The sequence below is a fragment of the Prinia subflava genome, chromosome 10 (assembly GCF_021018805.1).
Source record: "Prinia subflava isolate CZ2003 ecotype Zambia chromosome 10, Cam_Psub_1.2, whole genome shotgun sequence".
Taxonomy (NCBI): Eukaryota; Metazoa; Chordata; class Aves; order Passeriformes; family Cisticolidae; genus Prinia; species Prinia subflava.
In genome coordinates, this window is record NC_086256.1 from 18,375,479 (window position 1) to 18,447,567 (window position 72,089).

At 39.4% G+C, this 72,089-nt stretch overlaps 1 protein-coding gene across 1 annotated transcript; it reads right to left on the reverse strand.

Annotated features, from left to right (window-relative positions):
* Positions 1-10,926: 10,926 nt before the first annotated feature.
* On the reverse strand, positions 10,927-55,542 carry PLPPR5 (phospholipid phosphatase related 5). The gene is made up of 6 exons (XM_063407577.1): positions 54,904-55,542; positions 33,967-34,099; positions 31,506-31,756; positions 22,715-22,891; positions 21,021-21,140; positions 10,927-13,129 (listed from the first exon to the last, which is right to left on the reverse strand). Exons 1-6 carry the CDS (start codon positions 55,132-55,134, stop codon positions 13,097-13,099), a joined length of 945 nt encoding a protein of 314 aa, XP_063263647.1. The 5' UTR covers positions 55,135-55,542; the 3' UTR covers positions 10,927-13,096.
* Positions 55,543-72,089: the final 16,547 nt, after the last annotated feature.

Here is a 72,089-nt window from a genome sequence, read left to right on the forward strand (position 1 = left end):
GGTTCTCAGTGACTTGCCCAGGTTTCCACAGAGGTTAAAAACTCCAAACTTCCAACCCTCAGCCTACATGCCAAAAAACAACTCAGCTCTCCAAACTTTTTCTTCTTTCTTCACCTTCCAAAAGATAATTCATCTAAACTGGAAGTTTCAAGTCAACATTAGAAATATTGGAAAATTGTGCTGGTTTTTTTTTCTGGTTTATTCAAAGACAAGTAGGGGCAGAAATACTACTAAATTGCTTGTGCTAAGTGCAGCAGAAATAAGTTTCCCAAAGAGAACATTGCAAAGCTCTTTCCTGTGAACAGGGGAGATCTCCTAATGCACACTAGAGTCAAAATAAAGATTTCTTTCCTTCAGAAGTGATATTCCAATTTGGAACATAAGAGCTTTTAAAAATCCACAGACTATGATTTCAAGAAAGGGTTCTTCAGAACCCGTGAATCTGCTACTTAAAATTCTCAAATGAATAGCACAGACTGTGCTTTTCATAGGCACACAAAATCTGCTGAGCTCCCATCAGAAACTAAAGCATTTGACATTTGATTTCTACAGACTCTTTAGCAAATCCCTCAGCTATGGTATATAAGCATTTTTCCTGGCCTAAAGCAACAAGCTCCTGCAGAGACTGTTTTATGGCCTAGCAGGAGCTGGCTGGGCAGTCTTGACACCGTGGCCAGCACAAACACCTCAGAAGGGAGAAGCAAGGCCACTCCATGCAGGAGAGCACTTCTTGCCATGTGTGTCCTCTAGCACATGCAAGAAGGGGGGATTCAAGGCCTGTCTTCTCCACCACCCTGCTGGAGGGAGGTATAATCTCTGCTTTCACGCTTTTCACTCCTGGGAATCTTTCCAGGCTAAGCTGTTCTGCACGGACTGTTTGGGTCGCCTCTGCCCCCGCTAACTAAGTGATGAGGCACTCACTGCTTGCAGTTCCTGCTGGCTGTGTCCAATGAGCTCATCAAGAGCTTGAGAGAAATCCAAAACCTCAAGCTGAGCTCCTCAGCATGGCTGGAAGCCCTTCACAGTGTCTGTCCCACTAATGTATTTCCACAGCTCAGCATCCTATCCAATCACACTTCACTGGATAAAGCCAAAAAATGAAGCTTTTCAAGCTGACCCTTATGGGATCATTCCAGCAGCAGCTCACAACTGCTAGCACATTAAGCCCAAATCCAATTTTTTAGCCTAATATTAGACTGCTTCATCCGGACATAAGCACATTCAAGTAGATACAGGCAGCTAATACCTTTGAAAAAATACTAAATTTTGAAAGTTAAAATGCATTTGAAAACTTTGGTCCAAAGACATAAAAAATTAAAATTTCTACCAACAGTCAGCTGTAACTCACCTAAGCTAGCTCTACTACCATATGTTCAGACCTAAATTCAAGCTTACAGTAACCAAAAAGAGATCTATCAGTGTAAAAATATCTATATAAATAAAACTAAGCACTTTTAGAAGTAATGTAATTTCTTATAAGAACTTAGAGAACTTTTTTGAGTTTACAAAATAATAAAGAACAAATCAATACAAAATCAAAATGTGATTTCTCTGTGAAGAATGACTTACAAAGCACAGGCATCTCATTCTTATATTCACTGCTTTCCATGAATGTCCTACTTAAACACACTTTCTGTACTTCCAACTCTGTATTCTCCATCTAACCCCTTGTTCTTTTACACTTTATAATAACATTTCATGTATTTACCTCACTGATCTTCACTTAATTCTATTTTCTACAGTAAGACAGATACCAAGGTGTGAGAAATCTCAGCCATCAGTCTCATCCATAGACTTCAGCCAAACCCTGAGAGGCATCACTGAGAGGGCTAGAGAATATGCAGATAAGGAACCTAGTAAACTATTGATGCCTTTCAAAATTACATCTCTTCCTGCCCATACCTTTCCTTGCAATAGTTCTCTTATGGTTCTTCTTCCTGCTTTATGAAACTCTTTCCAAACAAGATAGACATGAGGCAAATTTCATGCTCAAACCCCAGTCTGGACAGTTTATGCACCTGTCATCCTTGTGAAAGCTTTGCAGGGACCTTGGCACCAATATCCCCTAAGCCAGCGAGGCCAGACCACCAGGCAGCAGTGTTGCTGTGTGGCTGGCCAAGGGCCTGCCTTTTCAGTCACTACCATTTTGTCCAGTGATAACCTAGAATTGCTGGGTTTACTGGTGGACAGCAACACTACAGCAAAGTACAGGAAGCAAAAACTCTATCATTCTGTTGGTGGCACTGAGTAAATTAAGCCAGGCAGAATATACCTGGAGCTTAGCCAGAATACAAAATGTACTACAGATTTTCTCATCCAAATGACTAAGATCTTGGATGACAAATCAGGCTAAACTCCTTTTAGCAAAGGAAATAAGACAGCTACAAACATATCTGCAACTAAGGTGACCTTTAAAACACAATTTTTGAAAAATAGGGGAAGAGAAAGACGGGCTCAGATCTTTTTGCTGTTGTCTACAACATCCTACTTCTTTGTTATTAGCTGGAGGGACATGGAGACCAGGAGAGGAGAGAAACAGAAAACAGGAGCAGTGCTCATTTCTAACAGCTGCTTCTTTGCTGCTGGAACCAGCAGGTTTACAGAGGAGTAGAGTTCCCAAGGCAATAAGCAGATTTTAATTAGAGTCAGGGGAGACCAGCCAAAGGACCCGGCATCAGAACTAATGCATAAGGATCAAACTGGCTGGTTTTGCTGAAAAACAAGTTAAACTGTAATGTGTTCTGCTTACCTGTGTGACATTGGTGGATACCTGGCAAACCAAAAACCCCTGCTCATTTCAAACATCTGTTTAAGCACTATAAGCAAGCCTATATTTCAGAATTTTTCAATTGTTTTAGGATTGTGTTAGGTGAAAGAAATCAGAACTCAGGAAAATAAAACAACTCTTAAATGGTATTTTTATTTTGAGGAAATACAGCTTTATGTGTTTCTTCTATGTTTAGTCTTTGTCATAAGAATATCCAGTAAATCAACAGAAAGGAGAAATGCATTATTTATTAGATTTTCAAGAAAATTCAATGTATATCCTGTAATTTTACTGTCTGCCTCCAATTCTTAATGGTTTACTTATCTGCCAACTCAAGCCAAGATTTTCCATTGGCAGGATTTTGCATTTCCACTTCTCAGTCTTTGGTTCATTAGGCTAACTCTGAGGCCAGGTACTAGAAGATGCAGAAGACATCTATTACAGAGAGCAAAATTCCTCAGTTCCTTCAAACTGAACTTTCACTTCTCTGGAGTCTCCTAAGTGCTTCAGAAATATCTGTGAGCTGGGCAGGTGTGGCAGGGAGCAGAGGACTATACTGGGATGAAAGAAAGATCTCTTACCACAGTGACCAGATGCTTTAACAGATGATGAGTGTGAATCCTATGGCAGCTTCTCAGAACTACAGAGTCCTATAAAGCTGAGTACCTTATCTAATAAATGGAGCCCTGGTATTACTCAAAATGCACTCACATGGCTGTAGAACTTTTTCCTGATGTTCCCTCACTCTCTGCCTGACAGATCTTTCTTCTAGATCTCTCCAGAAATAAATGAGCAGCAAGAAACATTACAACTCTGAGAGCTGAAATCAAACTGAACCCAAATTGTCAGTTTGATTGTCTAGAAGCCTCTAATCACTGCTGTAATTAGAAACTGTAATGCTATTATCAACAGTCAAAATTTCTACTGGTCAGGTCATAAATTGAGTGATTTGGTTATATTTTTTGTAGAAGCATGGGTATGTGAAAAGGGAATGATGGATTCAGTAGTCATCACCCCCAGCTGCTAAGCTGTTTTTTATCTAGCTGATATCAGGAAGTCCTGCCTGCAAAATTGTATTCAGCAAAACTCCACTTGATTGCTCATAGTGATCATGATGAGCTCCATTCAGGGAACAGCGGGTCAGAAAACAAACCCCTGTTACATAACTATAATCTATAAATACAGTCAATTTATACTTTTGTACACTGATAATATACTGCAATTTCCTGCATAGGATGGCACAGCAAAAGGCTCAGTTTCACAGAAAAGACAGAAATCTATTTGCATTTTTCTGAGTTTGCATTGTTTCTTCAGTAAAATATTTGGAAAGCTCCCTTTTTGGCTGAGATTTTTTTGGTAATTTTTCATCTGCTGTGCTTATCATGTTTAATTCAGCCATCAACTGAGTATCACAGACCCACTCACCCACTCTGTCTCATCCAGTGAGGTGGGGAGGAAAATCAGAAAAAGGTAAAAACTGTGGGCTGAGATAAGAACTACTTAATAATCAAGTTAAAAAGCCCAAAACAAAACAAAAACACCTCCCAACCCCCCAAACATACATAATAACAACAACAAGAAGAATGGAGATGAAAAAAGAGATGTCTAAACCAAAAGAAACAAAAGTGACACACAATAGAATTGTTCAGCACTGTCTGACCCATGCCCAGCCCATCCCCAAGTAGTGATCAGCAGCTCTCGGCCAACTCCTCCCAGTTTATTTACTGAGCACGACATTCCATGGTGTGGAATATCCCTCTGGCCAGCTCGGGTCAGCTGGACCAGCTGTGCTCCCTCCCAGCCTCTTGTGCACCTGTTTGCTGGCAGAGCATGGGAAGCTGAAAAAGCCTGCATTTAGAGTAAGCACTACTTAACAACACCTGAACCATCATGTGTCACCAGCAGTATTCTCATACTAAACCCAAAACACAGTTACTAGCAAGAAAATTAACACTCTCCCAGCTGGAACCAGGATTCAGTAAGCAATTTTCCCCTTCAGGATATTAATATCTAAATATCTCTTTAAATATTTAGATAAATTTCTGGCTCCTTTTAAATTTAATAATTAATTAATTTTATTTTCATGAAAAATCCCTTTTCACAGAACTCTCAGTTTTAGGCCTTCAGCAGAATAAAAGATGCACATATATCCTGGCTGTTCCTTTGTGTTTATGGACTGGCTGGAGCATCCCTGTGCTATAGGCACTGCTCCAGGTTTGCAAATACTCTGCTCAGCAATGGAACCCAAGAGCCACAGGGACACTGCTGCCCAGGCCAGAAGATCTGTCCCTGCTGTTGGAAAGTGTCACATTTGTCCTTGCCTGTACCTCTGCTCTGAAACCAGCACTGGCCAACAAACCAACAATACAGCACTGACAGAATTTCAGTTCCATCACTGCTGCAGGGAGCCAGAAGCCCCGGTGTTGAAAAGTGCAAAAAGAAGATATGCATTATCTATGATATATTCTAAGAAATTATAAACTGCAAACCAACATCAAACAATGGGGAAGATGAAATGCTTAAATACTGTTGAAGTGTAAAGCTCAGCACAGAGAAATGACATTGAAGAGAAATGGAAAATGTTTGATGTCAGGTTAATGTATGCTGCCATCTGGAAATAAGAGCAATAAAAAAACAACATGGGAGAGTAAGTTTAAAAAACTAATCAAGAACAATAAACTGGCATATAAAAAACAAGATGTCATCTGTTACAGAGAATCGATAGAAGTCACATCTATCTCATACTCAGGGAATAAGGAAAACTGAAAGCCTGTTCTGGAAAAGGGCTATGCCAGGACATCTGGAAGTTTCTGGGTGCCACAGCTGATAAATTCTCATCATAATTCTCGTCTCCATCTGACTGGTGAAACAGCCTTCCCATATTCCAGGGCTAATCACTGACTATGTGAGCTTGCAGCCTCTTGCAACAACCAAGTCTATAAGGAAGAAGGAAACCAGCATAACAATACAAATGTGCAAACACTCAGCAGCACTCAGACCACAGCATGGCTTCCCACAGCACGCTGCCCTGCTGAGGACATGTGCTGTCCTTTCACCCAGGAGGAGGAAGCACAGCTGTGTATCTCAGCTCTGGCTACACATCAGCAGTGACAGGGGAAGGGGCAGGTCTCCTGTGTCCTCCTCAAAGCTACAGCAAAAGCTCTGTGAGCACAGGCTGGAATAGCGGCGAGAGCAGAGGAAGGACGTGCAGGAGAGGAGGTACAACTGGATGTGCAGCAGGTGGCCTGAGCTCTAATTCAATCCAGATCGGGGTGGGGTATGGGCTGACCATCAGAGCAAGAGGATACAATGTGGCTGTCCAGTTTACAAATGATAAAAAGATACAAAACCAGCATCCCTCCTCTCCAATTCCCCCCTGGAGTTAAACCGGAATCAAAAGGAGCACTATCTAGGCCTTTCCTGGTATATTGCAGAAGGTATGATACACACAGTCCTGAACATCTGGCTTTCCCATTAGTTTTTGACTTGACTAGTTTCAGGCCATCTTTGTGCCTATAAACATAACTGTCAGGCCACTCCCCGTGTGTCATGAATTAATGTAGTATGATCTATTTGCTTTAGTAGCTGTGTAGGACATTCTTATTCACTGTCCATAAAGTCATTGCAAGTTGTATCCTTTGAAATCTCACTTGCATTCAGAGTTCTCTTTAGCTGAAATTATCTCACTCACATTTGTTATCAAATTTTCATAATCACCCTTCATTTTCTTCTGAAACCATCTCATGTTCTGCTGTTGCTCTCCTCCCGTTAAAATAATTGGTACCACACCAAATTTTTCTATTTTTATATTCACACCTGCATCTGAAAAAGCATTTTTATGTTGGCAAAGGCCTAAGTCCAATCCACTTGCTGGTTATTACACAATGTGACACAGCAGTATGTGGTATCTACTGAGAAACACAAATGCCAGAAGCAGAGTCAGAAAAGGAAGACAGGGCACAGAGCCATGTAGCAAAAGGCAGTAATACAGGTATACTAAAGGCTAATGAGGATGAAGAAGAAAGCCATAGTACTGTTCTCTTTTGTAGTATCATGATGCTTCTCAGCAATCTTCCTTCCAACTGAAACCACAACCACAGTGCAGTGAGTGGAACATTTGAAAATCAAAACATACGTGATCAAGCAACTCATAAAGAGACTCCTAGGTGTGCAAACTCCTGTGATATCTTCCACCACAGTGCTTCAGATCTTCCATTGAGCGCACAGAGGTGACTCTTCCTCTCAACTATAAGAAGCTTTTAGTTTCAGGTTTATAGCAGTATGCAGGTAGAAGTGAGTTTACAATCCCAAACTTCAAAAGAAATTACCTCCATGAGAGAGACTTTCTTAAGCTCTATATGCATGTCACCAGATTCCTGAAGAAAAAGTCAATTTTAATAATTTTATTAAAATGCAGTGTACAGCCTTTTACCTTCAATATGCAGGGAAGCCAGGTCATCAGGCAGAAAAATAAGAAGTAGCAGCATAGTGTCCAATGCCATGGGAATATCAACTTCTCTTAATCTGACAAAGAACTAAGGATTAAACATCTCACAATTATCTGTTTCTCCAAGCAAAATGTTAATGGAATGAAACATATACACTATAAGCAGGCAGCATTCCCATAGCAGACCAGGATAACAGAATTCTGTCACATATCAAGTCTGATATCAAGTCTCCCTACTCATTTGGTGTCTTTCCTGAAAAGACACAGTGTGGGAAATCTCTCACCCTCCAACTGACAAGAAATAGTTTGTTTAGTCCTTCTATTCCTCCTCTACTGGGCTGGTGTTCACTTGCTTTGAGAGTGGCTCCACAAAATACACATAATACCTTGTCTTGATAACATTGTAAACTGTTGCCAAAAGGCAAGGGTCTTATCTTCTTCCTGGTGTTTCCTACTAGGATTAGCTTCCAGTCTCCTCTTCAAAGAGACGGAAATGGCATTTTCTTTTATTTTGCTAAATAAGCACTTTATTCTCATCACATCAGACTTATTTTTAGAATATTTGAATAGAATATCTTTGTCAGTTGCTACTTTATAAATAGAGGTTGCTAAGGAAGGAACAGTAGCTGCTTTTCCTTAAGCAACAGTAGCAAAAAAAATATGAACAGCAGATGATTTCTTAGCAGAAACAGCAGACTAAAGTAACATTTTTCTTCTACTGTGGTATTTCAAAAACATAGAAATGCCATCCCTCTAGTTTGTCTTTTACAGCTGTAGACATGTTCACTCCCTTTTTTCAGGATTATTTGTCTATTTCAGAGCAATCCTAGGAATTCACAGCTTAAGGATCTTGCATTCAGAACTATATTAAAGACTGCCACCAAGACGACAAGTTCCCTGTACCTGCTGAACATATGTATTTAGGTTTAACTTTGGTATGTAGGAAGAAATTTGTCAGAAAAAGGATTTGGTTTCTTGTTTATTTTGCTATGAACATTGTCAGATGAGAAAACTGGCACCAAGAATTTGGTTTTGAGGACTCAAGTTCTTTACTGAGGCTTCTACACCCCCACTTTAAAGGATGGATTCAGTAATTCATCAGGACTGCTGCACACTGTTCTGGCTGTAGTCACTAGGGGAAGATATTAAAACAGCAGACCTACTCTAGGGGGAAAAAAAAGAAAGGCTTGGGACTTGTCCACACAGGGGACAATTCAGGACGGTTTATCTGAATTAGCTAGAGATTTGCTGTGGATTAGTTAGAATCAAATAAAACCTCTGGGTGTAAACTTTTGTTCAGAATTAAATTATCCTAATTAAATTAGATTAACCTACTTTCAAAAATTTTACACAGCTAGTGACAACAGACCAGAGCAGAAGGCATGAAAGGGTATCTAAAATGATCTGCTGATGAACACAGCCATGCTCCCCTTATGTCTCGTGAATATCCCATCTCACAGCAGAATGTGGTATCCAGAGCTGACAACTGGAACGGAAGAAATTGAGTTCAAGGACACGACAGGCAGAGAACTGGATGTCAGTTCTCAGAAAACAGGCAGCTGGAGCCCGGGCACAGGCTGGTTACAGTGCTTCCAGCTACAGCAGTCACCAAACGCCTGCATCGTGGGATGGCTACAGGCAAGTGGAAGCTAAGCACCTCGGAAGGCTTAATGACACCTTGCTTACCTCCAGCTTGAGCAGGAGAGCATCAGCAGACACAGGGGCAATATGCAGGAATATGCTGCACTTCCTAGGACTCTCTACAGAGAAAGAACAAGCTCCAGTACTGACCACGGAACCCAGTACCTGATCCTCTGTGTTGGAAGGGGAATGAGGCTTCATCATGAGGCAAATACAGGCAGCTTGGTCTGAGCAACAAACCTGTTAAGAGTCATACCTTGGTCTGGCAACTCAGCAAGTGCTGAGCAAAATCCAGGCTTACCACAGTCACACGAGGACTTCAATTCCCCACCCTGGCAGGGTCTTCCTGGGGTGTTCACAGTATCTTCTTCCCCATACATCAGGTCAAACCTGGAAATTCTAAGAAGTTTTATCAGCCATTTTCACACAGGAGAGGATGACAAAAAGACAACACTGTGTTATACTGGAAAGTCCCTAGTGGCCAATAGCAAGTGTAAAGCTTTCACAACCCTAGGCATGTGGCAGAAGTTCAAGTGGCAGAGAGACTGAAAGTATTTGCTTTGCTTTCCTTTGTGGAAATCCCTGAAAACCAAAAGGACTAGAAAGCGGAGAAGAAGGCCAAAAGCTGCAGCTATACTAGGTCTTCCTTCAGCTTTCCCCTTGTCCAAGTGAGAACCAGGCAGCAGCTGGCTCCAGCTGCAGTTGTGCTTGTAGTGCACTTCATGATCTGTCCAGTCTCTCAGAGGTGCTTGAGGGGAGAAAAAACTTTCATGCTGGTGTACAGCAGGAAAATCTGGTATGCTGGGGTTGAGGCAGCTGTCAGAGGCAGAGCCGGGCAAAAATGCTCTTGATGGGCCTGGAGGGAGGTGCGGAGAGGTCTGGAGGTCTGCTCGCCCTTCTGCCTGCAAAAACTCCTGAGTGTCCCCAAGGCCGAGGCTATGCAGATGGCCAGGGATGTATTTGACCCAAACAGACTCAGTCTATCTGCTCCTAAAATGTAATGCACTCTGCTTTCTGATGGCAAGCCTTAGAATACCAAAATTAGACTTCAGAAGAGTATAAAAAGCTCCCCGCTAACATAATGTGCAAATGGACTGCTGTACTTACTGTGATCTTGGGCAGCAACAAAATTAGAAGGCAACAGCAAACAGCAAAGAAAATTGCAGCTAAAAAATACCAACATCATCCTCTTTTAATATATATTGTTAAAATTAACATTTTTAAAAGCTGAAGAAATGTGAGCCCGGATGCTATCACCGTATGTCTTGTGCAGTTCCTGATTATAAACGAACAGCAGAATCCATATAAGAGAATCTAAAATGGTATGGATAGGAGCCCAGCTGGTGTCCCCATATGCCTTAGAAATTCCATTTTTAGGAACACAGCAGCATATAACATTAGAGATGCTTCTCAAACATCTCATTTATAAATAGAGCAGAGCTGTTTCACTGAAGTAGACATGGAAAAGGTCCATAGGAATAATAAAATCAGTTGCATTCAAAACTACTGAAATGGTTCAACCACACTGTTTTCAGTAGGAACCACTCTGTACCAGAATATTCCCTGAATGAGAAATGATACTTGCTCATCAGTGGGGTTTTTTTAAAAGCAATCACCAAAAAGCCATTTTAGTAAAAAAGTGCCAACTTACTTTTGTTTTGGCAAACTGTTCCTACTCAAAGCTTTTTTGGGTCCAGAATGGAAGAGATAAAGCCCAAACTTCAGGGCAGTGGAGAGTTACAGATGTGGGAGGGCAAATTCTTGCCACTTCTGAGAATCAGTCAAAGCAGTGTCTGGAGCTTGGCTGGTCCACATTCTGGGGAGAGTCCTTCCCCGACAGGCTGTGGACTCTGCAATACAGCTCTTCCTCTCATGCTTTTCAAGATCACCAGAACCACCTCTAAGGTCATTAACTGTGACTTCTAAGGGAAGGTCATTAACTGTGGGGATTCCTGGTTAATTGAGAAAATATGTTACCAAATGCAATTCACCTAAAATCACAATTTCATTATATGCACACTATCAATCAAAATATATGCAAAGCAGACATCTAAAAAAATTACACTACATATGAATGAAAAATTATTTTATTTAAAAATACATTATACAGCAGAGTGTCTCTCTTTTTGTTTTCTCACTGCTGGTTCACAGAGATAGTATGATAAATTTAACCCAAATATTTGACTGGGAAAGATCCTGAGAAAGAGACCAGTTACAAGCTGATGATATACAGTACACTGAAAAAGAGTCATCTCTTTTAACATAAAAGAATCTCTTGGTAATCTTATAAATCAGATATAAAAAATGCAGATTTGCTACCATGCAAAAATGAGTGAAGATTTCATTTAAATCTGCACACAGAGAAATCATTAGTACCTTGGAACCTAACTAGCTAGACTAAGAGCAGGGTAAGTGATCTTAACACGGTGATACAAACTTTGGATCTACTACAATTTTGTAAACACAGTTGATAGTCTAATAAAGGTGGATTTTCAATCATCTAAGTAACCTAGTTGTAGCTAAGGACTCTATTCTAGGTTTTTTTCTCCCCACAGGTATATTTCTTCAATCTCTTAATTCTCAGCTTAGCACAATGACTTCGTGGCATATGCTCTATTGCACTTAGAGATGACTTGGCCTTGCCCTGTTTGCCAAGCACTCTTTAGGTAGTTTAATTTTAGTGAAAGCAGAGGTTAAAACAAAAATTAAAAGCAGGCATTACCTGATGACCATGTGAGAATGCATTAAAATTCATCATAGAAAAAATATACCTGATTCTACATCCTTGTGTTTCAAACATACTCTTAACAATGATTAATGCACAGGAAATACACTGAACTCTGGAAAATTTAAGGCCTAAAATGCTCAACAGCCTGCACTGACCAATAGTATTCTCAATGTTTCTGTAGTGCTAGCATTTTGTCAGCTCTTGCCAGAGGGAAACTTTCTGGCAGATGTTAAGAATGTCTTCAGTATTTACAATGTTCAGATCCATTTGGTGCTCGATTTTTATAGGACAACTTCACTATGAATAGTCAGCAAGACTCTTCCGAAGGGGAGGCTTAATCTGAATATTTACAGCAATAACAGAGGTATGGTAACATTGGCTGACGTTGAAGAAAAATCAATTCGTCAACACCACGCAGATTGGCAGAGGATTTTTTTTTCTTTTTTTAAGAACACGAGCCTCAAACACAAACAGAGATAAAAAGCTTTGTAGAGAGAAAGTCTGCCTGGCCTGGTCACTTAGGCTGAAAAAAAAATAATTGAGCCATTTTTGTTTTTCCATGAGTCTTCCATGAAAATGGAGAGTAGAAACTCAGATGAACTTTTCTCACTAAGCTGGTGACCCTCTTCTTATCTTAGCACCCATTCTCCCAGCATAGTGACAGGGAGTACAACAATCACGAGAAGATGCAGGCTGCCTTGAATAATTTGTTTCAATGATTTAGGAATAGCACGGCTTCCCATCAGATATGCTAAGCTAAGAATGGAGCCCTTAACCTTTCATGTGGTATCATTAGTAATAAAGAATATATCAAAGATCAAACCTTCTATATTATTCTCATTTCTTTTAACCTAGATACATATATGTCATCCAAGACATTCAAGAACTACAAAACAACAATTCAACTACAATTATGTCAGGAAAATATCCAAATAAATAAACTTTTAATTATGATACAATACTTATTACAGTAAAAATTGGCATTTTTTTCTCTTCAAAAGCAGAAGCACCAGTCTTACATATAACATACTGTTTGAATGATATCTTACATGGAATACAGCGTAATACAATGTGCAAACAGCATTTTCATACAGAACATAATATTTTCTAGTTTTTATACACTGAAATTGCCTCAAATGGAAACAAGTTCATGCTGAATTAAAAACGTAGATTTTAAAAATCAAAGTTAAATCAAAATACAAAGTACTGTTGGAATAGGTACATGAACCATTGAAAACAAGGAGAAGCCAAAATAGAGGGTCATGTCAGATAATTAGTGCTCAGTTTGTCCCATTCCATCATAAAAGTAAACAGTTAATATTTTTGCTAGAAAGTAAAGTGACGTTCTAATATTTAAGAATTCTTCAAAATGTTGGTATCATTTTAGTGATGTAAAAATCAAGTCAGAAACAGGACTTCTAAAAATTTCTTATTTTTGATACACTGCAAATATCATGTGTGGGCTGTGAAAAGAGATGAAGTCCAATGGAGTGAATATACATCAGCGTCAACATCATGTGACTTCTGCAAAGGCCGTGATGTGGTTCTACGAGTTAAAGGAAAAACAAACAGATAAAAACCACAAAACCACATAGATAGACAGCAGTCACCATTGTGAAAACTTCTGCCTCCTGTGCTTGAAGGGCAGCCTGGTACTTGGAGACTATAGTAGGATGATGTAATAAAACTGATGTGCACTGCAGTGCTCTCACTCACTCCCATAGCAATTCTTAAATGCTGAAAGACTGGCTAGGGAAGTATGTTGAACAAAGTAATTATGTGTGAGGGTTCTATTATATTTTAGTTTTAGATGGTTTTGGTTTGCTTTAAATTAAGTTTAATTTTAAATTACATGTGAATAATTGAGTTAGCTGTATTTTGATTGCTATGTTCTTCATATTTGAAAATAAAATTCCTAGAAATTTAAATGACAATTTCTGATGGATTATAATACTCTATTTCAGTGTAAATACATTTTCATACATTTTTAACATCCATCTTTTAAAGATTCTTTTCTCCCCATGAGCTCAGTGGCACTTAACCAAATATCAAAATGCTTGAAATCAAGTGACCTTTGGCAGTTAAGAACTCCTGTTCAATTTTTTTTTTTCAGAATCACCAGTGTCCAGTTGCAATCTAAGAACATTTTCCTCTTTCCTTAAATAGGACGATTCCTAGGAACACTGAGATGTTGCTTGGAACGTGAACATTCTATGTGCAGCTCTAAAACCCTGCAGCATCCCAAAGAACTTGGTTTCTTTTACACACTTGAACCTAAGCAAGTGGCTCTGCAGTCATCTGAAGGGGAAGGCAGCCACACAGTGATGTGCAGGATCCAGAGGAAGCACATTTCCCTTTGGCACACAGTACCCTTGAGTGCCACCATGTTTTACAAAACATGCAAGGGTGAAATTAGTAAAGGGAACCTTGATGTTAAGCCATGTGTTTGTTCCCAAGCACAAAAAATGCACAGAGGGCAAAACATCAAGCAAAGCAATGAATATTTTTCTCATCACTTTGCCTCCTCAGGCAGATTAGACTCAGAAGAGAGAAAATGTGAGCTGAAGAGGAGGAGGATGTGGATAACCTGGGGAGAGTTGGACCTCCCATTTTTTGCTTAAGGGAAGTCCTTCAGAAAATCTCTTATCACACAGCATAAAAAGTGCTGGAGTGAAACAATGCCCACCATGGAAGTTTCTATTTCTCAGTTCTTTAAACTGCCTGCATATTTGTCTATCAGTGTGAGCAGGGGAGATAGGCAAGCATCTCTTCACATTAGAGAGAGGAAACTAGAAATACTTTGATCGGAGAGCTGCCCCTTATGCCCCCATCTCCAATTCTTCCCCAAAACAGAATTTATGTATTTTAAATAAACAACAATTATTAAACCATAGCCCGATTTTTAAAAAAATTGTTAGGAAAAAAGAGTGCAACTTTCCGTGAAAAAGTTTTCAGTAAAAAATAGTAACAAATGTTATTGTTTGCAGATTTTTATTCGGCAGAAGAAATGCAAAATTATACTTCCTAATTAGAAAAAAAAATCAACTCCAAGCATCTTGTTTGGCTTGCCATCTTCTGTTTTGAGTATACAAAAGATGATACAGAGGGCAAACTCAATGACTCTGGAGTTGATGTGAGGCTATAATGATATTTTCTTCATAGTACTCACTTTATTTTCTTTATTTAGACCTCAAAAGTCATCCTGTCAACTTAAACTACCCTCAGTCTAAAATTATTCACTTTTTTTCATAAGTAAGATGGTCTAAAAATGAGGAATTGGATGAAAAAAAAGAATTCCTCTTTATTTCAATCAATTCTTTTAAGTCCTGCTACATGCCATCCCTGTCTCTAAGTGACACACATTTGCCTGTGATGCAGAGGACCAAATGCTCTTTCATGTGGCATTAATTCAAGAATGGATAACGATTATTTAGGGAAAAGAGAATCTGGTTCACACTCCTGCCAGCTATACTTCCAAACTGAGCAGGCCACCATCCTGAGAAGACATGCAGAGCATGGGATATAATAACACAGAAGTAAATCCTCCTTCCTCAATAAGCCCTCAAAGAGAACTGCTGAGCTGCTGATCATGGACCTATTGATTTGGCCCTACTGAAGGCCTGTCAATTCATTTCCAATGGACTCAGCAGGGTGATGCATAACTAGGTCAAAATTAATCACTTGCTGACGGCAAGAACCACTGATAGATTCATGCAGCTGCCTGGTTACTCGTGCTTTTTCATGCTATCATCTCAGGCAAAACTACAAATAAGCCTTGCTGAGATTCTGCAGAAAAACCCCAAACAAACAGCATCCCTCTGGAATAACTACCTTTCAACTCTTTTACTTCTGCTTAGATCTGCTGTGACAAGGGTCAGAGTGAGATACTAACTACTGTCAGCAAACAGATTCACCCAGATGCAGGAAGACAAGCAAAAAACCATGCACAAGACCTCAGCTTCTCCAGCTCCATGGGAAATTCTTTTCCCTGAAGTTCCCAAAAGAATCAGAAACGCTGAGGGTCTGCTCAATGGCAGCAGTCTCACAGACAGGCAGCCCAGCATTGTAGCATCCATTCTAAGAGGACAGTAAGAAGCATGCATCGTAACTCTGCTCTCAGACCACTAACAAAAAAGGGAAAGCCAACGGCTAAGCCTTGAGTGCAGGTTTCTGAGGGAAATGATCCACACCTGTGTATCTTCTGTTAAGTTTAAATAATTTCTGTTGATAAGCAATGCTATAACATCAAAGCATTGAAAAAATAGATTAAACTTTTGGTGATTTGCAGTTTTCACTATATATATTAAATATTTGTAGCCTAATTTTTTTGCTTTCTTCTTACCAATACAGTTAGAAACATTCAAAAATAGCCATCATCCTAAAAAGGTGATTTTTTCCGTTTTTGAAAACAGGAATTTGTAAATTGTAATTTTTCCCACAGAAGGGTTTGTCAAATAGAAAAATACTACTGTAGTACTTTAGGCAAATGATAATTGATCAAAGCATAATAATAAGGTTATTGTACAACTCTGTGAGCCAGCCGAGCTGCTTTCTGGGGTGGAGCTGCCCGCGGGCGGCGGCGCTCGCTGGGCGCTCCCTGGTGCAACGTTACTGCCTGAGCCAGAGGGGCTCGCACTGCTCACACTGCCCCGGCAGCCAGGAGAGACACCTGAGTGCCCTCAGGGAGCCCCCTCACAAAGCACCCTCTGGGCTCTAAGGCCTCGATTCTGTAACACCTACCATATGTACATTTGAGGAGGTCATGCTGAATATATTGCTCCACTTCCCATGTTTAAGTATTGCTTCATCTGAGCATTAGATGTAGTGATCATAATTTGTATTCAGTCAGAAATAATTCTTGTACAATCTCCCAGAAGCAGATTTAAGCAGAAGAGTAGGACAGGAATACAAATTCAAATGTTTGACATTGAAACAAAACTGCTTGTGATTTTCTATGAGCTGACCCACCTAGGTATGTGTTTGTGGTGTGTGTGTGAAGCAATGTCGAATTCAATCTCACTTAGACTGTATCATCAAGAGAGAACAATTGTGCCACAAACTGCCTATAAGCTGATGTAAGCACATGGGCTCTCATCAGACCATCCTGGAGAAACAAATATGGACACCTACAGATGCTTTTGGACATCAAGCACTACCAAATACAAGTATTTGGAGATCTCCCAACTAAAATATTTTGTCCGACAGAAATGGACACAACCCTCTCCCCCATCTGCCCACAGTATGATGAGCTAAAGCATCTTTGTGTTTTGCTTTTAGCTGTGAGCTCAGTGAGAGGTGATCTCCCTGGGGAGCTGCAGGGAGCAGGCCAGGCTCCCCAGGCCATGGTGTTGTATGCACACCAGGGCACATAATGATTGAAGACTTGGTACCAACATGCTTAAGATCAAGAAAAAAGCAGTAACATCGAGAATTAAAATTTTCTGATATTGTGAAGAAGGTATTCTCTGTCTCATGAGTAACCACAATGGACTAAATAGAAAAAAACAACACTCCTTAAATTCTGAAGAGGAAAACTTTCCCAGTCTTAAAAATACTAGCAGAATTCACTGCAATATCTACACTTATTATTGCTAGAATGTTTTATCACCATCATTACCTTACACATACACAATAGAACAGTAATTACTGTGTCAAACTCAAGAGGATTTCTGAGACAGTTAATCCTGAGAGTCACTAAAAACTGATACGATGGGCAACAAGAATGTCACATATTGCAAGAGGAATTCCAAATACTTATGACCATTAAAACTTGGAAATGGCTGAAAGAGAGAGCATCTAATCTATCTCTCTTGAGTTCAGCCATGCTGGATAGTCAGTGCTGCAGGGGAATATAAGAAACTTCATTGTAACAAGGAACAGTGGCTGTGTTTGGGAAGGTCTGGGCACTGCTGACAGAAGCAGCAGTATGAAGGAATGCCAAGCAGAACCTCAGGGAATAAATGCAGTTTAGCTGTCAAACAGAGCACTGCCAAGAACCCACTGTGCAAATAAGTAATACTGAATAGCTACAGAAAGCACTGATGATCACACACAGTAATTATCTCATCTCACAGGAGATGAACCACGGTGCATCTCCTAACCCAATGTTTCCTTCCGAAACCCTCTATTCTCAGTATTCTATCTACTGCCTCTATTAGTCCTGAAATGCTCCATGTTGTATTTGTATTTGACTTTTTCTAAGCCAGAATACTTATAAAAATAAGTAAGACTAGCAGAATCGTAAGCTACTACATGATGGGTAGGAGACCTCTGTAAGCCCCAGCCAATTTCAGGTGACTTTTGCATGATATAATGTCATCCTCCCCCGAAACAGGAAACACAGTTTGTGACTGCACTTCTGTGAAGCTGAACCTTCAAACCCTTTCAGGTGCTATCCAGAATATCCCCATGTCTCAGTAATTCCTGCAAAAGAACAGGACTCTCTAATCTTGACTGTGGTAGGATGAGAGCTTCCTCTCTGTAGGAGACTGCCAGCTGACTGAAACATCAATTGTACGAGATGAAGAAGACAGAAGAGAAGAAGAAGCAGATGGGTGAGTGATAAGGTTTCTTGGCTTTCATTCTTTTCATTAATTCTGAGGATGATTAAAGTTAAGGTAAAAGCACAAAGTCTGCACTGCTGAGCAGGCTCTGGGAAGGATCCCTCAAGGACACACTGTACCTACAGCTTATCTGCCTGCATGAGTACCCATGCAGAACAGCTGAATCATCTGCATGCACCACAAGGCAACAGAAGTGTCATGCAAAGAGTGATCTAACCTTGTCACTAAGCAGCAGCAGCTCAGTTTGGAGTATTACAAGAACTTATGCCTATTTAAGTGCATTTCAAATGTAGCTAGACCTCCATCAGAACTCAGACAGTGACAGCACGGTGAGCATTGCCAGGAGCAGTTGTTCTCCATGGAACAGCAAGTAACAGATCTGGAAACAGCAAAGGAATGTGCTTCCGGGTCTGTATGCTGCATCATGAGCTTACTCATTTAGGGGTGAATTTATTACAAAACAGCAGTGAGGGGGGTCCTGTCTGGCAGGCAATTCTAATGAAGTCATTCTTTAAGGCAGGAGTTTTTAATTGCTTGCTCCCAGATCCCTGTACAGTTACTATTTTTAGTACCAGTCGCACAGTTCCATTGCTTCCCGCTTGCACTGCCTTAGCCTTTGATAACTTCTCACAGTTAGGATTTGTGCTATTCAATAGCTAATTTCTGACAGTGACCTGTCTTTAATACTGGCACAGGAGCTTGCAGACTGAAAATAAGGAAAAACAGTTTTAAAATAAGCAAAATGTAAATCTATGTGCATTCAGAATATTGAACTGGAACAGTCCTAACTGAAATGTCGTGAAAAGTAACTCATGTCTAAAGAAGGAAGAGGCAAATAGCATACAAATTATTTCACATCCTTCTCTCTCCACTGGAGAGCAAATTATGTAAAATAAGAAGGGAGTTAAAAAGCAAAGATTCAAGAATTCTTGTAGCAATGGTGGTTAATTGAGATTAGCTAACTTAATTTAGACCTTACTTCCCTGAAGTATTATTCTTAATGCCTTTTATTTAACAGGGTCTGTCTCCTATCTAAAAATTTAGATTAAACAAAAAATTAGATTTAAAAAAATGGTAAAAATATCCATAGAAACCCAAAACCTAAAGCACTCACATGTAACTAACTTCTTCATCAAGTCTTTGCTAATTCAATTTTAAACTTTCTGGAAGTGGAAACAGAAGAAAGCATTTCCAAGCAATTAGCAAAGTTTTCACCTTATTGTCCTTGCATCCCACCCTCTCTGTCTGAAAAGGAGAAAGGCTTTGCAATGCAGACAAAGATGCACCCATCAAATGGGATCTCCACAAGTGGTATCACTCTGTGGTCAGTCCCCAGTTTAATTATCTAGAGAGAAGTTGCATGACAGCAAACAGCTGCCATATGAATATGGCTTCAGAAGGAAAGAGGCTCATTCAAATAATAGCCCTGGGCAGTTCACAAATGGCAGTGGTTATCCTCAAGCAGAGCAAACATCATTCCTGCCACCATCCTCCCACACTCTCCTGTAGCTTTCCCCACAGCATCTCAAACTAGGCCAAGTCTCAGGAAAAGAACATTGTTGATCATGAGTGAGAGGTTCTCACACCAGGTAGAAACACGAAGTTAACATGAAGTCTTTATCCCCAGAAAAAGAAATTTAATATTTCAATATCCAGAGAATATAAACTCATTACCTATGATGGCATTTGAGCCACAGAAAATGCTTCCATTGCTTGAGAGCCTAACACATAAATAAAACATGCTCTTATTAATGTGGTATGTTCCAGGTCAGCTGACAACTTGTTTTCTTTTGACATTTTTCAGAAAGTTTACTGAGTGGATTATTTTGAAGATACACATTCATCATCTAAATGCTTGGTCAAGCAAATGAGACTCTGACCTCCTTACAACAAGATATCCGTGGAAGTAACTTAGACATATTTGGTTCAAAAAAGGCATGTTAGACTATTCTGAAAAGAAATCTTCTTTCCCTTCAAAGAAAGGAATAAAAAATCCAGGACTATCAGCAATTCTTACTAAAGGACAACTTCCACCACTTTCAAGTGAATAAGACAGATTGAGAAGTGGTTGAAATCCTTTCTTCTGTTTAACATGAAAAAAAATTATCAAAATTAATCTGGAATTATTAATCTGGAATTAAAAGAATACCACAGAAAAATATTTTCGTGCCCTACCCAGTGTAAAATTGTTTCCAATCTTCAAATATGGGGATAACTCAATAGATTTTAATGAATAATGACAGATAAAGTCATTAGAAAAAGTAAAACTTCCTTTAAACTTTCATTACTAATTCAAAGCTCCCCCTTGGTAAAAACCTCTAAAATATTTTCTGTATTTGGTTATGCTACCTATTTCAGCATTTATTTGCTGAAGTTAGTCAGACAATCTTACCTAACACACAGTAGAACAGCTGATGCAGAAGGGACTGCATCCCATGCTCTACACCAGGCTGAGGACATACCACAAACAAACAGGATAAAAATGCCACTTGTATATGAATTGGAAAGCCCCTTGGGCCAGGAGTTAGACTTTCTTTCTAAGCATTCTCAGAACTTTCTATGTTCTGTGGACTATCAGGCAGAGCATTAATCACATTTACTTGAGGAACACAAGGGAAGAGGGCCTCAGATCTGCTCAGCCTGACTCTGTGGGCTTAGCAGGAGCTACGGCAGTGAAATGATGACATGAAGGGCCTCACAAGGGATGTCACTGGATTAAATTCTTTCCTTCTTTCTCCTCCACCAAAATGTTTCTTTATTTTAAATCTGGTTACCTTGGCACTCTTGTCAGAATAGTTTGTGATCATCCTTCCAGGAAAGCGATGTTTTACTAACTGTTTTTTTAAAATGGACTTTTAAAAAGTCAGACATTACCTTTTCTAAAGGGCTTTCTACTCTGGGTATGCTGATCATGGGCATCTGGGTCACGTTATCCAGATGGGAATGTTGATGTTCTGGCTGACGCCCTCTGAAGTTATTTACCACACAAACAACCTAGATGGGATCAGAAGATAAACAGAATACCTAAGAAACAACTCATTTTTTCAAGCTTTGATCCTGACAATTATCATTAGGCAGGTATGACACCAGCTTTAGTCACAGCTTTGCAGTAGAAACACTGAAATGTGAAGTTCATGTTTTACAGAAAATCCTTAATTAATATTTCAAGACAAAAGTCTTTCTACCAATTTATTGGTACATGCATCATTTGAGAACCCCAAAAAAACCCCTCTTATCTAAAAGAAAATCCATTACTGAAGCACTAACCTTAAACTCCAGGGAAGGCCAGTGCCATCTCACTTTTGATCAGCAAAGACTTTCTCAAATGAAGAGTAATAAAGGGAGTAAAATGGCAAGGACCAAGTCTGAATGTAACTTCAAATCTGCTCAGGGCAGTAGATCTCACACAGTAACTTAGAAATATGATGGGTAACAGTTTGTGCTTCTACTAATTCCAACACTCAGCTGAGCAGCAATGTTTGCCAACCGTGTTTTCTTCAAAACACAACTAAATTTGATGTCATGCTACTCAAAAGAGTTCATGCAATATAAATGACAAAACATGAAAAAAACCCACGCTGGGACAGATTTCCTCTCTATTCTATTCTCTTTCATTAATTTAGGGGCATAAACAGAATAGAAAAACTTAAATGTGAACAATCAAATGTAGCTCCTGCACACCTTATGTGGAAGGGAACATTTGGAAATGCAAGCAGATGTATTTTAAAGGAGACTTGCAGCTACCCCTGCATGTCTAGGGGAGTGAAAACACCCACCCCAGCCATCCCCGGGAGGGTTCTCAGCCAAGCCATGCTTTCAGATCCAGGATCCTGAGACCAAGACCCTGTGATCCAAGAGTCAGGTTCAAAAGTGTTTTCGTGGGGAAAAAAAATCAAAGATGTATTTATTATCATTACAAGCTGCCAGGCAGACAAACCTACAGGCATTAAACAGCAGTGACTGCTCTATTCTATAGTCTTGCACTGCAGATATTAGATGAAGGTGATTAATAGATTAGAAATAGTTTTATGACACAGACAGTAGTCATTGGCAACTGCGATTAACTATCTAGTTTTGGAGCACAGCTCCAGAAAAGAAAAAGGCTAAACAAAGATTTTTTTGATACAGAATAATGTAAAATTTCAACATAAACCTGTATCATTATGTACTAAATTTGTTAGTGTTACTGTAAAGCCAGAAAAACAAATGCTACCTATTCTCTGATCAGTGTGGGTACCACTATATCGAATTTAATACTTTATGCATGAAATCATAACTATTATGTAATTCTGAGGAATATATACTTCCTGCAAGTGGGCATAGCTGCAAAAATTACTGTTTGAAATGCTACAATCTGGTTTACATAGAAATCAAAAGAGATAACTGGATCAGTCCTTTCTTGACTTCACATTTCTGAGAGTATGCAAATATCACTAAGGAAACTGATGACTAGATAAAAAACCTAAAAAACACGTCTTTTGTTCTGTAGTTATCTGAAGGCTTTTTTAGACATACAAACTTACACATTGTTTTTTTTTCAAACAGAAGTGACACAGACACACACTTACCAAAAATACTGCTATAGATATTCCAATTACAAATCCTGCTATTACATCTGACCAGTGGTTTCGATACTCTGCTACTCTGTTGATTCCAGTAAGGAAGGCCAAGCACATTAAACCCAAACACAGAACAGGTTTTGCAAGCCTTGTTCCTCTGGCTTTCACTGTGTTGGTGATATACATCTGAAAATTAAAGAGGAAGAAAGTGTAAGACTGATGGATATCTCCCACTAATTGGTGAATAAAAGCTCTATAATTGATTTGAATAGAATATGTGTCATCACACCCTTTTCCTAGAGATACAGAAAAAGAATCAGACCATACAGCAAAATTGCATTTTACATTAACCTGAAAAGCCTACAGAAAACCAGGCTAATTGGACAATCCTATCTGATTACTCTCAGTCTGTATTTTTATTTATTAATGCATAGAGGAGACTGATTTTTCACTGTGACAGTAACAGAGAAAGATCTTTATCCTAAAGTACTATTAGTACTACTACAAGCTGCCAGCACAATAAGAAAGGGAATACATAAAGACCTTGTTTTTATTAGCAAAGGTCTTTCTCTCTCGTACACCACTTCTTCACGTGACTAATTAGTGATTTGTCAAAAACCAGTGAAAAGGTAAAAGAACGGTGTCAAAGACCAGTGAAAATTGAACAAAATGCCACCATCTACTTTTATAAATCTAGTGTAATAATTTCATCCAGTGCTGAACTACTACAACCCCATGCCTCATAAAACCAATCCAAATGCTGCAGGTTTTATGCATCAGACTGAGAAATCCTTTTGCCCTGCTGCAGTCTAATTCTCCCTGTGCAATACTACTGAATTAAAAGCAGTGCCTGATAACAGAGCACCTCTTCTGCCCTAAGAGTGCATTAGTGACTACCAGGTTTAACCCAGCACTTTCCAAGCTCTGATGAGACAATGGAAGAAATTAATACCAAATATTTGACTTTCCATTCTTTTGAATCTTGGCCTTAAGACTGCTTGCAACACCCCTCCTTCCCACCCTTGAAAAAAAACCCTTATACTTCAGCTAACAAGATTTTTGACAAAAGAAGTTTCTACTCTCTGCAAAAGATGTTTCTGTAATTAAACCACTAAAACCCTAAATTTTCAAATTTTAAACAGGATTTAAGTTTTTGAACTGAAGAATGCATGTATTTCCGATGGAGTTTCACTAGAGATTCCAAGTTTGTAATGCCATCACTTTGACCTGCAAAGGAAAACAGATGAGTCTGCACTGAAGAACCAGTACCACTTCTTTGGCCAACAAATGGGCAATTCTTTCGGTTTGTTTGGGGTTATTTAACTTCAGTGGAATTCACCAGGGAACCAGTTTATGAAGTGCTGTAATAATCCAGCCAAGAAGCAGTTTAGAAAGTGTGGTTACAGTTACAATAAATTAAGTGAAGGAGTAGTCAGCGCTTGTCTAAGAAGAGCAACATCTGACAGTAACTTTGTTCTAAAGACTAGAGAAAGATCCCTGGCTTAGAGGATGAAACAATGCTTAAAGTAACATCAGAGAAGTGCAACACACAAACCTTCAGTGAACTTTACATGACGAACAGGAAACTAGTAGAGAGGTTTGCACCAATTCAGACAGAGCAAAGGTTTGGAAAAAAGAGGTTTTGGGTTTATCTCCAAGCCACATTCTCCTCTCTTCTCCCTAGGCCGTTGTACTTTTACAGGCTGTCTTCAGTGAGTTACTCTTACCATGCAGAAAGGTGATAAAAGAACTGCAACTTCAATTTCCAGCTTTTTAGCCCCGCTGGTTTTCTTCAAGCTATAGACAGAGTATTGCACACTGAATTAACTCATCAGCCATCTATTTTAGTGAGTCTCATTGTTCTCCTGGATTACTACCACTGTTATCCACATTCACACTACATGTTAGGACAGCTGGTGCTAGGAAAAACACTGGAATGTTCTTAATTCACAGTAAGAAAATCAAATTTCAAATACAGCTTGGGTGAAGCTGACACAGGGGAGTTAGCAGGAAGCCATTTCAAATTTAATTCTGTATTGTGTTATATTAAATTGAAATGACTACTGAGAAGGAAAAATCTGATTGTTTAAAGCAAGTCATGGACATATTTCAGTTATCTATAACAACTATCTGGTCATTGCCCAAGAAGATTATCTCAATTTTCAGTAAGACAAAACACATTATACTACAAATAATTGATTCTGCAGTACCGCAATCAGATTTCAACATCTCTAATACAAAGCTGAACCCAAAAAATGTTCTGCATAAAATTCTCAGAATGTTTTAGAACCAAGCATGTCCTTCAAATCCTTATTTAAAGCACTGAGGAAAAACAACTGCAGATTCATGCTGTGCCTCACGTGAGTAGAGACCTCCATTTGCCAAGTCCCCTCCTTATCTGAGCAGCCATGGTTGTCATGCCCAGTTCATTATCCCAGGTATCCGGAGGGTTCTGCCAGCATAGGTAGCACTCCTGTCTTTTCTTTGAAGAACAGGTACCCCTCATGTAAGGAATAGCATTATATTACAACTCAAGAGAAGCAGTAAAAACAGGCCAAACTTTCCTGAAACAGTGTGACAAAAAGTCTGTATTTGCAGAACTTTATGGAGGAAATACAACCTCCTCCAAGGCAGGGTTCATAAATACCTGTTTTTAAAGTTGGCCTCTTGAACCTCTAGTACAATATAATAACACAGTCAAGTATGTTAATATATTAACTGTGTTAATTAATTAATAATCAAAGACCTGATTTACACCAAGATTAAAATATAATTAAGCAGCTGCTTTCTTCTTGATTCTGGTGGAAAAACTATAAACCAGCACAATCAGTAATTGACAAAGAATAAACAACCTGAAAAGATGACAGGATGCTTCACTTACTTTTAATATATATTTAATACAGGAGCAACAAAGGAAAATAACTCAGTGATTTAAAACATTAGTAAGAATGAATGAAAATATAACTTTTTAAATGGCTAAAGATATTTACTGAACATCTCCATTCCTTTTAAGAACAAAAATTGGGAGAAGAGTTTTCTAATGAAAGAAAACTTTTAAATTAGTCAACAGCAAGACCAAAAGCAGGGATTTTTTATGTAGGTCAAGGATTGATACAGTAGTTAGAATTAATACAGCAGGCTGCACATTCTCCTGCAACATCACAACAGTAGTTGTGATCTTGCATATCTTATCTTGAAGAACTTCTGCTATTGCTGTTCCTTTTTCCTGAAATAAGATTTTAGTATTAAAATACATAGAGCTGTCACCAGTAAGCAGACACAGGCAGAGTCATGTTAAGGAGGTGGATTGTTACCTGATTACACAATATATCAATATTTACTAGATTTCCAGAAAGACACAACCATTTGAGCTTCAGTCTTCAAGATACCAGAAGTGAAGCTGAAAGAGAACCTCATTAATTGAAAGAAAACCTTTAACTGAAGTGGGTTTGAAAATATGAATTTGAAAGACATTATCACCATCACCACCAAAGACAAAGCAAGCTCCCTGTGAGGTTTCTGATGTAGTGTAAGGAGCAGTCACAGCCTTGGCATTTAGCTGGTACTGGGAAAGTACTTCAGAAGTGCCAGGCTGCAAGTCTCATGTGACGTTTGTCCTAAATCTTGTGCAAATAAACCCATTCTAAAACATGTGTAAAGTGCCCGGCAAAGCAGATTCCTGGGCTATGCTGCAAGCCTTTTCCAGGCATCTTTCAGCTATCTTTAGGCCCACCCACACCAACATCTATGCACACAAACACAGGTGTAACAGGTCTGAATCCCATTTTAGTTACACGGGAGCTCCACATCAGGCTGGGTGCTCCAGCCAGGAGGGAAGATAACTTTCCTTGCTGATTTCATCAGCCTGGGACCCAGTGATGCAGGTAAGAAGATCCCTTCTGCATCTGCTATTTCATTCCTCCCTGATTTAGATGGCCTGGGAGACCGACAAAGACTAGTCCATCAGTGGGCAGTGAATAATGACCCATAAGGCAAGAAGAATGAGGAAGAAATCACTGTACAGGCACCCATCCCAAGCAGCACTTCAAACATAAATTATCTCATGTTTTCTTTTGTTTTTACAATGTACTAGCATTAAAGAAATAATTTTGAACTATTTAAGTAATATAATGTCATGAATGTTCTACCCAATGAATTTTCAATATTCATTAGATCTACAAGAAAAGAGACATATCAAAAAGCTGAAAAAATAGAGGGCTATAAACAGGTTCAGTGTTAGTTAGAATCCTGTTTGACAATCTAAAATCTTTTCAGCTTTCTTTGGTAATAATTAATGGATCAAACTATTTCTAGAGCAAACCAAAGTCATGTTCTCAAATCATCTGGGTCCTTCTGCAACTGTCTGCTGAGGATTTCTTTTAGTGTTTCTGAAGCCTCCTCCAGCTTTCTCTGTATGTTTTGATGTAATTATTTATGACCCTAGACAAAAATTAGCTTTCAAAGTCAGCGGCTGGCTTGGCAAAAGGAAAAGAAAGCTCTAGAATTCTGGACCTTACTATTAATTTCCCCACAGCTGTACCTGTAAAACAGCTGGAGGAGGAAAGAGGTATCTTTCACTGTACCAAGACAATAAGATATATCTATTACAGGGACTGTTTTCTTGAGGAACTGAATTATAGTGAAGAGCTGGCTGACATGAAATTTACAGAGGTCTTTAGACAAATTCCTGGACCAAATATTACTTTATTATTTGGTCTCAAAGAAACCAATACAGTCAATATGTGAAGCTCATGACATATGTTTTATTATCAGTATTGAGGGATACTAGCTGCAGCAGATACTGAAAAGAAATTCCACATTCCTAGCACTGTCCCTGAAAGGCAGCCAGGAGAATCCTTTAATTTCCTAACAAAAAATGGACAACAAAGTCAATTCAATGAGGTGGCTCTGCTAGACCTTTTCCTCCTGAACATTCCCTTAAGGCTGTCTGAGAGGTCTTCACCAGCTGCCCATTTAGCTGGAATCTAGCAGGCACTTCATGACAAAGAAAGGTGAGACTAGACCTACACCTACAACTGGATCAAGGAGTGACACTGAGGAGAATATTACAATGTTCCCAGCACTGTTACCCAGACTGTCTTGTTGTCTTTTCCCAGTGACTGATAAACAGACTAAACAGCAAAATCAATGCAGCAAAATGCCAGGAGCAAGAGCCTTTCAGAAAACATGATCATGGGCCAAAGAAAAGCTCTGCAGAGAGGAAAAAACATTTGTGGGCTTTACAATCTGCTACTTCTGTCTGAAATCATAATTGAAGCCAAGGGTTCACAGTAGAAAGCAACAAAAGCTGCCTACAGACTTAAGGGCTATTTCAACTATCAAGACGTGAAGCCTGTTCCTCTATCATTACAAACCCAAAGCAAGTCTAAAATGTGTGCAGTAACGCAGAGTTCAAACACTACCCTACCCACCTGCATTTGTGCAATGCAAAAAGAACAACAAAAAAAGGGCAAAACTTTAATTAAAATTTTCCTTAACCTACAGCTAGCAATGACCAATTCCCTAGGTCTGCAGCATTAAAGGACAACTGTTAGTCACAAGTCTTATATTTAAATCTATGGGAATAGGCTGACAAAATTTTCATGTATCACTTTGAAATCCTACCAAAAAAAGACTCATGACTTCCACTCCCTGTTTCTCAGTAGTGGAAAACACCCCAAGTATGTGCATACTTGGCTGCTTCAAAACTTACCTCTAATGGTGCAGGCTATGTCAGCTTATGCATATCAAAATGTGGCTTATACAAGTATATACTGTTTAATAAAGCTGTAGTGTTTTCCTTAATATTTATGCAGCAAATATTGTTCCAGCTGAGAAAGGGTGAGTTGCAATGCTGATAAGAAATGAAAGCACATGCAGTCAACTTCTCAACCCAACTCAATTACAAACAAACAAACAAAAGATCTCCAATGAGATGAGAACAGACACCTAAGGAAAAATCCATGCACCAGCAAGATTAGTTAGAGATTTCACAAAAGATTTACAGCAGTTCATTTTGAAAACACTGGTACACTGGAAAGAATGAACCTGAAAGTCTGAAGAAGAAAGGCAATGCATCATTCAGTGCATCTGTTTGGAGCAGAGTAGAGAGAACACCTAACCAGAGCACTGCCACTCAACGTTTCCATTGCTTAAGTCTCTCTTAAATGGTAGTGGAAGTAATGGAGGCAAACACTACAAAGCTCTAAATATTAGCAAAATAACTGTCTGAAAACGACTGTACTTTCAAGCAGGAGGGGAATTCTGAGTTACCATAGCAGCCACCCACTCTCAAAATGGGGGAGAGGGGAGAAATGGAAGACTCAAGAACTTAGATGAAAAAAGAAGCTATTGTTAACAGGACAATATGCAGAGATGCTAGGTGATAAGGATGGCTGCACTTAAATGGAACGAGATAGGAGACTTATTAGATAAAGCACAGGCTTCATTTCTAAATGGGTTGATTGGTGAAATCACACAGGTCTTTAACCATTTACTTCACCACCTTGGAAAGCAAGGACTCTTGGGTCAGCTCTTTGTGTATTTTCTTTTCCTTTAAGCTGGTTTTGTTTTGTGCACAGCTGGCTGAAACATCCAAGGAGGATTCCATCCATAACAATCTCTCCCTCTCTTCAAAGTTTTTGTTAACCAAAAAGAAAGCACATTTTGTACCAAAGATTATATGCTAATGAAACAGTGAGTAATATATGGAGGTCTTTATATCCCTGCTCTCAACAACTGTTGAGATGATGTATGGCTCATACAAAGACTAGGCTACTGTTTTAAATCTTCTACTCCAGTGAACAGTGATGAGAAAATTGTTATTTAGGGCCAACTATCCTGATAAACATCATGGCATTGTAAGGACATGACCCCAGTACTGGAACACTGACATTCTTTTCCCCCCTTGGAGTATAATAAACAGTATTTTCAGCTTCAGTCATGCAATACAATTTAAGAAAAAACAACCAAAACAACAAACCTGCCAATATTGTAACAGGAGCTACTATAGGAACTCTGAAGTCCTGAGAGTAGTTTACAGTGCTTTAGTTAAATGATAGCAGTGTCAAACACCATGCAGCAGTACAGTAATGACAAAGGATATATTCATTTCTATAGTTACTGGAAGAGCAAATAGTAATGAAATGAATCTCAGCACCCTTAACTTTTTATATTGCTAACTGTATTTTGATCACAGACGAGGTTTGCATAAAGTATTCTTGCTTATGTCAAAGGCCACTTATATTCAGTATTAAACCTTACCGATGTCTACTTTTTGTTTTTAAAATGTATTATACTATTTTACTTTCTTCTTTGCAGTAGCTGAATAGCTGGTTTCCTAGTTACTCTGACTCATGGCAACAGTGGAAATCCAACTTTACAGATGGATGAGAAAAATAGGAGCAATTAAAATGAAAAATTCTGAGTATTTTCTAAAATAGCTTGCATCAAATTTAGAGTGTTTCATCCTTAGATATCTCCCCAAATAAAGACAATACTAGTAGAAGACTTATACTTGCCTCAAGTTAGAACAGAATATTATTGTTCATCTCTTATTTGCAAACACTTGCCTGCACTAACTGATGATCAACATCTCTTACACAGACATTACTCACAGGGAACCTGGTAAATGTTACCATCAGTGCTGCACATTTTAAGCAACTGGTTCTAAAACCCTGAGCAGAAGCACTGAGTTGACACACTGTCTGTGGATGGGGCTGGGATCTTTGTCCAGTACCAGTTTCCAGATAATCAGAAACTAAAAGCTGGCTCATTTGGTGTGTGCTCAAAAGCAACCCACACTGGCACACACGTACATCTCCATGTGCACATACACACATACACACACACCTGTGGGCAGCCACTGCTCAGATACTGAGGGAATGCAAAGGCTGGCTCCTGCAGTGAGCACAAAGGGACACTCACCTGCCTGGTCTCCCACTGACACTGTGAAGGCAGCCCTGGGCTCATCCAAAGGCTGCAGAGGGCTGTGATGACCAGCACAGGCCAGGTAAGACATTCCCATAGGCATGTGCTTGGGAGAACTTGTCCTCACCAAAGGAATAAGATGTGCTTGTTCCTGCTTAAGGCTAGAAGCACTCCAAACTAAGCCAGAGTTACTTGAGTGAGATTAAATGGTGACTCTTCCTCTCCCCTGCCCCTCCACAACCCATACAACAGTTCTGATCCAGGCAGTAAACACCAGGTTTTATCCCAGTGCCGTTCATCACTCCCTGTAAAAGGGAGGAGAGATGGAAAAAAGCGTGGATTGTCTTGTAGACCACTTTATTGCATAATAAGAGCCAAACTGACTTTGCATGAGGTACCTATAAATACCAATTCTGCTACCAAAAGACACACAGGAATCTTTAGAAACATGCAGAAATCAGACATACATATAGCTCACCCTTCTGCCTCACCTCACCAAAGAATATGGCCATGTGTGATTCTACTGATCTGCACTGCGTTAAAACACAGAGAGGTACCACTACCAGTCAGAGGAAATGCCTACCCTTACTCTTGAGCATGCAGGATTGTCCCACACACTCTGGAAATGGGGAGAAAGTAAACCAAACCCTCTATGGACAACCTGCCCTCTCTTAGCTTTGCCTTGGCTTTCAAGGCTCAGAAATCACCACACCTTGTCAGAATAAAGGCCAATGAATCATTTTCACAGAAGGTTTGCATGTAGAAAATCAACCAATTTTGGATCTTCTACCCATTCCTCCCTCCTCCCCCTCACAGTGCCAGCCATTTGCTCTCAAAAATATGGTGATATTAAATAAAATAATATACTTACAGCCAGATACATAGCTGCATATATGCTTAGTGCTGCTTCTTTGGATGGGAAAGTCTTTCTGGCTTTCATGATAAGGTCTGGATTTCCAGTGCAGGCCTGTACCCCACTGATGAATTGTGTATACTGTTTACATCCAAGTGCTGTATAGTTGGGTTTACAAAGTGCAAGAAAATGGGGTGCAAGATTCCCTGTTACTACTTGTCCAGCATTTACAAAGATGTCCGTAGCAAACAGTCCGAATGCGTAAATTCCTAAAGAGGGAAACAAAGAGTTAAATTTCCTGACAGTGTACAGTATTTATCACAGCAATACACCAGCCTCTTCCATTCAGGAACATGAGACACCCTTCCATGTACTGTACCCTAAAGACCACGGAGATGGTTGTTTCCCTACAAAACTGCAGCAACACTGCAGTGTACTCACACACCTGGTGCCTTTCCAATCCTTCAGAGGAACACTCACCCCTTGTGCAAGCAGCCTGCTTTCCCAGCCCCGTAGCCATGCATATCCCCTGTTTGGGGTAGCTGGCTTCACTGGTACCTAACTTTTGCCCATGTTCACTGAACAGAAGTGACAAGGGAAATTCTTCACCCTATAAATCTGCTTGAAAACCAAGGTGAGATCCTGATAGAGAAGCAACTTGGGAAGTCATAACACAAACTGGACAAACTTTTTTTTTTTTTCCTCCTTGCAGCTGTGAAGAATCTGAAGTACTGAATAATTCAATATTGCCATGTACCAGTTGTCTTCATTTGCCTGCTACTGGGTAAATCTCCATGCATAGCATATTTATCACAGTATCAACACAGTGAGCTAAAGATTTTTGTATCTGAGGAACTGCTTATGCTAAAGAGGTTTTTTTTTTAATCAGACATACCAGCAAAGCATTAAGCACATGTTCTCATTCATTAGAATGTAAATGCATGTATCTGATTACTTAAAAGAATACAGATTTCTGCTATTCGGAGGTCCCTCTCTATCCTTTTGTAAATAGAAAATGAGCTCTGGAAGAACATGCAAGCACAGCAGCCTGACCGGCAGGCAAAGCCAGTGGGTGCTTGTTCCAATTCCACCTGAGCTATAGATTTCCTCCTGTATTTCCACGGGCAATTCACTATGAATATAGGGTGAGTTCTGGGAAATTTCCCAATTTCATGGGGCCCTATGAGGAATTTAATGGATCAACATCCCAGCAGATGTAATTCCACAGAAACATGCATTTATGCGGGTCATGTATTTTTCTTAGCAAAGCTAAGGACCAGGGGTGATTTCTGGGATCCTGGCTGGTCAGCCATGTCACACCAATGCTAATTCCTCCCCAGATGCTAGACTGTGGTGAGCAGCACATTGTGCCTGGCCATGTCACTTCACAGAAGGGCCTTTCAGCCAGTCCCAAGGGTGTGCACTGCACACACAGGTGGACACACCACTCTGGGGGACATAAAGGGCAGCGATGCCTCATCTGCTGAAACAGCAGAGAGGCCTTTGTCCACTTCTGCCATCTCTACCAATTGTTTTTTGCTTCTGTGAGGAAGGAAGGGACCTTAGTAGGAAGAAAACTCAGGCATTGACTACACAGAGAGGAACTGGAGTGGGAGGAGCTCACCATCACTCCCCACCTCCTCCAGACCTATAGAAGACAGTCTCCCTACCCGGAGCGATCACACTCTGGGAAGGCAGGCACTGTTGTTACACAAACACTGCAAACACAGACACAGCTGCCCATGCCCTCCCTCCCCCTGAGACTGGGGCACACAGCAGGATTAGCTGCCCCAAGGCTTCGGTCCTCCAGCTGTTTCCTTCAGATGCAACCGTGAGAGAGAAGCAAACAGCAGAATTGAGCCCTGCTATGGCATCCCTACATGTATTAAAAAGCAACATCTGGAAATGTTCAATATACATTTTGAGTGGTGGGATTTCTCCCTCCAAATACATTTAGAACAAGCTAAGTAGAAAAGATGAAATCTCATATCTGCTAAAGTCAATGGAAGAGCTTCAGCCAAAACCAATGCAGCATGGATTTTTTCTGCTGAAGAAACAGTTTTCTGCCAGAGACTATAATACAATACCCAGGCTAAGGAAGCAGCTAAACTGGCTTGGCTTCAAACACACATTTATACCCAAATGTCTTCAACTTTGGGGGGGCTGTGTGTGTTTACTACCAGCTATAGATATGGCACAAGGACATCACCTTTCTCCACTTCACCCCACTTCAGGCCTCCTGGTTGTTTTTCCCCCCTAGTGGTCCCAGTTTCTTCTACTTTCACTGCTGTTTCTGCAACTGTTTTTTAATCCAAACTTCCAAAATGCTTCATTTGCTACCTAAAAGGAAAACTGCACCTGAGTTATGACTACACGTGAAATGTTATATCGTTATCTGAATATTTTCCCCAGGTCAAAATTAAGACATAATTGATCATTGTCAACATTCAGAAAATGAAAGCAGTAATTTTGCTCATACCAAGGAATCTGATGGTCCTGCGCACCAGTGGGTTTATATAACAACAGTCTCCAGTTAATATTGTTTTCTCTTGGTTTTCAAAATCCTTTGTAGCTAACTGTAGACAAAAGACTGCAGTTTCTCCAACGATAATCTTAGGGGAGGAGAAAAGAGGGGAGAGAAACGATGCATCAGATTACAGCAAGTAAAATACACTAATATTACAGAGGCAGACATCTCATCTTAAAGACACAAGACCAAACCAGCACAAAAGACAGCATAAGTGAGTCAAGTTCTGTACATTAATCTTCTTATGAGGGAAATATGCCTTATGGCTTGCTTTACTTTATTTGCCTTAAAAGAGAATAAATTATTACAACCAGGATTTGTAGTCGACATAACATAACCTAGTTTTCAGGATGAGGGGAAAGAGAAAGAAATCTATTAGCTCAAGAACAGATCACAGAATGCACAAGATGCGGACCAAAGGAAAGGCCTAATCCTGAGGATGTTGAACATTTCAGTTCCCACACAGCATTCACTGACACCCAGCACTTAGCAGGGTTGAGCTTTAAAATCTGGACTATGGTAGAGAGAAAGGGAACAAAATCATAGCAGAGCTCCTGTTCACATCAGAGGTTTGGTTTGCCAGGAGGTATTTAACAGGGTTCAAGTCACATTTTGCTAGCTGAATTCATGAAGTCCGGCTTTAGCTTTGTTCCTCATGCTTTGAACAAAGTGTCACCACTGATATTTTAAGATTAAAAATGGCCTGTTTCACATTCACTCCACCAAAATAAATAAAGTTCTCATGTCTAGATATCATTCACATAACAGCTGACAAACAAACATAAAAATCCCCAAATGGGAAAAAAAAAATATTTTGAATGTAAAATATCTTCTCTAGGTTATGTATTTATCTGTACAACAAAGCATGACCTTTAATTTATTCACTACAATTATGAATTGAGACTTGATAGCCAGAGCCACGACTTTAAGCAGGTATCTATCCAAAGCTATAATCCTGAAGCTTTATGGCAGGGGTAATTGAAAAGCAGAGCAGAAGGGTCAAATACTGACCACTGGATTCTAGTCTTGATTCACTGTGGGACTTACAGGCAAGGCCCTTCCACTCACCTACATGAAAAGGTTAAGGCTTACTGACAAGTACATCACACTTTGAGCAACAATAATGAAGACTACCAAAGTGAAGTCTCAATACTCCACAAATACAAGCAATAATGTCATCAAATCTGATTAATTGAGGAGGTTTTTCTAAACCTTTGCCCTAACAGGAAAATATAAATCTTTTCATATATCACAGTAAGTCTGAACAGTTCTACAAAAGTAATAAAATAATCTGTGGGCACTAACTCACGTACACATTTTGCTGTCAACAGGAAGGATGCAATTAATGATCTTCCTACAATGTTTGTAGATTATGCAGATACCCTTGGGCTAAATTGTGGAGAAAAGTGTTACTTAAAAATAATATGGCACAAGCAACAAAAATAACTCTGGAGGCAAGTATGTAAAAAAGCAAAATTTAATTTGTCACCTAAACAGTCATTATCTTTTACTTTAGACTGGCTTCAGGTCCTAGTGCAGTTTTTAGATAAAACAGAAATTTCAATACCTCAATTAACAAATATCCTCTCTCTATTGTGATGTAAGCAAATTTTCAGTCCAGTGAAGTAGAATTTCTTCATCTATAATTAGGAAATTATCATTATACATGAAAAATAACTCAACCTTGAATTCAAGATCAACCAAATCATGAGAAGAATTCAATGCAGTGATCTCTATAGCTCTCATGAAAAAAACATACCAAAAAAATCCGTTTTAATGTGATTCATAAAGGTGAGAACAGAAACATTAATATTTTACTGTGAGTCACAGTAATGGTTTTCTTTCCTCTCAAGGACTAGGTACAACCTGAATAGAGTCAGATTCTGCCTTTAATTCTTTCTGCCAAACTCAATAGATTTCAGTAAAATTTTCACAGATTTTGAAACTCCAGGAAAGAGCAGAATTCAGCATAAAGGAAGCATCTGTGAGATTCAGGGCTCAACCTTTTGCAAGAACATGAAGAGTGCCAGCAAGCTTAATTCTCCAGCTCTGAGAAGAGACTGAATCTGGTGATCTAAGAATAAAGGTTCTCTTCTTGGCTGGTAGGGAAGCTGGGCTTTACTAAAGAGAGAACTGCTTGTTCAGTTATAGGAAAGGAGACCCTCACTTCCAGCAATGTCTTCATCGGCTACACCTAGATCTTTGCTGCTGCCAACAGTTTTTCCTTGTTACATCTCCTCTCTTTGATGGTGACCTGAATGAGGAAAACCCTCTGTTCCGACGATAGCAGCAAGTTCTTAGCTGAACAAGAATACTTTAAGGGTGGGCATGTAGGTGCAAGGGTCAGAAGGATGTGGAATTAGACTAAAGACAAAACTTCTGCTACAGAAAGCCTAGAGCTCTACTGTCAGAAGTAGTCAGAGTCACTGAGCATACAAGGCATTCATCTCTATGCTTCCATGGATTCACTTTGATAGAATCCTTCTAGAATTTGGCAATAAATACAGGTTCTTTATTTTTCTGTACTGGCAGCTCAGCTAAAGCTGTTCTCCTTCCTCCATTCTTCAGCACAGGCACTGCTCATCTCAATAATCAGCCTATTGATGTTTAAGAAATGGAAGAAAAATCCTTTTCAATCTCAATAAATCCCAGGAGAAATTCTGCTTCCAGTGCAACTCCTCCCCCTTCTTCTCTCCAGCATCACTGGCAATAATCAGCTCTACAGGGCACAGGAAAAGGAGAGCAATATTACCCTTGCACTTTACAGCAATTTGCATGCCTGGTATATTCCTGGAAGGAGCAATTTCTGTATTCCTGCTGGCACAGGAACCACCATTACCCCTTCCACTGCATATGCAAGCTGAAACCAGCCAACAAGTGACGTTTAATTTAACAGAATTATTTGTGTACTTCTTCTCTAAGTCTAGGGGCAAAAAGTTTTTGGAATATTCCAAAACTGGCAGTAAAAGATTGCAATGGAGAATTTGAATGTTCTGACAAGATAAATGCCTGGACAAAACTACACAAGTTCAGGTATATAAATATGGTTGCAATGAAAAAGAGAAGATATTAGAAGCATCTTTTACCTTATTCGAACAGGGTCATACTACTTTAAATCACTGTACAAATTTCTCAAAGATATGTATTAAAATTCTTAGCTCACAGATATTTTAGCAGTTGTTAAAAGCAGGGGAGGCCATCCATGCCCAAGGCCATCCTTCCATTTTGACATCCAGCTACAGTGTATAAACTAAAAGGAAAAGAACAATTTTCATCTGAAGCCTAACAGTATAAAGTGCAGGCTTTCCAGTGCTCTGAAGAACATGTGTATAAACAACTTGCAGAGTCCTTAGATAAAAACATTGTACATAAGTGTTACAACAAGGAACAAGACAAGAATGATCACTTACTCTTATGGAAGCACATAAAAAATATTAACCCAGTAAAAATTAAATTACAGAAGTTCTTGGAGCCATCTCCATGGCAATCATATCCTGTCTGTGATGTGACAATCCATTTGACAGTCAGGAACAAAATTTGAGAGGGATGAGATCTAAAATTAATATTTCTTCTTGTTTCACCTCTTAACTCCATAATAATATATTAGCTGTTTGATTTTCATGGTGTGTTTGAACTAGTAATACATTTTTTGCATTTATTGCAAAAATTAAATTTAATTTAAAATAATAATTAAATTATTTTCCACCTAATACCTGTCCCTTTCCTTGTTGCTTCTCAAGATTCTTATAACATTTTGTATACATTCCCTACACTGATTCCTTCCTCCCAAGTAAGTCCAGGTTTTTTCTGTATTAGTCATTTTTCTGAATCCAGGCAAGCTGTGCCTAGTTTTAGCACTGCATGTCAATTTAAAAATCTAATTTTTCCTTCCATCCAGTATATTCTTAACTTGGTTCTAAATTCTATGTTCTTTTCAACTCAAAATGTCAAGCCTGACTCATTCCAAATATTAGAGCTAGAGCAGCTCTGACATTGTTGATTTTCCTGTAAACTGACTCCATAAACAAACTTCCCCTAGTGTCTCCTAGGGTTTACAACAGCCAGCACCCATATAAATAAATGACCTTAAATCTGCACTTCTTAAAATACTAATGAGTTTTACTTTATGACCTACATTCTCATATATTTCACGGAACTCCCTATAAAGCCCCAGGACTCAAGTGAGACTTAAATATTCATTTACATGACAAGATATCTGAGGGCACATGAATATGGTTAAACAAGATAAATTCTGAAATGCAAGGTTGATAATCTCTATTTGGGATTAGGAAAAAAATTTCTATGTATACAGTCATAGACCGTTCCAGCTAACACCTACTTTAGGCGACACAAATGTTCAAGAAATGTTTCAGAGAAGCTAGGGAATGTCATGGAATACACGATTCCCTCCCTGCCAATTCTCAAGGTTCTTCTGTAACTACAGCAACCACTCAGATAGATGAGTAACACTGAAAAGTGGTTACTGCATTGAGAAAACCACTAAATATTCATCCATGTGCTCAACTCATCAAGTTAAGAAGAACATTTTACAATACTGTGCATTTCTCTTCTGACTTAGTTTCATTCATTGTGTTTCTCCCTGCTCTCATTCTGTTGTTCAAGTCATTTAGGCATGACTTGAACAGTAACCAAGGCTTCCATGAGAGCATGCTCAAGAAATAACCTTGGGAGAATGAGCATCTCAGGCAGGCCATAGCTCTGTGTTTCTCTCTAGAATGAACTTCCTCACTCTTCCTTATCAGGCAAGAAGGGAGGGTAGAAAATGGAGCTAAAAATCTTTGGAATTATTTACTCTTCTAAAAATACGGTGTGTCTATATACTTTGTTATTCCTGCTCTTTACCTTGTCTTTTTAACTTTTGAGACCACGGGCAATTCCCGGCCTATTTCCTCTTTAAAAATGCCATCCATGTACCAATGAGCATAGTGGCCTCAGAGTTTGGGAAATCCAGCAGCATAAACCTTGGCCTTTGGTGATGCTGAAAGTAAAGCTCTGCTCTCCACTTGAAGTTGAAATTGTTGAGTGAGGTGACAGCCCTGGCAGGAAAAGCAGCAACAGTATTTCCAGCAGTAGCAATTTCAAGCTCATTATGCAGAGCTTTCCCCTGAGGCCATTTTCTTTGTGTTCTTCTTGTCCTCATTGCTCCTTGCTTGCTTAAACTGACAGCAAATGCCCTGGTCAATTTTCAGAGAAGTACATTTTCTACAGTAACAAATGACCACTAGTTTTGCAGCGAATGAAAAAATAAATCCTAGGTAAATCTGTGTGGTATTGATTAAACACAAAACATCCTCTCTTGCATTCAGCATAGGGATATAGGACCATACTGCACAGAAGCTTCTAAAGGTCTACAGAAAAGATATGAAAAGAAAATTGCTTTTCTAGAGAAAGATTTTGAAAAAAATACTCAGCCTTTTTGAGCCTGTAAATTTTGTTTTAAAAATATGTACTCCCCATATTTTTTGAGAAAAATACTAAAATTTCATATATTTGGTCATGTCCATTCACAAAAGAAAAATAGCAGTAAAAGATTACAGATATTTTAATTAATATTTATTACTTAATATTAATGACTATTTAATAGAATTGGTAATAATTAATATTCATAATAGTGAAATACTATCTGCTTTACTTATGTCTCTGTAGGGTGGAGTATGGCTATATGCTACTAAACAGTAGCATCCTGTTACTTCTGACAGGAAGGAATACTCTTTATTGCCCTTTTTAATACATTGTACTCAGTTTGTAACAATGGTAGAGGCTGCTCTCTTCACAAGGACTTTACTGGTATGTGAAAGCAAGAGGCACACAATTACCAAGCATTTATAAGCAGGAAGCCAGAAATGAACCCCATGAGCACATAGTCATAGAGACATGGACAACTTCATCATTCACTGAATTATCTTCATTCATTACCACATGAGAGGGAAAAAATGAAATATTCTGAAGTACAGAATGTCTTCAGAGCTTCCTTTTTCCCTTAACTGAGCAATTGATCATGTGTGCAATGGCATCTCTGGAGCCCATCTGTGGTGTCCAACGGGCAGAGCCTCCGCAGAGCAGCACCAGGGCTGAGCTCACGCAATGCAGAGCGAAGGCTGCTTATGTAAAGGGTCATTTACAGGACCAGTTCCCGGGCCTGCTGGTCCCAGGTAACTGAGAGAAGGCCTGGCACCATCACCAGAGGCCGGCCCACAGCTGGTCCCAGCAGAGCGAGGCCGAGCGCGGCGCTGGGCGCTCCCGGAGCGAGGCAGGGCATCGGGCACACGGCCCGGGGCTGTGCCCGTCCTGCCCCGCTCCCCCGCCACACTGAGCTCTGCTTTCAGCCCCTCCACTGCTGGGATTGCCATTACAGCTCCTGCTCCCGTCTGCCGAACCTTTCCCACCGCTGGGAGAGGAGGAACGTGCAGCTGCTCCGCACTGCAGCTCTGCAGGAGACCAGAAATGGCCAGGACGTGAGGAAACGAGCTCAGGAACGCCAGGGTGGCAGTCTGGGGGCCCAGCAAGTGTCTGGCACCCGGCTCTGAAACTATCTAAATGCTGGCACAAGTATTCTGAACACATTGCAAGAGGTAGGAGATAAGAGACATTCATGAGAATTCTTGCCTATGCATCAAGCTTTTCTAATTTTAAAAAATAATATCAAAAAACCTAGGGTAAAACTGTTAATCTAGAGAAAATCTCTGCATCTAAAAAAAACCTAGTAAATGGTGAGGGGAAGGGAGAAAAATTAATTCAAAACTGCCTTCTAAAGGCATACATTCACATTTCAAACTGTTAAGTTACTTTAGGCTCAAATATTCCAGATAAGGATATCATAGGAAATCCTTAGTTTTTACATTGTTCTCATTTTCTTTTTACAAAAACCAAGGATGCCATTATGAAAAGTTTCCAAACTCCACACTATACAAACACACACCTCCTTAGGAAAATGAACTCTAATATGACCAGATATCAACTGATTTTAGTCTCCCGATCTCTGATGGATACATGAAAAAGGTTGTTGTGAAATGTAATTATTTCATGAAGGAGCTTGAAAAAGAATTCTACATCAAAATTTTTAATTTTTCTCAAGCACTTAACGTCAACCTTTAAAATACTGTGGTATTTTTAAAGTAAAAACAATGTTCAAAGCTCTGTGATTCATCTTCTCTATTAGAAGAAGAATTTAGTATATGTTCATGTCTGCACTCAGCCATATCAGGGAAGTCTTCCATTGGGCTTCAAGTGACAGTGGAAAAGACTGTGATTCTTTCTGACCTGGCCTTGGTGAACCTTTGTTTCTTCACTGGCCAAGAAAACTGTAAATTGTTCTGTCTGCTGAGGCAGATTGGTGTCCTAATCCTTCTGTGCATATGGAAAATGTGATTCCTTGATAAACACAACACCAACGCATCCGAGACCCCCACCACAGATCATTTCCAACAGCAATGTTACTTTGTATTTTAAGCCTTAGGTGATCTATGCAACTGCGCTTTTCTACCCAGGATGAACATTCAATGGCAAAATTCAGCATAAACGGTCTTTCATCCCTGTTTGAATAAAATCTGATCACATGAAAGGCATCTCTTAAAGATTCTGGTCACAAAGTAGTGGTTTTACAGTCAGTATATGACTGTAGCCAACTGTTCTCAGAGGCTCAGAAGAAGGAGAATATCTGTATTTCTCGCTTTTCCCACTGTATTACTCCTAGCTCACTTCTACTCAAGGCTGGATAACGTTTTGCAGATATATTATCCCTGAGATCTGTTCAAGGAAACCACTTTCACTGAATTGCCACTGCCATCAAACAACGGGAAACGGAGGACTAAACACTGGAACAGTATAAATACCCTGTGTTTTAACAGAGCTATGAGAAAAACATGCTGTACATAAGATCTGTAAGATTCCACAAAAATTGTTTTCTGGATTTTTGTGGCAAAATACGTATGTCTACAAAACATACACACAACTGGTTTATTACTTATGTTTATTATTATCAACTAGTACTATTTCATTCATAATGGTGAGTTTATGTAGACAGTTCAATAAAATAATTCTAAGCTTTTTATTTAAAATTACCTTCAAAATAAAATAGCTCTCTTTGTAATAATGTAAGTAGCTTCACTCCTACTAATAACAGCCTCTGTATAAGCACCTCTTCCTTTACCATTACCTTAGGCTACAGTATAATTGCCAACAAATAAAATACATTAAGGTCATTAACCTTTTCCAGCTGAAATCAAAGGTAGTAACCCCACTAATTTCAACCAGAGCTGGATTAGCTGCAAAAACTACGGCACTCGAGGTTAAGAGCAATACCTCATCTAAAGTCCAGAAACAGGTCTTAGCTATGAATACTGTCCCAAGAAAATAATAAAACAAAACTAGGAAGACAATCCAATTTTACAGGGAAGCGGTACCAAATATTTGATAAAGAGGTTTAATAGATCAGATAAATCAGAAAGATAAGTCAAAAAAATGCAATGCCCACTCTGGAATATATTAACTTGTAAGTCATTCTTCTAATATACTTTATGTCTTTACATTGTAAGCATTACTGCAAAGAATCCAGGTGTCATTAAAAATGAATTTAAAACACTTCAAAAGCCAATGCATGGAAGCATTTGGTCTAAAACTATGACTTATTCTGAGCTGTCTCACATTGAGTTACTTGTGCATAATAGGTACATTCAGCATAAAACCAGGAGTGAAACTACTCAGTAACAAACCCTGTCAGTATTAATCCATATTTCTAGTGCCTTTGAGAGCCAGGAAACAAGTGACCAAATAAAAGCTAAGTAGAGACTGCACCTTGTACTGACTCTACAGAAGTTAATTTTTCAAGCTTCACTGACCAGGCAGACTCATGATGTTATTCTCAGAACAGTCACTAGAGATGCTGGTCAGGGAGAAAGGATCCAAAAGAAAAGAGGTCAGAAGTGCCTCTTACAGCCTCACCTCAAACAACTAGCAAGACCAGATACAAAAGAATGTGGGACCATTGCCCCTGCATCTCCTCTCTCAGACTTCAAAGCTGTAATTTCACAGTGTGCCATTCTTTCTCCTTAAGAATGTTATTATAATAAATTAAGATACTGAAGTGGTGTTTATTAGAAACAGAATCTACAGAATACAAGTGGGGGTAGGGGCCTGTTTATGAGCACCAGAAGCTTTAATAATTACTTACCTTTCTCTTAAGAATGCAATGGGAATGAATTAGCCAGCAAGCTTTTTCACAAAACATTGCACAGCAGCAGCATATCCCATCTATCTTTATTTGCTAAATACACAAGTAGAAAGACCTTTTCAATAATGATATTGTATATTCTGTAGATCAAATATGGTGGATTTTCTTTATGGTGGGTTTCTCTGTGGTGGGTTTTCTGCAAATATGATTTGCATCACTTTTGTCACTCTTTCAGCTCTGCTACACAATGTCTATTTTACTGCTCCTACCACACATCCAGATGGCTGCAGATGTGCAGCTGGCAACACTATGTTGTCTGACCCTGTTTAGAAGTTTACACAATGCAGTGCTTGAATTAAGAGGAAGTCCCAAGTGCCCTCATTGGCACAGCAGCCAATGAGCTGAAATAGGAGTAGCAAGAGTGGGAAATTTCAGCAAAAATCTCCTAGTACAGGAAATGCCTACAAGACAGAGGGGAGATTGTACACTGTGAAGACAGCAGAGCATAAAAACAGCTCTTTAAGACATGCAATGGTACTCTGAAAACTAATTGCAAAGTCTATTGGCCGAAGTAAGCCCAGCTACTCTTCTTCAATATGTGACTGTACCTCTTTCCACTCATGAAATAGTGCATAATGGTTTACCCTAACAAGGATCATCTCCTTTGCATGGATCTGTAAAATAATAGTAAATATGCTGCTGGCTTTATCAAATATCTTGAAAAAAGCTCAAGTGGTGAGAGAAGTGTTTTAAGGATGAATGAGTCTAAAATTTTTAGAGCTTGTGAAGCTCTGACACTGTCTTCAAGGCAGACTTTAGAATAGCTGCTTTTTGGTCTTCTCTGTGAAGACAATAAAGGTTATTTTATCAAATATATACTTTTATGTAAATGTGCAAACACAAGGTTTTAGGCAATCTTGGATGCAATCTCATTATTGAAGCAATTTAAATTACTACAAAGAGAAGTTCAAAGTGTGCTGCAATGAAAGGTGCTTGCACACATTCAGTGATCATAACAAGTATTCTGGTGTAAATGAATCAATTCTTTGAGGCATTACATTTTTGCCATTGGTATTCAAGGTTAAAAGTACATGTGAACTAAACTACATATACAAGTTAACTGTGTAAAGATGACTTTTTCTGGCAACACATTGTGCATACACACTTGCACATGCAAATGTACTTAGGTCTTTAAAGAAATAGTCTCTGCTTTGTGATTTCCATCTACTCCAAATCAACAACACAATAATCAATAATCATAATCAATTCAGAAACAAAAGAAATACTGAATAAAACTGCACTTCCAACTATTAAAATGAATGTAGTTCCAGAAGAAGATTCTATCAGCACCAAACTCACACACAGCATTCCACCTCAGGAAAGCCTTGATTTCAAATAGCACTTAAGCATGTGATTAAACTCCATCAATAGCAAGATAATTCATTAACAATATCAAGATAACAAATTAACAATCTAGGTCTGGTATAACTGCTCATGCACAAATCTCCTGGTGCTTTACAGAGAAGCCCAATTTCACAAGTCCCATTTGACAGCTAGGCATTAACAGCTCCGTGTCCATGCCGCTTGAGTGGTCAGATCCCTTTACCAAGGCAAAGCCTGACAGAGCTCACAGCCCAGCTCTGTACATTCATTCTGCCAGCTGCAGATGTCCCCAAACCACTCACATGGCCCAAGGTCAATCTGCCTATAAATCTCATCTGCCTTTGCTAAATGCTCTGGAAAGAGTCCCCGTGACCGACTGAAGCACTGACTTCAGTCAAGCGTGAGCACTTGGCAGAGGGGCCCATCCTAACAGCTGGAATGTCCCCACACCATTCACATGGGACACGCTTATGGCCTACAGCCCAATGCAGCACAAGCTCCCCAGCCCTCCCCTGGGCTCTCGGATGCTCAGCTCATGTCTGTGCCTTGCATGACCCTCGTGTGCATTGTGTGAATGCACGACGGCAGCAGCCTCAGGCCTGGCCGCATGGCAGAGCCCTGATATACCCAACAGGACCAAGGATGCTCTCACAGGAACAGGAAAAGCAGGAACTGAGCACTGGAGAGGCTCTGGACATTAGGCTCAATCTGTGTAAATACAATCATAGTACCATTAAGTATGTGCCAAAGCTTGGGAATGTCCACACATCGTTCTGCACAGAGCTGAACTCATGCCCAGACCTGCACTTGGTAGATCAGGCACCAGCCAGGAGGTGCTCTGAGGTCCCCTCTCTCAGCAGAGCCTTGTTATGGACAGCCTGTGCACGAGGCTTTTTTTCTGTAAAACCCAAAAAACTAACACACCCTAGGCTAAGTCTTGATTAAAGCAGGTCAGGCTCAAATACTGCACCTCATGTTCCCCACAGGCTGCAAGTTCATGTCGTTGGCTACTGCAGCTCAGCTGACCCGTGATTAAGAAATCTGTAAGCAGAATTAATTCAGTCATGTCTGAGCCCTAAATTGCTACAGACAGGTCACAGAAATCCCTATTACCACCCAAAATAGCTATACTGGGAAGCCGAGTTCCACTCACTGATTCTAATATTCAATACTTGATTTATAAAGAGCCAAACTATACATTGATCAAAGAAATTCTCATGATATCACTCAAAATTTGAACAATAAAACATAAAATGTATGACTGATCCTTTTTAAACCTACCAAGCTAAAACAACAGGTGTTTCAATATGCTGTATAGAAAAAGAAAAAAATAAAATCTGAATAGCATAATACTGTTCAACTGACTTCTGTTCTTGATAGCTGCTTTGTTCTTAATAATTATTTAGAAAACTAAAAACTCTGAACGCCTTCATACAGACTCGACATGGATGAGAGGCAAGAAGTAATAACAGCAGAGAATGAAAAAGAATATTTCTAAAACATAGCTATACTGCATTTATAATTGGCTGTACATTAACAAGCACATACAGTTAATAATTTTTTATATAAATATATAACGTATAAAAATTAGACAACGGCTATTTATGATGCATTTAAACAATACACACAGACTACAGATAACTGTTTGTTGTCCAGACTAGCAACCAGAAGTGGAACCCACAACCCGAGTTTTCATACTGTATAACCAGGAAGGTTTTTCATGATGCTTTCATACCGCAGGAAGTGGCATCCAGAATTAGGAATCAGCTTTGAATCTATACTGAACAATTTTTTACACTAATAGTAGATTCTAAAAAGCCTTAATATATACAGTAATTTTTCTACTTCAGTTTTCTTAGCACTTCATATTGAAAATAAATAATTTCTGATCCACAGGTAAATAGAAGTGATCTTCACTTCAAAGGCAGTTTGTCCATCAAAGACAGCAAGTCCCAGAGCTTCTGCTTCCCTAGTCACCATCCAACACCATGTTCATTGTACTATGTGAAACTACAAAGCACTTTGTTTTCAATAGATATTCCTCCTTAAAACAGTGTACAACTGTTTCGTGTACAACTTTTGAGTGCCAGAAATATAGTATATCCACTTCAGCTGGACTTTCAGCTTTAAAAACCATGTGCGATGTAAGCTGGGCCATCATGCACTTCAGTGTATCTGAGAGATGCTGCAAGAGCATATAAAGCTTTTTAAACATCACTCTGCTTTTAAGGCTGAAAAACACAGCTAAAGCTACTTAGTATTCTACTTTGGCTGTCATTTATTATGTATCATATGGACACCCATCTCCTCAATCCTGCGTGATATGCAATGAGCAAGAACTGTTCAGCTGGAAAACTGATTATTACTTCAAGCCTTCTATTTTAGATTACAAACAACTATACAAATTCCTTAATCGTGCAGGATTAGTTGGATTAACAATTTCTCACTTAAACGTAAGTGCACCGTTTGTAGGACAAGCAGGCATTCAGCTGTTGCAAGCAGAAGCCTGCCTGCCTTGTTCACATCTGCTGGCCACTTTACTTCCAGAGAGCCCATCAAAGGATGAGGCATACGGCCTCGACATTGTTCGTGTTTGTAAATCACATGCATACTAAGCACGGCAGAAATACATTCAAGTGGAAGTACAAACATAACTTCTGCAGGCACCGCTCATGTAAGCCATCACACCACAACAGGAAGACAGACAGAAAAAAAATTCCCAAGGAAACACACAGTGGTTCTGAATTTTTAATTGTTTCTCCTGGTTATAGCTCTGTTGGATTAGTGGTTTAATGCTTAGATAAAACCTGCATCAGACTATCAAATCATGTATTCGTCTTGTCCCAACAGGCCAATACTGACATCTGGTACACAAAGTTACTGCAGACCTAAGAGTGTGATTTATATTTTGTATTTGAAAGTAATTTTATTTTAAGTAAATTTGTAAAGCAACTATCCATTCATAAAGGAAGATCATGAAATAAACTGTCCCTTAGCTTTACACTTCTCCTGTACTCCAGAAAAGGAAATTCTTTCTCCCAAAAGAAGTGGCTTCCTGAAGTCCCCAGCACTCACATATTAAAAAAAAAAAATAATAAAAAAAAAAAAAGGCAGCAAGTATATCTATATCTTTCCTACAAAGATGTGGGAACAGAAAAGGAAACCTATAAAGGAAAGCAGTTGCAGCTGTGCACACAGGCTGAAACAGAGCTATGATGACAGGGACCAAATGAGCCCTGCAAGAACAATGTGATCAGAGAGTAAACAAAATATTCTGGCAATTCCTTAGTAATGTAGTTTTAACAGCTGAAAAATGTGCCAGCAAGAGAAAGGCACTAGAATGAAGCTAGAAACCTTTAGCTTCTTGATATATAATGTATTTCAATAATCCTGGAACTATTTTGTTTGATTAGCTAATTAGTTTCTCAAATAAAACCATTTCCATTTGATTTCAGAGGCTGCTTTGTCTACCCAGTTCATATCAGTCAGGATGTAAAACTTAAATCTTCTGTTGCTTTATCACTATCTTATCAAAAACAGCATCATGAGATGTTCAAATATCATAATAAAAGTTCATTGTTCTCAGAAAAAGAGCGCCAGGATAGACTTCATACCTTGCTGGGCAATTCCTTAACTTTCTCAAAAGGTTGTACATAGAACTGAAAACTTGAATACCTTGCTACATATCCTTGGGATTTTTTGCCCTGTAACACAGCTGCTGGCAATAGTTCATCCTTGCATTATTTACCAAGCTTCCTTAATTCTTTTCTGGCAGAAATGACAAAACACTTTAATCTCCTTCAGGATGCACAGAGGTCACTTCTTGTTCAAGTAGCAGGAAAAAAGTCTGTTCAGTTCTTAGAATCACAGGATGGCCTCAGCTGGGAGGGACCCTTAAAGATCACCTGGTTCCCAGTCCTGCAACCAGGTTGCTCCAAGCCCCACCCAATCTGGCCTTGAACAGTTTTAGGGATGGGGAATCCACAGTTTTCCTGGGCAAGCTGTTCCAGTGTCAGGCACCCTCATAGTGAAGAATTTCTTCCCAATGTTTATTCTAAATCCACACCCTTTCAGTTTAAACCCTTGTAAAAATTCCCTCTCCAGCTTTCATGTAGGCGTCCCTTATGTAATGGAAGGTGTTCTAAGGTCCTTCCAAAGCCTTCTCTTCCCTGGGTTGAACACCCTCAGGTCTCTCTCCAGTGCTCATAGGGGACCTGCTGCAGGCCCCTGATCTCCTCTGTGATCCTTGTCTGGACTCACTCCAGCAGGCCCACATTATGCTGGGGGCCCCAGAGGTGGATGCAGTACTCCAGTGGGGTCTCACAAATGTCCCTGTGCTTCAATTTGTCCCAATACTCTCAAAGCCAAAGTGACTTGGTACCAGCCATGAAGTAGAAAAATAATGTCTGAAGTAGATCAAAGGAACGCTTGTGAAGGCTTTTTCTGACTAAGGTGAGGAATGAAGAAACAGCTCAGGCATGAGGCACAGCAAATTCACAGAAAATATTTTCAGGACTTTAATTCTAGATTATGCTTTTCCTCACATTCTAACAGACAACTGAGTATTTCGTTGTTCCAGATAGCACAATCTAGAACCCTTTCTCATGTAGAGCACTAAGTTACACACGAGTAGAACAGTTTCAGTGAACTACTCAGGTTAACTAAAAGCTTCCTGCCAGGAGCATTTTGCGAACTCAGCCTGATAAAATTTGATCAGTCCATGATGCTACAGCACACAGAATCATAGATGTCAGAAGGAAAATAGGAACTAGCAGGTTCAGAAAGGAAGACTGAGATGGAAGGTGTCCAGGCACATCAGCTAGATCTGTGTGCTGGAATCAGGGGGTGCGTCTCCTTAAGGTCTGCATATTCAACCACTCTTGAGCTACTCAGCAGTAAAGACAGTGAAGAAAGGAGACTTCGGAATCTGTGCAGATACTTCTAATGATAGCTTCTCTTTTTCAGTTTTCACAGAATGATCTTGCTATTTCTTAAGCATCGGGAAACAGTAAATTTGATACAAGAACAATGATATCACATCTTTCATTTTACAGTCTTTTTTTTGCCAGGATTCAAAATTTCTTCCTCAAAGGAAAAAGTTACTGACTAAAGCTAAGCTCAAGGCAGAATGTCTGGGTTTTGACATCCATTCCTTGTTTGGGATGTGCCAAATCTACTGGACGCCTCCAGTCCACTAAAAAAGAGAAAGAGAAAGAAATACTTCATGTCTAAATGGCAAATATTTTTTCAGTGAGGACATTAAAAGTATTATCCTAAAACAAGTTAGTTGGCTTGCAGAGAAAATACAATATACTAGGAACTCACCCAGGCAAATAGAAGTGTATATTTTATGGATAAGTACTGTAATCATATATTTGTTTCTTGGAAATAAAAACAAGTATTTTTGAAATAAAAATACCATTTGCATAGTAAAACTGTTTACATATCTCAATGAAAATGTGTCAGTATCTCCTCCTGGTCTTTATATGACAATCAGCATACATCTTAGATCTAATATTATGTTATTGTTCAAACAGTTTAGCATTTTAATTAATCCATATTAGCATGTGCAATCACTAAAAGAATCCTTGAGTGCACTTCACAGCATCTGAGAGGTCAAAATTACTAATACCTACCAGAAAGAAATAATGCAGAACTGATCACTCTATAGACTCTGAAAACATGAGACACTAGCCTCACCATTCTAGAAATCACTTCTACTGGAAACTAAAGGATTAGACTGACGTGTATTTCCCAAGCTACATCTGTCATAACAAGTTTAAAAAAGCAACCAGCCCACTGAGCAAGAACTGGCACTTTGGGAAATGGTTTAAATAGCTCTGAGCCCTCAACTAGCAGTTCTATGCTTATTGCATATTTGAATAGACTCAAGTCAAGAACCTGTCACCTTCACATTCAAGTTTAAAAAAAACCCCAAAACAACAACAACAATAAAAAAATAAACCACATATTGAGAATTCCTCAGTATACCAGAGACTTCAGGATATTAGTGCTATGGACAGTAAAAGGATGGGAGCACAGAGCCAGCAGTACTCTTCCAAACTTGAGTCACAAAGACAAAGGGGAAAAAGGGAGCCCACGGGGGCACTGCCTCTGCCCAAGGTTTATCCTTCTCTTATAGAATATCATACTTAGGGCTTTTCCACTCTTCTGATTGCAATTTCTACCTCATCTACATTTTAAAAAAGATTTTACTGTTTGTGTGCCTAATCTCCTTATGCAAACACATCTATTCATTCAAGTCATTACTTCACCTATGCCTAAAAGTATGACTTAGGAGACCTTCAACAAATAAAAGCCTAATGTTAGAAGGGACCATATATTTTATTATGTGTTAAGCTGCAGTTGTTTTCAGCACTTTTATAAAAACAGACTAAACAAAAGCAACTGGTTGGGCCCTCAAAATTCTCCAGTGGAAGAACTCATAAAGTATAGATTTGACATGTAAGAGACAGTGCCTACACCCTTTAGAGATAATCCACAGAAAACCAAGATTATAATGTATCTTCATTTCATGGAACCTACATGAGAGGAAACCATTTGGAAAAGGGGAAAAGAAGCAGCTCCTCTCATCCTTCAGGAAGGTTGCTGGATTCCTCTAGAGGTTTCCTGCACAATTGCTGCAATACCTATGAATCACAGAATGGTTTGGAAGAGACCTTCAGGTTCATCCAGTTCCATCCCACCCACCACGGGCAGGGACACCTTCCACAGACCAGGCTGCTCAAAGCCCATCCAGGCTGGCCTTGAACACTGCCAGGGATGGGGCAGCCACAGGTTCTCCAGCTGCAGGGGCTTTAAGCAGAGACATCTTAGCAGACAACAAATGTGTTACAGCCAAAGTGAGTAGCAGAATTTGACTCCTAACTGGATTCTACACAACTTATCAGATACTTAGAATAGAATAGTTCAGCTGGGAGAGAAGAATACAATAATCAGCTAGGCCACCTGCCCACCAAGTCAGGGCTGACCAAGTATTTGGTAAATACGTGGTGATTACTCAACCAAAGACTGTAGATATACAAACCCCGTAAGTCCCAAGTACAGAGCACAAAACTTATTTCCTTCAGTCAGTTTCCCTTTCCCATATCAGAGCACTTGACTCAAAGATGAAAATTACAAAAAACAAAAAACAAAAAACCCAACAAAAACAAAAATCCAAAATCAAAACAAACAAACAAACAAAAACCAACAAGCAAACAAAACACACACACACACAAAAAAAAAAAAAAAAAAAAAAAAAAAAAAGACTCCAAAACCCCATCAAAAAGCCAAACATTCCAGTAGAGCAAGCAGTGTCTGCTTCTGCCCTGGGACTGCACTTCTCAGATCACGCTCCTGAGCACCTGTGCCTTGCCTTGCCAGCTGCATCTGTCCCTGGATGGCATGGGGCAGATGGGCTGAGGAAGCAGATTGGCTCAGGAATGAAAGCCTGGCAGCAATGCTGCAGCAGGGCTGGAGGAATGTACGAGCAGGAAGCAGCACTTTAAAGGCTAACCAGAAAATTTCCAGACTGAGCACAGTGCCCACAGAACATCCCTGTCAAATGTCACAGGCTGTTACTCAGGTCTCAGCACACACAGGTTGCTGCCCTGTGAGCAGACACTCAGCTCAGCTCCATGGCCTGACACTCAGGGCTGCTGCAGCATTCTCAGTGTGGCACAGGGGTTTGGATGAGCAGCCCTGTGACAGCCTCACAGCAGCCACAGACACACTGCTGATGAGATGCTCATCACAACAGGTCCTGCTACTGCTACTTTACATCTTTAGTTTTCTACTAGCAGGCATGTAGAAAGGAAAATCATCTAAAAAACTCTTTTTAAAATGATTTTTGAGCAACTTTGTTCAAACTCAATGCAACAGAGCCATTGAGTCACATCAAGATAACGTGGCTGATCTTGAAGCACTCTATGGCTCCAATTCAACAACTCTCATCACTCAAAAAAACTTCAGTTGCTGTGAACACCAAGGTAAAGATTCTGTTGCTCTGCCGCAAAACTCCAGAAAGAGCATTAAGCCTATACACCAAACAAGGAGAAAAAAAAAAAAAGGACTTTTTTTTTAAAAAACCTCACAAATCGTAGTATTTAATATCCTGTGTTCAAGGACAATACTCATTTTGGGGGGAAAAAAAAGTGAAATTGCATTCACTGAAATCCATTTCCTTCACTAGTCTACATTTGCATCTTTACAGACCAAAATATGGCCGCGTTACACGATTCATGTTTATATTTCATTTACAGACACAAAATTACAAAGAACATGTATGTCCAAAATGGCATAGACAAGAAACAAATGAAATAGAAGAGAACCTAATCTCTGAAACCTTCTACAACTGAAAACATACAAGTTGTTTTGGTGAAGAAATGTTACTTTCACCATTCCTTTCAGTGAAAAGAACAAGCAAAGGGAATGTACATGTCCTGCACAACTGAGTAAGTGCCATCCCAGGTAAACACTAAGTCCAAGAGAAATTGCCCAAGGCAAATCAGAACAAAACTCTATACGAAACCTGAAAAATCCATCTATTTAATCAAGTTGATTATTGGGCTTAATGCTGTTGAATTAATGAGAGTCCCAGGAGCTGAATTTTTTGTTAAATAAAAGGAAATAAAAAGACTTCTTTAAAAAGTGAAACACAGGCACCTACAATGTGGTTTTCCATGCCCTGACATCCCAAAGCATGTCATCTGCCCGAAAGACTGGTGACTGGGAGATGAAACACAGTTAAGTATCATTAAATTCTATTATTAGCTTTTTAGCAAGGCTAATTACAAGACTACCAACCCAAAATGTCATGGAGATTTCTCTGATGTAATCATCTAGCATCCAGGAAATGAATGGAAACTACCAATCCATCTTGCTGGCACATATTAGGAAAAAGAGATGCTTAACATGAACATCTGACACAATCTTTATAACTTCCTGAGGCAAATAAAAGAAATAGAATTAAAAGCAAAACAAACATCACATGCCAACAACAGAGAAATATCACCAAAAAAACTCATCAAAAATCCCCTTTTTGAATCTCAACAGCATGTAGGGGTTCAAAAGAACAAACAGGTAAATAAAGTGGTCAAGTAATTGATATTCAAATCAAAAGATCCAGACAAAACCAAAATGCTACATGACAGGTTCTGCAAAATGAAGAGGTTCAATCCCTTGGGAGAAAAAAAAAATTAAAATAGAACCTAGTCTCAATACTAAGGCTGATCCTGACCATAAGGTTTTATGTTTGATACCATCTGACATCTCATGATGCTACAAAAGCAGAAATTGTATCTGGGATTACCACAGCATTACCCTGATGAGACTTTTTCTACTCCTATTTTGTTGCATTTTCCAGAAAAAGAATTATTGTCATTAAAAAATTGCTACCTTAAAAGGCCTCTTCTTATTGTATTTTTTAATTATTGTAATGCTTGCAGTTGATTAAAATCAACTCTTTACAATGGCTTTCTGTATGTGTAACTGTGCATGCACCAGATATATTTATATATCATCTATCCCCAATAGTCAAATGTTCCCCTCTAGGTCTTTCCTCCTCAGTATGGCCAGGGATCACTAAATGATACTAATGCCCTCCTTATCTGACAACACAAAGAGTACCTTCAACAGCCTGAAAGGAATCTCACTGCTTTTCCAAAAAGCTTTCTCTTAGCTGTTTTCCAATAAAGATCCCCAAAGAAGATCGATTAACTAAATCAGTTTTAAGACACGCCTGTTTAAAATTGATTGATGGAAGATCATGTTCAATTAGAGACACAGGTTCGTTTGCACACACATCAGTAACTGTGACATATGGAGACAACTAAATCAAGTAGAACTGCTCCTTGCACGTACCAGCTGACTTTTAGAAAACAAAACTGACAGAGGGGTTTTCTAATTAGTACCGGGTAAGTGGTAACCACCTACATCAGTAAGTGGTTGCTAAAAGCCGGGTGTTCTTCAGGTTGCCCATCTATCTGCAAGCGACGCGCGTTTCGAAAAAGAAAAGAGAATTTTTTACCAAAAGGAGTCGCACGGGGCTGGAATACAGGCACTGGCAGTTACATAAACCGGTGCTAAAAATAAACTTGAGAGGCGCGGTGGGCACGGTGGGGCCGGGGCCGGCAGCGCTGCCCGCCGGGCCCCGGGGCGAGCCGCAGTCCCGGGAGCGCCGAGGGTCCCCGCCCGCCGGGCCCGGCCCGCAGCCGCCGCGGGCGGCACCGCTCGGGCCGGGACCCGCGGCACCGCTCCGGCCCGCCCCAGCCCCACAAGTCACCGGCGTGCGGGCACGGGCGGCCCCTGCTTACCACCAGCACGGGCACGCCTGCGGTCAGCGAGTAGAGCAGCACCGGCGGCACGGCGCTGCGGTCCTCCGGGCCCGGGTAGGGCTTTCGGTACGCGCCCTCGTAGCAGAAGAAGCCTTGCACGTTGACGGTGAAGGTGTCCGTGTACTCGAAGTAATAAGCCAGCATCACGGTCCCTGCCATGATCACCATCTGGAAGTAAAGCATGCTGGTGAGCGGAGAGGGCACTCGCATGTACGTGGGCTCCGGCGGCCGCGGCAGCCCCTCTCCCCGGCGGCGCGCTCCGCCCGCTCCCCGGCGGCATCCACCGCGGGCGGGGGCGGCTCAGCGGCGGCCGGGAGCGCGGTCAGCCCGGCGGGGAGCGCGGCCAGGCCGGGGCAGGACGGAGCAGCGCGGGGCAGCCGGGGCCCGGCCCGCCGCTCCGGCAGCGGCTCCGGCGCGGCACCGGCTCGTGCGGCGGGCGGAGCGCGGCGGCGGCAGGGGCGGCCCCGCCCCGCCCCGCCCGGGGAGCGGCGGCCGCGCCGGACCCGGCCGGGAGGGGAGCTGCTCGGCCCCCGGAGGCACGGCCCCGCGGCCGTGAGCCCTCCGCGCTTTCCCCGCGTCCTGCGGGGCGGGAGCCACGCTGGGTCCCTCTCTGCAGCGGCACACACACCTGTACGGCGGGCGGGCAGGCCCGGGGAGCTCCCGCACCCCGTCCCGTCCCGGACACGGCCAAGAACCGCAGCTCGGACGGGCCCGGGCAGGCACAGGATCGCCACTCTTGGCCGGGGTGGGAAGGACCTCAACGAGGGTCACGGAGGCACAGCATCGGTTCGTGGAAAGGACCTCGGAGGTCATTGAGTCCAACCTGTGGTCAAAACCCATCGTATCAACTAGACCATGGCACTAACTGCCACATCCAGTCTTCCTTAAACACCTCCATGTATTCTTATGTGATTCTGTGATTTTATACGAAAATCATTCTTCATTTTTGCCCAATGGTTTGGCAGACATTTTTATGGCAGCAATTTGGGAGATACATTGTAGTTACATGTTAACAAGACTACATCATAAAGTTTAAAATTAGATTCCTGAACATACCCCCAACCCAATAATAACTTTAGTGCATTTATTTATATTAAAAACATGCCAATACACAACACTTATCCTGAGCATTTCTTCTTGGTTGGGTCATCAGATACGTGAAATACATCTCACTTATACTATCAACTTGTGCTCTGGCTCATTTCTGGCCACAGTAGAAGTTCCCCACAGTCCCACAACTATCCACCCTGATCCCTCAATCCTTCCAAAGCTGGGAATTGAAGTACACAGTCTTTTTTATATGGATAACTATGAAAACAATTAGCACTTAAAGCTTTATTTGACAGCTATAAAGAAAATTGATTGCTAGCCTTGAATTATCCTCACTCAAGTAACATCCTAGAGTAAGAAGACAGTCTGCACCAGTTCTGAGAGAAGTCATACACATAGGAACACAAAAAGAGCTCTATTTAAAAATACATATACAGCAATACACATAAGAATAGACAACTGTGCCCAAGGCTTGTACAGATTCACGCATGTGTGGGCTCTAGTCTGGATTCCCAGAGCCAGCAGATAAAATAGTTACTTAAAGGTATACACCCCACCCCAAATATTACAAGGGTGGAAAACACTCTTAATGGACTCTTCAGCCCTACAGTACACTTATCTTACATAGTAATGGCAGTAAGAAATAACAAATCAGATTAGATCACCCTGTTGTATAATGAGCAATCATTCTCCCAGTGTTGTACTTTAGCTTTAACTGTTCATTTTCCTCCTTTTTTGAGAATTTTTTCAATTTTCAGTGATGTTAGTCTCCATGCATTTATTTTTAATCAGCCCTTGAAGAACATGCTCTTCACGTCTGGATTCCACATCCAGTCTATTTTTATGTGCTTTTAACACACTCTCCAGAAGAATCTAAATCATGTCATTCGCACTGCACTCACCAGGCTTAGCTGGATAGCTCCTACCTTTGTGAAAAATCTGTAGTGAGACATGAGACATCTTGTGGTGAATTCTGCCTAGCACAAATTTTGTTTTCCTCATTTCTTAAGCACAGTCTAATAGATGTTATCATACACATAAAAATCATTATTCCAGACACTGCATACAGGCACCCTCATTGTTAGAATGTATGGCCTGATCCAAACACAAAAGACAACAGCCAGACTGCAATGAGCACAAGACTCAGCTCTTCAGTTCTCTTTGAGTGCATGCCCCATAGAAATGCTGGTGGCATAATTCTTTCAAAAATTTGCATTGAGGAAAATCAATCTTTTTCCAGAAACCAGCTGATAAAATGTCCTGCATTCTGCTATCACAAACCAACTTCTGTTTCTAGATGTACCAATGTACCACAGTTAGCTGATCAAGTAAAAGCAGAGATAGCTTTTTATTGTAATGAACATGATGTTTATTGCCTGCACAGTTGAATATGCAAACATATATTAAATCAAACATAGAGAAGCATAAGAACAGAATCCCCAGTGACTAATGCAACCAGCTAAATATATTCTGCAACTGCAGTGATATGCACGACAGACTAATGGCAGAGAAAAGCCCAGAACCCACAATTTTTGTTTCAGAAGGCTATTCATACATTAAATTGTCAGCTGAAACTCAGATAACTGACAGACTTGTTTTGAAATTAACTTCCTTGGGAATAGCACCACTGATCTCAGAGCAAGAGTTCCCCTGATGTTCCTCATAGGTTTATCTTGTTCTTTTCATTTGCTACCTAATTTTAAGTGAATTTTCAGCTCAGGAGACACAATGTAGAGCAGGGCAGACAAAGAGAAACCTTAGATACACTATTTTGCAATATTTTGAAATAATGACTTTATTACAAAGAGATATTTCCAATTCCAAACCAAATTCATTAACCTTCCATGTGGTTACATCACCATTGCTTATTGTATTTTCTAGTTATAAAACATTGCTCTGGCAAATGGCAGTAAAAAACCGAGCAAACCCAACAAAGCCTTCTCAATAGGAAGGAAAAGAAGAATTGATATCAAATCATCCCACTGTGTTTATCTTTCCTGTTTACCTCTCATGCTTTATCAGTGTCAGCCGCTTGAAGCCCCATGACTGTGCCACTGTTACATGTCCACACTTTCCACACACCCAGCCCTTTCTGAGAGGAATATCACATCTGTGTTGATGGCACAGCAGCAGGGATGAGACAGAATGAACTATAATCTCTACAGATATTTTAAGAGACAACTAAAAGGACATTTTAATAGACGAAGTAAATTGTTTAATGATATGCTGTGATGTAAGTCCTGAAACTCAGGACATTTACTGCTAAAATTTTTGCTTGTAGGACGATGATAATGCAAGATAATTATTTGCTAGCAGCTGGAGCAGCATCAGTACAGAATCAGAAATGGGGCTCACCCAGAACACTTGCAGTATGATTCAAACAAGTTAGGCACACCAAGATTTTCCTATGGTCTTAGTATGTAGTTCACAGAGACAACTCCATTAGGTGACTAAGCTCTACTACGTTACAGCAGGATGAATCATCTTCTGAAAATGTCATTCATTACATCCTAAGAAATATCAGCCTCTTATGATACCACTTGTAAGAGTGATGACACAAGCTTTGACAACTAGCTTAGACTGGCACCCTTCTTATAAAGGACTGTAGTGAGATGTAATCAATTCTACTCTTAGCTTTCACTTATACACAGCTCCAAAATAGGAATTATACTTTCCAAGACTCAAATAAAGACAAGTAAAGAGAAAAAAAGGTCAAATTAGTAGCAGCATAAGCATTACTAGTGTAATTTATATTGCAGCATTATAGAGAGTTGGACCATGGTTTTTCATAGAAGACAACATTTTGCCCCAGTAAGCTTGGGTACCTCGATAATAGTGCCAGTAACATGAGAGAGTGAGCAGATGGAGATGAAACAAATGAGGAGGAGGAGAAGGCAGCAATGAAATTACTGAGTTTGATATAATGAGCAGCAGTCATGGTACATTAGTTGCCTAGTCAGTATTTACATCAATGATATCATTAATATTTTTAAAACTGCTTTCTGTATTCAATTTAGGAAGTATTATTGCATGCAAGTTCTTCATAGATTATAACAGAAACTTGGGATACCAGAAGGACATCATGTACCTAAGGCCTGTACATTCTCAGAATTAAAGTCTGTATTAGCATATCTACCACTATTTATAATTTAAAAATAGTTTTAATTTTTTAATAGTTTTAGTTTTCACATAGTTTTGTCAGTGTGAAATGAAATAAATCACTGATACTTGAAAGATCAAACAATAATTATTTAATATTTCCTAAGATAAACTTAGGAAAAAGCCTACCACTCAGAAAACTACTGCCACCGCTACAAATTTATTTTCATTGATAGAGACATTTTTGGTAACTGCAATGCTATACAAACTGACTGTAAACTTGGGAATCTTTGGCATAATTGGCTCAATAAAATCATACAGCTTGCTTCAGAATATGTAAATAAGCTACCCCATCTCATTCATCCAGAATTACAATGAAATTATAATGAAATATATTCTTTCTTGTAATGAAAGAAAGCCACTTCTCAAGGTAATTAATGATACCTTGAAAGATTGACATAGCAGATTACTGCACAGTATTTCACATAGCACTGGGCTATTCATGCTGCAGTATTCAAGTGAGGGAAAATAAAAATCACACAGACCTACCCTGTGCAGGACACTGCATGTATTTGTACAGCTGATCTTGTACATAATCTAAAATTAGTTCAGACATTTGAACAATGCCTGAAGGTTTACAGACCAGTTCAAAACCTCTTTACATATTACTGAATTAATTTCACTCATTTGAAATATGACAGTTTTCTGCACTGTAGTTTGCCTTCTCCTTTGTATGTCTTTATTATAAATAGTGAGACTAATTAAGACAATTTATTGGCTGAAGATTCTGTATTGCCATTCAGGGGATACACTGAAAGTAAATGTTTGCCCACTCCTCAAGGTTCTATGTTGTCAGTATAAACTCTCATCAAGCTGAAAATCCAGAAGTGTGAAGGAAGAAGACACTGAGCTCATCAAGACCTTTCTGGGGTACCTTGTGCTCTCACTCCCAGTTTAGCTGCCTATAGAAAATGGACCCTGGAAGTCCCCAATATTTTTACAGATACTATAGAGACATTGCTCAAGGATCAGTGAAGCTGAAGTTACCAGAGAGGTGGAAATAAACTTCTGTTTGAACTGAAGGAGGTCTTGTTCATTTGCAGGAAAACTTGTGTGAAAAATCAGTCCTTGTCTACTTATAGACTGGCTGTTTCAGTGGCCAGGGTTGTTGGTCTCTACCTGGATGAATCCACTACTTATTTTAAGTTCCACACTGCAACAAGATTATGACTAATTTTTAGCTCTGCATACTTGCTATCATTATCTTTTGCTAATTCCATGACTGGAGAATAAAACATTTTGTGATACTAAGGAGGGGAAACATAAAATCACCCAAAAGCTTGTAAAGAAATTAACCTGTCGCTTTGGCATGGGATTCTGCATGGAACTCTGAGGTTTTCTTTTCATGTCTGGTGAATCCTCAATTCAGTGACAGTTACAGAGTAAAACTTGCAGAGTTCCCTCTTTCCTTACCCCAGCTTGGCCCCAAGTTGTATTCTGGACAGGGAAGGTATACAGGGCTTCGCTTTCAAACACAGATCTGGACATAAGATTTAATTAACCACTTACTGACTTTCTTTCAGAAAGGAAAGACAAATAGACTAATACAATAAATTATGCACCAAAGTCACGGAATGCTTCCAGCTCTGGTTGGAGTTTAATGTATGCAGCTCGTGCTGGCAGGAGTCCCACACTTGCTCTGTAGCCATTTCTGCTGGGTAAGCTCACATGCAGTTGTGCCGTAGAACTACTTATGTTCTTACAAATTATACCAGACATTTCTCATTAGCATTACACCTGAAATCCCATTCCTGAGTTGGACATTATCCGTCACTTGATCAAATTACAATGAAAAGCATAGAAAGAGCAAGTTCAGGATATGTTTAAGCAGTGGTTCAATGGAGAAAAGGAAAAAAAACCCCACCCAAGCCCACAGAATTTACCAAACAGAATTACTAACAGTATCCATTGCTACCATGTAATTGTTGAAGAAAACTAGAAACAGAGCTGATTATTTTCTTAGATTACTTTGAAAAATTTAAATAATAAAAAACCTTAAAGTCCAGTTCATAATACTCATGAGACCTGCTCTTTGGTACCTCGTGTATCCCTCTGTATTCATGAGCCATGGAGATACAAGAAATTTGTATCACATATTTCATTTGACACCAAGCCATTCACAAGACATTCATGTTACATTCATGTTTTCGCACACATGCCTTTGAAAAATGCCCCTTCTTTTGTAGCTTGTTCATGAGGATGCACGAAAGACAGAAAACTCAAGAAAGCAGAAAACCCAAGAGACAAAAATCCAAATTCCTACAAACTAGTTGCTGCAGGAAACATTAATTTCCATCAGTCATTATTCAGATAATTTCCTCCTATCAAGGAATTTCTGTCCTTGGATATATATTCAAAACTTCATTTACAAGGCTCTGAGGAACCTTACCAAAAAGTGAGGTCAGCCCTGCTCTGAACCTAAAATTTTCTCTGGTTTTGTGAATTATATTTGATGTACTCCAACCCAGAGATTTGCTGCTTCTAATCTTAATGGTACAATCTGTTCTAAAGGTGGTTCACCAAAATTATTGTAATTCACTTGATTGTTGTAATTCATATCTAAAAATAAAATCATATTTCCTCTAAATTAGTTAGTTGATATAACTTAAAACTGCCCATCCACTTACCTAAAGTGGTAGCAAGAAAGCTATCTCTTAATTTTCCACTTTCTAAAGAGACAGTACTGTGTGTGTATATATCTATATATTTATATGTTAGTGCTCCAGTAAGGTGCTGCATAAAACCTGGATTGGTTCTTAAAAAAATAATCTAAAGGATTATGCCTTTGACCTTCCAGGCAAAAACCATTCTGTCAAGCATTAGCAAAAGACTCATGAAGGCAGCAAGAAAGCAACTAAAGCATCAAAAATTCACTTCTGAGAGAAGTCAACAGCCTTTTCAGCTTTCAGAAGTGAAGCCTGAACTGAAAGTCACAGTTGGAAAACTAAAGAGCCATAATAATAACAAAATAATAAATAAACCAGCTTTTGAAGATTCTGTGGTAACTTGGCACTGTGAATTATTAATAATCAAAGCTTTCAAGCTCTGCCAAATTAACTTACATAAGATTGCTCTCCTCATTTAAAAATATTCTGTTTAACAAATTGTTAGGATAAGGATAAGAAAATTATTAGATTAGAATATGTCTATCACTGATATAATAGGGAACACTGTCAAATTCTTATGTAACAAAATAAATGCTTGTTTGGTTAATACACAACTCTTTACTTGAGCAGTGCCACTGAAAATCCTTACTCACTGAGTGCCTTATTCATCCAGCTGGCCAGCTTAACTACAGACAACTGACTGTACTCAAAGAAAGAGGAGGCAAGTGGTCATGTGGGGAAAATGATTAGAAAAGGAAAGGTGGGGAGCAAGGCATTTGTGCAGGGGTACATTTGCAAAGTTGGCAGGAACATCAGAAGTTGAGATCACAGGTTTATTGTGGGAAAATGCAGTAAGTGAGGCATTCTGGAGGCTCCTGCCAGAGCAAGAGGATTAAAAGGGAGCAGCTCAGCAGCTCACGCAGGCAGCTGGTGACCAAGGTGGCAGCAGGACAGTGTGAGGAGAGCTGGAGCCTGCACAGGCCTGGCAGGTGGTAGAGGGGCAAGAAGGCTGAATCACCAGGACACAACCAAGGAATGTGAAATGTCTTCAGGATTCATTTTAGGAGAAGATTAATTAATATCTACCAGAACTACAATTCATATTTCTGTTATGACTGCCTAGTGATTATTTTTATGCCCTTAAAGCATCATGCAGTTTTTACACTCTTCACATTGCCAGAAACTATCATTTTTAGAGGCACATAAGGGTCATTTCCTTTGAAGTGACTGCTATGTGGTAAAGCTGTAAATGTGGTACAACTAGCTCTGAAATAGAAAGATATCAAAATGTTATTAGTGTTTGGTCTTTCTCCCCCTGCTATAGGAATTCTGCTGATTTAGAGAAATTAAAAGCAGTAGCAGACCTGAGAACAGAACATAAGGGCTGCAGAATCCTATTTTCCCTAAGCTGACACAAAAAATTAACCTTTGGGAAATTGAGTGGACCCTTGCTAAGAAGATACAGCTACCTTAGGAGATCTAATTTTTATGGCATTAAAGTTTTCTTCAAACAGCAATGCCAATATCTAACATGCTGAATACTTCTTCTACAGTCACTAGACAGCATCCAAATTGGATTTAAGCAAATTATTTAGCTTATTAGGCATCCTGATATCCAGTATTTAATGCCATTGGGAGCAATTAAACTCTCAGCTAGCAAAAACAAAAAAAGATAAGTTAACCCATAGAAATGAGAACAATATCAGATTTTTCCCAGCTGACCTTGGCATTAATTACACAACCAAAGTCAATAGTAAGCTTAGGAAAAGCCAGGTATAATGTATTATGTATGACTTTAAACAATGCATGTCATCCACACAGGTTTTAATCATGCACTCTCCAATTTATACCTCAATTTACCATAACATTGTAACTAGCAGCTCCACAACAAGGATAATGTGAATGGGGGTGTAGAGCAGATTTTGTCATACAATCTTCCCCAAAGATAGAAAAAATCTTGGATGGAGAAATTTTCATTGCTGTTGATACACAGCAATTTAATTCTGCACCAGTAACTGAATCTCACTAGTTATATGCAATGAATAGATTCTTCTACGCAATCTTCTCATTTCAGTTTTCAAGAAAAATACCACCAGTGTGGATATTTTAAAGAGCTATAGAGTAATAAAGCTTATAAACTAATTGGGGTAGTTATGCTATGCAAGTTCTTAGAAAAAACTTTCACTGTCTAAAAATATCCCACAGCATACTAAAAATATCCCCCAGAGAAAGGGAAGATCAACTACGTGTTCATGTCCTATAGGCACACAACTCCCTATGCCCTCACTTTTAGGAGAGCCAGCAGGAAAGGTAAACCACAGCTCATTCACTTGGTACCAGGAATTTTCTTCTCCCTGCATTCCTTACAGTCAGGGCTGGAAAAGTCATTGCACTACAGAGAAGAGCAAAAACCATGGGAACCTCTTCAGACTTTGAGACAATTCTAGAAAAAATCATTCATGAATTTGTTTCCATCAGACTTGGATCCTACTGTCCTTGACACTTTCTCTTCTTGCCTTTTTGTGCTTCGATCTATTTCTCGTAAGTAAACGAGCCGCGATGAACAGCAGGGGAAATGGTGCCTGCTCCTTGTTGTAGGTTACCATGATCAGAGGCAGCAGGGGAGGAGGAGCAGAGAGGGGGAGGTGGCTCTTCCTGCACTGCCTGGGGTGACCAACACGGCTCCTGCACTCAGGACATTGCAGCGCATCTGGCTCTCCAGTATACAAGTCTTCAACAGCCTGCTAAGGTGCAAATGCTTGCTAGGCTGTTACTGCTCCTTACGAGAACTAAGCTCAGAAATTGATTGGGAAGACTACAAATAAAGAACATTTATTGAATTAGTATGCTTTATCCATTTCAAAGTAGCAGAAGCTTTCCAATGCCTGCCTTGTCAGTAGAAGACATTGAAAACTTTCATTAGCACAGTTAGTGCTTTTCATCAGCATCAGCTTGTTCTCTCTCAGTTGCACTGCTCTCAGTGAATGATTAATGTTGAAATCCTCTTCTCTTTGAATGTTTATTATCCTGTTAGATATGGCTAGAAGTTTAAATTTTCAGGGCATTGCCAAATAAAATGTGTTGCAGTTCTTGAAAGTTAAATACTACACAGATAACCAGAGCCTCCACTATTTCTAACAGCAGGCTATTCCTTTCTAGCAGTGACAGAACACATCTGTATTGTGGCAGATATATTTTTCATTGTAAAGCATTTCTAAAATGAATAATAGAAATTAGCAACTGAAAGTAATTGTGAAAGAATTATTTCCATGAAAGATAATTTCAATCCAAAAGTCCCCTAAAGGAACAACACAGTAAATGTAGGCTAATCAATATATGGCAATAAATTCCACAAAGATCAGAATCTGGCTTGGTAAACTTTGCTATGTTCACAAAGGAAAAGAAGAATCTACTGGAATGGGAAACTCATGCAGTCTCCCTCCCTGCTCTTTGACAGACAATTAATTGATACATCAAATTCAGCAAGATTTGAAAAGGACCAGTGATTTTTTGTTTGATTGTTTTTTCTTGGAATGGGTTTAGAGGACAGTCAGTCACAAGAGGTGTCTCGTGATCTCTATAACACCCAGGACAAATTTAATGACAAAGACTGGCTAAGCAATTCACTTCCTAGTTAAAACTCATGTATTTCCCTAAGCAACTTCTTTGTGCCAGATGCCCTAAGAATTATGTAGAACAGTCAAAAGTATATTTTCCCTAAGTCAAAATAAGGCAAAGGGCTACTTTTAGTTGAAGGATCAACTCTAAACCAAAGACAGTCAAAGGCACTGAAAGCTCTGGAGCAGGGTTTTCAGTTATAGTTTATTTATTTATTTATTTTCTATTAAATCTCCGTATAACTTCAATTCCATCCAAGACTGTATATATTTGATCCAGTCCTGCTATTTTTTGTTTATCTATGGTATTTAAAGCACTGCATTGTTTTGAAATGGCTTTCTTCTTTTTAAAACATTAAAACAGCTGAATATATGTTAAAACTATTGTTAACATTTTTATTACTATTACAGTAAAAGGGCTATTATAATAATATTTTTACTTTCTTTAATTCTTTTCAGGACCTAAATTTTGCATTCAAATTGTTATGCAAAGCTTTAAGGGCTAAATCATGAGAAGATCAACAATATGTAATGGTATTATTAGAAATTATTAGCATTAAATCTACATAACATTTCAAAATTGTACTGCCCTTTTCATGTGCTGTTTCATGTCACATGGAGGAAAAAAAAAGTCTTACTCCACACCTAAAGGGAATTACAGGCCTAGAAATGTAAATAAGTACACAAATAAATGAACACCCAAAAATACTTAGTAGAAGCAGAAAGCAGACTTTATTAATCTAAGAGCAGACTGCAGTACACATATCTAGCCTTTCACTTCAGTGAAATATCTTTAAGGTCCATTAAAAAAAAATGAACATTCTACATTGAAAGAAGAAATATATTTTCAGAGTTATAAATTCAAATCTAGATAATTTGAAAATTTGATATTTTGAAGGCTGGCTATTTTGATGGGTGATGTGAAATACTCACTGTTGGCTTTCAAGTACCACCACAAATTCACACAATTAGTTTCAGCATCCTATGCCAGAGGGCCTATTGGCCAGTTTTTGCGGCTGTTGAAAAACTACTTAGCTATTAAAAACAGAAAAAGAAAAAAAAAAGGATGAGAAGAAAATGGTAAGATGAGAAAAATTGCACGAGAAAGATATTAAATTATGTCTCTCTTAGGCGGAAAATACATCCTTAGAATCCAAAGGGTAAAGGGAAAACTAAGATTGACCTCCTGCCATTGAATCAGCTCTAAATTGTGTGAGTCATCCTGATTCTCAGCTATAAAAAAGCTCCCAATTCAGTGGAGAGTAAATTGCATAAAGAACTCTGCAGAGTGTATATCCAAGGCAGAGAGAAACATCAGTCAGCACCTCCTGAGAAGCATGAAAATAAGATATTGTTGTACGGCTACAAAACATATCCCTCCAAAAAAAAACCTAAAAAGGACAACACCTATTAGTGTAGTTAAGCATAGTTCATAGCCTTATGCTAAAAATTCAGAAGTTCCTTGCACATTAACAGAAAATTTTGCACAGAATTTAGATATGTGGTTGATGACATAGCTGAAGTACACAGAAGTCAATATTCTCATAGGTACATATATTAAAGCATCTGCCAGAGTCAGTAATAGTCTAATTCCTTCATTCAGAAAAGGTAAGTTTAGAAATTTCTAAAAGTTAGTAACAGGTGAAAAAATTATACCTACACTATAGATTCTGGTGAGTATACTTATTGGTACAAGTGGGAAAAAAAGGCAAAGCCAGGAAAAAAAACCCATAATATACTTTAAGTTATTAAACTATGACAATACATTTAATTATTCTAGTGTGAGAATTCCTAAGCCTAAAATTGCAGAAGTGTTAAAGGTCAGCAGAAGTTTGCAGCTGGTGATGCTAAGAAGTTCCAAGCTGAGGCCATTAGGTTTTGGGCAGTTAAGGCTGAGTCCAGCAGGCAGTCAGACAGGTAACTGCCTTGGCCCAGGAATTTCCCTGAAAGACACAGAGCTAAGCTTTCCTCATAGCTGCTACCTGGACATCTGCTTTCAGCATACATGTCAGCAAAAATACTTCACTTATCAACACATGAGTTAAAAATCTCGGAGAAAAGAGAAATAAATCAGGTTTGCAAAATAATGTACAACGTAGGAAAAACTCAGGTTAAAGGAAAATTGAAAAATAGTTGGCCTTTGGAATCTAAATATGATCTGTCATAACAGCTTGAATGAGTTGGTAGTGCTGGAGAAAGTAACTTCTGATATTGCATGGCTTTTAGGACATAAATCTCAAAATATAATGCTTACCTTAGCTTCTTTAATGGAAAAGGTACTAGCAAGAAAACGATAAACAAATGCAACAACATACCACTAGAATTCAGTGATACAGAACACAAGTACAGAGGAGAGTGCACAAATGAAGCAGCAGAAGCTCTTAACAGCAATGGAACATAACAGATGTTTGTACAGCCCAGGTTCTGTGCAGCCCAAATATGCAGATTCAGGTTTGAGCTTGCAAAGTCTGACAGAACATGCATTCTTTCCTCCAGCTTGGATAAGCAGATATAAACTTCTAGTTCTATCCACTAGGATCAACAGATTAAATGAGATTCATTTTTTAATTAGACGGATAAAATAATCTGAAACAAAGCAGAATACCCAGGTGCACCTTTTCTATCATTTGTGATTGGAATAGGACAGATATATTTGGAAATGTGAGTAGCAATTTACAAGGCTCTTTAGTGGAGGAAAGCTGACATTCTTGAAAGGTAAAAAGCTTAGTACCACAAGAAGAATCAAGCAAACAGAGACCATGGGGGTTTTTTACCCCTGAAAGTTTCTGTACACCTACTTAGATAATTCCTCTCGCAAGGCTAGAAAATCATTAGGAAAAAAAAATCTCTAAATATTGTTCAAAAAGAGCAAGAGCACCGAAGTAGATTTACCCTGGTATACCATCATTGCTTAGCAGATGAGCTATGCTTGTGAGCAAGCTCTAAGAAGTGCAGAAGACCTAGTTCTGCCTTGTTTTAAGAGAGAAACTTCTCTTAGTATTCCTCTAAGGTAAATCACTTCAATCTCCATCTTTTCTTTTCCTCTTAACTTGCAGGCTATTCATGAAAAAGTAATATTTTTCTGAGCAGAGTGAAGTAGCACTTGTCTAATCTGTATGTAACTATTCCCTGCAGTAACTTCCAACAAGCACAGTCACATCTCCTCGCTAGGCTGAAGTCTTTACTGACCATCCCACAGCTTTCACTGTGCTGCCCTAGGCTGTGCTGGCCCTGCTCAGCCCCAGCCACGAGTGCCAGGCCAAGCCCTGGCTGAGGGCTAAGCCCCTCTGTACCCACTGCTGGAGAGCTCAGGAGAAAGTGCTGCCAGGACATCAGTGGCATGGAGAGCAACAGCATCTCACACACACTTCCCTGAGAAGCAAGCTAGGACTTGTGTACAGTCCAGTGTCATATCCTGCACCCCATTTAGACTTTCTAAAATACTCTGGTAGTCAAATGAATAAGGACTGTCAGACTTTCAGAAAAGCAGATTTATACTGGGTTGTATGCAAAAGAGATACTTGCAATACAGGCTGGCAAAGCCACTTGCTTAGTAGCCACTTAGTTACTGCTGTGCCTCTGCAAATAAAGAGTTTCTCTGAGAGATAGCCCAGTCCTGTGAACTGCAGACACATTGGGTCACTCCAAGCAATCATCACCAGATGAGTTACCACTGCTGCCTCTGGCACCTCATGGCTGCTATTCCCTTTTAATGACGGGGGGACACACAATGAGGATTTTAAAGGAAGGCTGAGAAAGCTCACAGACCTTTTAATCACCCAAATACCTAAACCCAGATGTGCAAATTCTGCATACTTGTCTAACCCAATTGCTTTAAAAAAAGAATTACAGGTGATACAATATTTGGATCACTTTATTTTCCTGGAGAACAGTAATAACAAGTGATTGTAGAATATAATCTGCTGCAACATATTTGTCATTTTCCACCTGTGTAACTCACCTAATGTGGAGGCAGAATTCTTATTCTGATTTTCCAAATTATTCCAGAAATGGAACAGGGCTAACTGACTCCCCCACAACATTCAGGAAGAGAAATCATGTTTCCTAATTCCCATCTACTGCTCTAGTTGTTCTGTACCATCTCCCTAATTAATTTCATGAGAAGCTTATATAACAGCACCATGACATCATCAGTCTTGGATCCCCTAATGCCATTAGATTTGATGTTATAGAGGCTGTGAGTCTTGCTGCTGTCTCAGTGTGACATAGCACAAGCAGGAAAAGCCAGTGGATCTGCAGTGATTTGTGTCACAATGGATCACAAACATCACTTGAAAACAGTGAACATAAATTGCCAAGTTACAAAACTTGCTGAAATTACGTGACAGAAATAATGCCAGACAATGAAGCCATTTTCTATCCACACAGAAATAACTTCCAGAATGTGCTGATAAAAAAATGTTAAACACCTTCATTCAAAAGGCAAAGAAGGCTCCATGACTCCATTGAGGATGAGAATGTCTTCAGGAAAGGTCACTGAAGCCATAATGTTTACACTATAAAAATTTCTACTTGACATGCTGCTATATTCTCCCTCAATTTATGACATCCCCCACTCTCCATTTATCAAATAACTCTAAATGTATCACAGAAGGATCCATGCATCTCACAGGAACCAAAGCACTGCTTTCTCAGTACCAGTATGAGGTAAGGAGATAGGTACCAAGATGCAGAATCTAGGAATTAGATTCAGGGGGAAATTTTAAAACTTCTCAAATTTTACTTCTGAAGTCTAATACTAAGCACCACTGAATCCCTAGAACCACTGATGGCCTGAAATCCAGGGACACCAATGCCCAATTGCCTCTGCAGTAAGGCCCATGCGGGTGTTCAGTGCTGTGTGTGTGTCTGCAGCTGAGCAGGAAACTGAGAGCAAATGCCCCACTCTCACTCAGCCTAAGAAATGCCTTCTGAAAAGGTTCCACTTTGACCTGCAGTCCACAGACTCCAATGCTACCAGTGTGCACATGCAAGAAGTCAGGAAAGACTGTGCTGAAAATACAGTTTAATAATTTCCCTCATACAAAGTCAGCTGGCAAACTGAGAAGAACCATCAGGATTTTTCATTATGTTGCTTGAATTTTTTGTGTGATCCAAATGTTTTGGTTGTAGAAATGACTTTAAAAGGGGGGGAACAAAACCTCTGCCCATATAAATAAGCACAACAATTCTAAACTGAGTTGCCAGTGTAAAAACCTGCCAGTGGAGAGTCACATTCTCCTTCAGAGCAATATATTATTGGATTCCACAAGGTATGCAACTCTTAAATGTAAAGTGGTTTAAGAATGAAAAGAAATGTAGACTTATAGAGCATTATTAAGATTTAATCACCAAAATTATTGGTCCAGCTCAGAGGTACTTCACTTCCCTGTATTCTGGCACTTCAGAACATCACAATCACTGAAAATTTAATTGAAGGCAAAGGGACTCCATTCCCTGTCATGAAAGAATATTATAGGGACAGGAATTTTGTTCCCAGCTGCCACAAGTGATTGCTAGCAGAGAGCACACATAAACATAAACATATTGATAGTTACTGAGAGTATTTTATTAAAAAATACACCCAAGAACTTAGCAATGTATCTACTATATTTTCCTACCTCTACTAATAGGGAGCATGGCAACATCATGTGGCCTCTCTGAGTCTGACTCCTGCTGCTCGAAGTCATGTTCATCTGGGAAGGAAACACAGGATATTGTGTCCATCTGTCAGAAGCTGGCCTTGCTTATAATGTGCTGACAGCAAACTAGAAAAGGCCTGCTTAAAACACAGGTTTGTACCAAAATAAGGCGGGGTGAGCATTACATCAGGGAATAGGACTGTTCATGTGTACTTCTTTATTCCAGTATGAAAGATCTTCAAGTTAGTTTAGATTTTACTGTTCTGTTGCATAGATTACAGCCATTTCTGTTCCAAATAATAGTATCTATACGAAGATTTGTACTTAAAATTGTACTAATTATATGCCTGCATAGATCAACAAAACAAATACTTTATCTCTTTTTGCAGAGCTTTTCTGATTCTATTGACTTCAAAAAACTTAAGCCTGTACTTAAAGTATAAACAAGAAGACTTTGCTGAAGAGGCATTAATTGAAGGCTTAAAGGTTTTCAAAATTTAAATTTTAATCTATCAGGCTTCTTCAGAAGCAAGGGAACACAGGACTAAAAGAAAATGCCAAGCTGTGATGTTGTGTCTTGCAATCTCAGTACAGTGGATCTTTGGTTCTTAATGATCCACAGAATCCTTATTTTCAACACTGCACCTACAAAAACTTTCCTATTCCCTTGCAGGAAAATTAGGATCTGACATTAAAATTAAAACAAAAAAAGCAATAACTGCCTGAAAGAAAAACCTGCACTACTAATCTCTGCTATAGGAAAAAGTAGAGCAGAAAACAAAGTACTGTGGAAGTAATGATTCTAGGAAACAGCCCATGACTGATATAGTAAATTGACTAAAATCTCTAAAGAAGTTAGTATATTCAAGAATTAGAAAACTTCTAAATCCTAGGTAGTCCCTCTAGATTGCTCTCTTCTTCCTTAAAAACACCCCATATAACCAATATAACCACTATTTCTCTGATTATTTAATTTTTAAAACTCTACTTTAAAAGCTTCCCTCTAGGCTCTTCCTAAAAGATACTGAAATAGTCCATTAGCTGTCTTCTGTTTTTCCCAGCTGCTCCCCTCACTGTTCTTCATTTATGTC

Coding starts and splice junctions, on each gene's coding strand:
- PLPPR5 (XM_063407577.1), bottom strand. CDS start 55,134: ATGCGAGTGCCCTCTCCGCTCACCAGCATGCTTTACTTCCAGATGGTG. Junction 22,892..31,505: donor ATGCAGCTATGTATCTGGCT/GTAAGTATATTA, acceptor TTTAATTTTCAG/ATGTATATCACCAACACAGT. Junction 13,130..21,020: donor TAGAAAGCCCTTTAGAAAAG/GTAATGTCTGAC, acceptor TTTAACTCGTAG/AACCACATCACGGCCTTTGC.